Source organism: Rana temporaria, chromosome 2 (genome assembly GCF_905171775.1).
Source record: "Rana temporaria chromosome 2, aRanTem1.1, whole genome shotgun sequence".
In the NCBI taxonomy this organism is placed as follows: domain Eukaryota; kingdom Metazoa; phylum Chordata; class Amphibia; order Anura; family Ranidae; genus Rana; species Rana temporaria.
In genome coordinates, this window is record NC_053490.1 from 369,947,976 (window position 1) to 370,020,064 (window position 72,089).

General features: G+C 46.5%; 3 protein-coding genes across 3 annotated transcripts; all 3 read left to right on the plus strand.

Annotated features, from left to right (window-relative positions):
* Nucleotides 1-2,406: 2,406 nt before the first annotated feature.
* LOC120928313 (probable helicase senataxin) lies at nt 2,407-55,816 on the plus strand. Its single transcript, XM_040339413.1, is given in 10 exon segments — nt 2,407-2,472; nt 3,475-3,588; nt 14,982-15,113; nt 15,115-15,181; nt 26,954-27,125; nt 37,921-38,014; nt 49,994-50,586; nt 53,973-54,001; nt 54,828-55,093; nt 55,154-55,816. Coding segments are annotated over 10 exon segments (2,196 nt in total).
* Nucleotides 55,817-61,964: 6,148 nt separating this feature from the next.
* Nucleotides 61,965-63,078, plus strand: LOC120927219 (probable helicase senataxin). The gene has a single exon (XM_040337754.1). It carries the CDS (start codon nt 62,128-62,130, stop codon nt 62,740-62,742), a length of 615 nt encoding a protein of 204 aa, XP_040193688.1. The 5' UTR covers nt 61,965-62,127; the 3' UTR covers nt 62,743-63,078.
* Nucleotides 63,079-64,988: 1,910 nt separating this feature from the next.
* On the plus strand, nt 64,989-66,313 carry LOC120928314 (probable helicase senataxin). The gene has a single exon (XM_040339414.1). It carries the CDS (start codon nt 65,192-65,194, stop codon nt 66,167-66,169), a length of 978 nt encoding a protein of 325 aa, XP_040195348.1. The 5' UTR covers nt 64,989-65,191; the 3' UTR covers nt 66,170-66,313.
* The last annotated feature ends 5,776 nt before the right edge of the window (nt 66,314-72,089 follow it).

Here is a 72,089-nt window from a genome sequence, read left to right on the forward strand (position 1 = left end):
GGCTGAGGGGAAGGACAGAACCTGTAAGACCCCGTTTAAAGGGCCCATAAAAATAGGAGGTTAAATCTTCCTATGCCAAATTACCCAGTCGCAAGTTACCGTTGGCCATACTGCAGGGGTTGACAAATTTGCTTGGAATCTAGGAGCCAGCGAAAAAAGTTAGGAGCCAGAAAACGCACCCCGTCCCGACGAGCTTGCGCGCAGAAGCGAAAACATACGTGAGCAGCGCCCACATATGTAACGGTGTTCAAACCACACATGTGAGGTATCGCCGCGATTGGTAGAGCGAGAGCAATAATTCTAGCCCTAGACCTCCTCTGTAACTCAAAACATGCAACCTGTAGATTTTTTTAAACGGTAAAAGTTTGTCGGCATTCCACGAGCGGACGCAATTTTGAAGCGTGACATGTTGGGTATGAATTTACTCGGCGTAACATTATCTTTCATAATATTAAAAAAAATGGGGAAAACTTTACTGTTGTCTTATTTTTTTAATTAAAAAAAAGTGTAATTTTTTCCCAAAAAAGTGCGCTTGTAAGACCGCTGCGCAAATACGGCGTGACAGAAAGTATTGCAACGATCGCCATTTTATTCTCTAGGGTGTTAGGATAAAAAATATATATAATGTTTGGGGGTTCTAATTAGAGGGAAGAAGATGGCAGTGAAAATAGTGAAAAATGACATCAGAATTGCTGTTTAACTTGTAATGCTTAAAGGGGAGTTCCAGCCATTTGTATGTTTATTAAAAGTCAGCAGCAACAAAAAGTGTAGCTGCTGGCTTTTAATAAACAGACACTTACCTGCTCCAGCGACGCGCCGGCCGGGGCTCCGCTCCTCTCCCCCCCTCCCCGGCCGGCGTCTTCATTTTCAGTGTGGGCACCCGGCCGTGACAGCTTTCGGCTTCACGGCCGGGCACCCACTGCGCATGCGCGCGCGGCACTGCGCATGCGCGAGCGGCCCGGCGCCGCGCCGTGTAATTGGCCAGGAGATCGCCTAGGACCTGTGACGTGTCCTAGGCGATCGCCTACAGCAGCCACTTCCTGAAGGCGATTAAGCTTAGTCGCCTACAGGAAGGAGGAAGTGGGACAGGAAGTCCCACTCGTGCTGAAGCCCCCACTCCCCCCCCCAAAAAATTACATGCCAAATGTGGCATGTAAGGGGGAGAGGAGTGGATTAAGAGGAAGTTCCAAATTTGGGTTGAACTCCTCTTTAACTTGGAATACCAACGGCCACCACCAGATGGCGCCAGCTCACATCTGGTGGTAATAACTTGTAATACCAACGGCTCACCACCAGATGGCGCCAGCTCACAGCCCACCTTCCAAGCCAAGTCGCCAGGACACTATTTCTAGCCCGGGATTTGTCGATCCCTCCCATACTGGTTCATGTTGCAGCAAAATTTAGACCAAAGGTCCTGTGTGATCTCCTTAAGTAACGGGCTGCAGTGCAACCGCATGTAATGCATGTGCTGCATTATTTCGATGGTTAAAGCATGCATGAGGAGACATCATATCATCTCTGAGCTGTCCATGGAATACCACTGAAAATTGTTCCACTGCACATTGCTTTTCAGGCCCCGTTCGCATCTAGAGATTTAGAATTGCTGCGATTCCAAATTGCACTACAATTCTGGCAAAACGCAGCACCCTTTTTTGGGTGCTGTCCGTGCTCCAATCACGGCACCACTACATTGAAAATGATCACCCGACAAGCTTTGGCCGCCGCGATTTCAGTGAGATTTATAATGCGGCAAAACTGCACTGCGTTTAGGCACCGTTAAAAATGAATGGCATCTGATCCAGCCTTGCCGTGCGATGTGGATTGGCTGACAAAATTGCAGTGATTCCACCTACAATCTCCATGTTGCTAGATGTGAACGGGGCAATGTTGGTCATGTCTGTAAATGAGCTCTAAGTGTTGGCTGCAGCCAGAACAAATCGGGTCCCCCGCCCTGACAAACAAGGCTATGCTGTGTGGCAGAGCTGTGTAAATCTCAGGACTGGACAGAAATAGAAATCCAAAGGCAGGTAAACGCATTACTTAGTATGTATTTGGCACTTTGGCCTCATACCCCAACCAAAATGTTTTTTCTTAGTCGTGATGACGGTCGGTAGAGTTTGCTTGTCGGGTTTTTTCTAATTCCATTTGGGAGCTTTTCCTTAATTTTTTGTGTGAGCCTTGCCTGGGCAAGAAGTCAGACTTTGTCAGAAATTCAAACCCTTCCCCACTCTTCTAAAAAAAATAATAATAATAATTTGGTTTCGTTTTTGTCTGTGTCCCTGTTAAAATGTTCTGGCACGTCCTGTCCTTCCGCTTCCATATGTTGCATCAGGTCAGTTTAACTGTTTCGTTTGGTAATGTTACAGGATTCATAGGTCTTTTTCAATGTCTTTCACAGACAGGATAATGAGCATCTGTCGCTGGTGCACACCTGGGGGCTCTGTCACAGCAGATCTGCTGAAGAGCTATGCTGTTAACCCCTTCCCCACCGCCACTTGTACATTTACGTCGGCAGAATGGCATGTACAGGCACATTGGCGTACCTGTACGTCCCTGCCTTTCCGCGGGTCGGGGGTCCGATCGGGACCCCCCCCACGACATGCGACGGTCAGGTTCCCGCGGGGAGCGATCCGGGACGACGGCGCGCCTATTTGTTTATAGGCGCTCCGTCGCGATCGCTCCCCGGAGCTGAAGAACGGGGAGAGCTGTATGTAAACACGGCTTCCCCGTGCTTCACTGTGGCTGCGTATCGATCGAGTGATCCCTTTTATTAGGGAGACTTGATCGATGATGTCAGTCCTACAGCCACACCCCCCTAAAGTTGTAAACACACACTAGGTGAACCCTAAATGTTACAGCGCCTTCTGTGTTTAACTCCCAAACTGCAACTGTAATTTTCACAATAAAGAATGCAATTTAAATGCATTTTTTGCTGTGAAAATGACAATGGTCCCAAAAATGTGTCAAAATTGTCCGAAGTGTCCGCCATAATGTCGCAGTCATGAAAAAAATCGCTGATCGCCGCCATTAGTAGTAAAAAAAATAAAAATGCAATAAAACTATCCCCTATTTTGTAAACGCTATACATTTTGCGCAAACCAACCGATAAACGATTATTGCGATTATTTTTTTTATTTTTTTCAAAAATAGGTAGAAGAATACGTATCGGCCTAAACTGAGGAAAAAAAAAATTTTATGTATGTTTTTGGGGGATATTTATTATAGCAAAAAGTAAAAAATACTGCATTTTTTTTCAAAATTGTTGCTCTGTTTTTGTTTATAGCGCAAAAACTAAAAACCGCAGAGGTGATCAAATACCACCAAAAGAAAGCTCTATTTGTGGGGAAAAAAGGACGCCAATTTTGTTTGGGAGCCACGTCGCACGACCGCGCAATTGTCTGTTAAATCGACGCAGTCCCGAACTGTAAAAACACCTTGGGTCTTTAGGCAGCATATTGGTCTGGTCCTTAAGTGGTTAATGAACTACAAAATGAGGATTTTATTGGCGCCAACGATGACCTCTCCTATTGCATGGAATGTGTGGTGGAATACCACAGAGCCAGAGATGTCGTTCCACAGCTTTACAAGGTAGAAAATGTCGAGACCTCAAGAAAATACCGTTATTTATTGGGGTCCTATAATTCAAAATGGGTGAATGTTATTGTAAAATCTTTGACATGGGGTCTACCACTCGCCTTCAATATTGCACTTTTATCTGAAGACTAGCAAAGATGCTCATTTCAGGCACAGGAGGAATCGGAGTGATGGATGGAATCCTGTGTCTACTGATAAGAATTGTGAAAAGAGACATGGATCATAAATAGTTTAGGTAGAGAAGGGTATATGAGGTGTGATAACTGTTGCCTAAGCTCATCTTCACTCTTGGGTGCCATAAATGGGGAAAGTGTTTGTTTAATTTTATTTGTAAAAAGTCAGTCCACCACCTAAATATAGTAAAACTTGGGAATAATGTTAAGCATGGGGTTATAAATGATGTTGGTGGAGTTGATGGTGTCAGAGACTTCATATGACATGAGCACACCAGCATTGAAGGGGGAACAGGATCTGTCGTTTGGCTGGGAATCTAAGGAGCAAAGAAGAGAGTGAAAGCAGCAGAGATCAGTGGTGCATTTTAGGCCCCATTCACACCTGAGCATAGCGTTTTCAGGCAGAAAGTTGCACGATTTTGACACTATTTGGTACAGGTCAACAATGTAAAAAGCAGAAAAACGTCCAAATCTGACTTAAAAAATTTCCCAGAACTTGTTTGAGCTTCAGGCGTTTTGGAGTGGAGATGTGAACCATCTCCATAGAGAATCTATTGAGGCTTCAAGCTACAAAACGCTTAGGTATAAATAGGGCCTTAGAGAGGTAGCAAGCGTTAATGATCTAGTAAAGCCTCGTACACACAATGAAAATATTGGGCAAATTCTCATATGACCGAATACAACTTTGGAAGTGATGTAATGTGTTCTTTCGACACAATAATTTTTTTTTTTCGGATGGATACTGTACTGATTAAATGCAAGCCATTTGTTTTGGTATTTCGCAAGAAACATTTTTGTTTGTCTCTTCGGGTAATTTTGCATGAGCTGTCGCGATTGGCTCTCGAAAGCTGTGTACTAATGATCATATTATTATAGTACAATCGTTTCAAAATTGATATTTCTATTTTTTTTCTGTCTGTGTGTACAAGGCTTGAGTGGATAAGTAGAGCTCAGTGATGGATTGAACAGGAGATGTTGAAGATTGGGGATGGTGGAGCAGAATAGGGAGAGTGTGAGCAGTGATAATGATGAAGCAGGATGAGAGAAAAAAGGTGTCAGTAATCAAAAACCGTTGAGCAGGATTGGAAAGGTGAAAGCATGAATCTGTGACACTCGTGTACGATGGAGAAGAGATATTGGAGATCCGTGATGGCAGATTGGGATGCAAATGAAGAAGTAGGACTCGGTAATGGCAGAATAGGGTTTGAGAAGTGGTGACACTTCAGAATTGGATTTGACAGAGTGGGGATGTAAGAGGACCAATACCAGTAGTGTTGGAGTGTATTGGCAAGTGATGCAGCAGGGATTGATAATGGAGTGTGAAGTTGCAGGGATAAAATTTTGAAGAATGGGGCATGAAGAAAGGCAGCTAGAATCTATTACAGTGGACCTGGATTATAGGGTAGGCACAGGGATCAGTGACTGCAGAAAGGATCGGAGTGGAGGCAGCAGGGACCAGCGGCGGCTGAACGGGATAGGGTGTAGTTTGTCTGGGATTGAGAACGGTATAGGACGGGAGATGAAGCAGCATAGATAAATGATGGCAAAATAGGATTGAAGAGGAAGCAGTGGTGATCAGTCATGGCAGGATGGGAGAGGAGACAGCTGAGCTTGTTGTCAATGGGATGAGAGAGGATGCAGCAGAGATCAGTGACTGCAGGATGAGAGAGGAAGCGGATAGTCAATGACAGCAGAACCTGATGGGAGAAGAGGCAGTGAGGATCATTGATGGCAAATCGGAAGAGGAGGGACCAGGGATCAGTGATGAAAGAACAGTATGGAAGGAGTGGCGAGGGTCAAGGAACACAAAATGGGATTGTAGTGCAGAGATCAGTGATGGCAAAACAGGATGGGAGAGGAGGCATTGGTGGTCAAAATCGGCAAAGCAGGGATCATGATGGCAGAGGAGGAGAGAATTGGCAAGGGTCAGTTACTAAGGTAGAGGAGGCAGGGAGATCAATAATGGCAGAACATGATGGGAGAGGAGGAAACATGGTTGGTGACTCCAGAACATGATGGGAGATTAAGTAACCGAGAACGGCAACAGCAAGATGGGACGAGACAGGAAATGGTGGGAATAAGTTGCAGTGCAGTAGGGTTAAAGGGGTGGAGGTTGGCAGAGCAGTGTGGGAGAGATGAAATGGTGACAGTTGGAGAGGAGGACCAGTGATGACAGAATGGGATGTAAAGTGACCAACAAGTATCAGTAGCGGTGGAGCGAATGCAGCAGGGATTAGTGTATTGACATATTTCATGAGATTGAAGTGATCAGGGATAGGATGGGAGGTATGCCAGATAATCTGTTAGTGGACCAGGATTGGAGAGGTAGCAGTGGGTATCGGTGTTGTCAGAACTGGATGGGAAAACAGATGATGCAAATCGATAATGACAGAAATGGAAGGGAGATCACGTAGTGATCTGAATGGGTGTCCGTGATGGCAGGACAGTATAGGAACTCCTTGGTTTGGTTATAGTGGCGTGAGCTATTACATGGGGAAGTAGGGATCAGAGATGGTAGAAGGTGACTTGAGGTTAGTCAGTTTAAATCTGGTACAGTGCACCAGGGTTGAAGAGGAGAAGCAGATATCGGTGATGTCCAGGAGAGGAGGCATTAAGGATCAGTGCAGGACAGGATTGAAGAGAGCAGCAAGGATTGGTTATGGCAAAATGGGATGGGAGAGCAAGCAAAGGAAATCCAGTAACGGCAGGACAGGATCAGAGAGTTGGTGGCATAATCGGTGTGTGCAGGACAGGCTGGGGGAGATGGTAGCTGTGATCGACAATGGTACAGGATTGCACAGGAGGCAGTGATGATTGACAACAGACTAGCATGGTTGAAAAGGGTTCAGTGATGGTGATTGGAGAGGGCAGCAAAAATAGAGGAAGCCGCATGGATCAGAGCAGTTGGAGAAAGCAGCCAGGATCAGTGATGGCAAAATGGAATAGAACAGGATGGAGCAGGGATATGTTGTAACAGACACATGCATGCTGCCGGGACAGTTATGATCTTCGTGCAGGGGGACTACAAGGAACTGCATGGCTTGTCACAAGTGGATGTACCACATTGTATTCTGAGCTCAAAGGGTTAACTGGACAAGGGTCTCTGTCACTGCTGAATGCTAATGTACCCTTCGCATAGCTAATGAACTCTCTTGTGGAGATAACAGCCTCCTGTGAGGTGTATGCTGAGGGGGATTATGTGTGAGTGATAATTGTTTTAAAGGTTAATTGAATTCTATTGTCTGATCAAGCTAAGTTGAGGAGCCGAAATGGCTAGCAGCTGATTGGCTCAAGGGAAGGTCATTGTTTCAAAGTGTGTGTATTGAAGTCCCCCCTGGGGGGGGGGGGGAGTGTCATTTGTTTCTGTACAGTTGTAACCAGATTTAAGGAGGAAAAATGTGACATTAAAGGTCAGTCTGCTTGACTCTGCAAACGTAGCACGTCTCGTTTCTTGAAAGGGCGTTCGATGGGATATACCGGCGGTACTTGCATATCGCAGCTTGCCAGGGAAAAGGACGTCTCCAACGGCTGAGACCCTCACACCAGTGGGTAGCCGTTACATTGGTGGCAGCAGTGGGATGGTCCTTTTATCCAAAGAGCAAGTGCTGAATGGAGTCGCAGTACGCCAGGCTGAAAAGATCCACACTGAAAGATTTATTAGAGAGTCGTGGTAGGAGCGCCAGCAACAGACCATGGAGGGAGCTGATAGCTGAACTGCTGGAGCTGGACGAAATGGATGGATCCATGGAAGGAACTGAGCCCCTTGCACCGGTCAGCGAGGAAGATGTAATTACTGGGATTGTACAGCGGAGATTATCCTTGTATCCAGAAACGTCTGTGGAACTAATCAACCAGCTGTTTCGGGAAGCAAGGGAAGAGATACAAACGAAGAGGGGACAAGAACTGGAACTGGTAAGAGCGAGACAGCCCATTACACCTGCAGTTCCTACCCCCCCACCTGCTGCTACAGGAAAGAAAATACCGTTCACTGCATTTAAAGCTTTTGTAGAAAGTGAGGAGGAAATCGATGGATATTTGGCGGACTTTGAGAGGCAGTGCTCACTACACCAGGTACCACCAGACCAATGGGTCACTATTTTGTCGGGGAAATTGTCGGGCAAAGCCAATGAAGCCTTTCGGGCTCTCGCTCCAGAGGATATTTTACAATATCAGCAAGTTAAAAAGGCGCTGCTAACCCGATATGCCGTAACGCCAGAAGCCTACCGCCGGCGCTTCCGGGAGTCCAAGAAGATGGCTGTGGACTCCCACATGGAATGGGCCAACCAGTTACAAAGGATGGCATCCCTTTGGGTCCAAGGGTGCAAGGCCAACACCGGGGAGGAAGTATTGCAGCTGTTCCTAATGGAACATTTCTTCCAAGACCTGGCCGCAAACATACAAGACTGGGTACGAGATCGCCGTCCCGCTAACTTAAACGAGGCGGCTCGGCTAGCAGATGAGTACGCGGAAACAAGGAAAGTAAGCCAGGGTACTACACGGCTGGCTCATAAGGTAGAACCGCGTACTCCAACCGTCACCCCACGCCTAGAGTTTCGGGCTCCAGTCCCACCACGTCCTCAGGGGCCTAGCAACTACCCCCGGGATTCGCCTAGGGTGACGTGCCATCACTGCAGCGACACGGGACATATTGCTCGTTATTGCCCTTTGAGAGCTACAAATAACAATTGGAGACGCACAACACCCAACACAGAGGTCACTCCATCACGTCCCTCTGCGGCCCACTGCCTGGAGACCGAGGGGGGCCCGGAGGAATGTCTGGGAATTTGGTATGAGGCAGACCCAATACAAGCGGCCTCTCCGGATAACCGTCAGCATCACCGTCAGGAGGTACGGGTGAATGGACAAGTAGCACAAGGCTTAAGAGATTCCGGGACTACTATCACTCTGATTCAAAAACATCTGGTAAAGCCAGAGAACGTGTCCACTCGCACAGTTGCCGTCCGGGTCGCAGGGGGTGCTGTATTTCGCGTACCCACCACCCGGGTGCACTTAGACTGGGGAGCCGGGTCAGGAAAGACCACAGTTGGTATCATGGACAACCTACCTGCCGAGGTGGTGCTGGGCAACGACATTGGCCCTCTGACTTCGGCTTATTTACCTACACCTGCTGCTGCTTGTCCCGTGACCACCCGCGTTGCTGGAATCAACCCGCTTGCTGCTGAGAACCGGGTAAGACTACCTTCCCCGACATGTACTGTAGATCCGGCACAATATCACAGTCTAAAATGGGAATGTGACAAGTTGGCCAGTGAGAAATCAGAGATGCAACGACACTATGTCATGTATTATGAGATGTCCCGTGGCTTGAACATTGAAATGCACAAACAGGCGGAAATTGTCAAAAGATTAAATGGGATTTGCATCCAGGTGGTGCCGTATTTGTCCCAAGAGCATCAGCAACAGGTTTTGGGAGCCATTGAGAGAGCAAAGCAAGTGACTGTTCCAGAACTGAATTCCATTATTCACCTTCACCATCAGCTACCGACCTGGTAAGCCAATGAGAAGACCGACGGACTGTCCAGGCAAACGGAACTTTTACCCTAACAGCAGACCGGACATCCCCAAGTTGATCCGAAAAGGATCAATCCGGGTCTGCCGGAGTGTTCCACAAAGGGGGAGTAGTGTAACGGACACATGCATGCTGCCGGGACAGTTATGATCTTCGTGCAGGGGGACTACAAGGAACTGCATGGCTTGTCACAAGTGGATGTACCACATTGTATTCTGAGCTCAAAGGGTTAACTGGACAAGGGTCTCTGTCACTGCTGAATGCTAATGTACCCTTCGCATAGCTAATGAACTCTCTTGTGGAGATAACAGCCTCCTGTGAGGTGTATGCTGAGGGGGATTATGTGTGAGTGATAATTGTTTTAAAGGTTAATTGAATTCTATTGTCTGATCAAGCTAAGTTGAGGACCCGAAATGGCTAGCAGCTGATTGGCTCAAGGGAAGGTCATTGTTTCAAAGTGTGTGTATTGAAGTCCCCCCTGGGGGGGGGGGGAGTGTCATTTGTTTCTGTACAGTTGTAACCAGATTTAAGGAGGAAAAATGTGACATTAAAGGTCAGTCTGCTTGACTCTGCAAACGTAGCACGTCTCGTTTCTTGAAAGGGCGTTCGATGGGATATACCGGCGGTACTTGCATATCGCAGCTTGCCAGGGAAAAGGACGTCTCCAACGGCTGAGACCCTCACACCAGTGGGTAGCCGTTACATATGTTATTTCAGAACTGGATGGGAGAGAATGCAGTGAGGGTTAAAAATCAGAACAGGATGAGAGAGGAGGCAGCAGGGATTATTGGTGGAACAGGGTGAGAGGAGATCAGACATTGGTGACGGGTTAGAGGAGTTGGAAAGAATGACCAGTGATAAGAAAATGGGATGTAAGGGGCTACCAAGTATCAGTGGTAGAGTGGATTGTTAGAAAATGCAGAGGGTATTTTAATGCAGTGAGAACTTGCATCAAATAGTGGGGATCAATGATGGAAGAATAGCACATGAGATAAGGCAGCTAGAATCTTACAGTAAACTAGGATTGGCAATCTGATGGCAGAAAAGGATTGGAGTGGAGGCAGCAGAGATCGATGATGGCAAGCAATAGAAATTGGTGATAACAGAATAGGAGGATCAGAGAGGAGGGAGCTGGTATTGGTGACGTTCGAACAGGTGGGAGAGGAACCAGCATAGTCAGTTTGTGTAGAGCAGGATTGGTGTGGAGGCAGTGGGGCTTTTTGATGGCAGAGCAGAATGGAAAAGGAGGCATTGTGAATCGTGAATGCAAACCAGGTTGGAGAGTAGGCAGATGAGATTATTGATAGCGGAACAGGCTGATAGAGTCGGCTATGATTACCAACGATGGAACAGGATGCAGTGGAGATTGGTTCTGACAGACCAGCTTGGGAGAGAAGGCATCTGAGTTCAGTGATGGTAGAACAGGATTGGAGAGGAGGCAGTGGAGATCAGAATTGGCAGAACAAGATAGGAGATAAGGCAGCAAGGATTAGAAACCGGAGGCAGTGGAAAACGGCAATGGGAGAGGAAGCCATGAGGATCATTGATGACCAATTAGGATAGAGAAGGGGAGAGAGAGAGTAGGGAATAATGGCACACTGGGATTTGAGAGGAGGCAGTGGGCATCAGAGTTTGGCAGAATGAGTTGGGAGATGAGGCAGCAAGGTTTATAAACAGGTGGCAGTGAAGATCAGCATTGGCAGCCATGGGGATCATTGATGGCAAAACATAGGATTGGGGAGGAGAGCACAGGGAATAATGGCAGATCAGGATGTGAGAAGAGGCGGCGAGGATTATGAAGAACAGAATGGGATGGGACAGGAGGCAACGTGATCAGTGACTGCAAACTAGGATTGGAGAGGAGGCAGTGGAGAGGAGTGACAGCAGAACAGTGATGACAATGTGCTGTAGGGGACCAGAAACTATAATTAATTTTGTAGCGAATTTCAAATCGATGCAGCAGGAATTGGTTATATGTAGTGGAATGAGATTATTACACGAGTTATCGGTGATCAGAGCTGGGAGAAAGGGACATGGGGTAAGGCAGCTAGAATCTATTAAAAAAGGATCAACATTGGAGAGAAGGCTGTGCAGGCATTGGCAAGGTCTGTACAGAATAGGTGAGGATGTAGTATGGATCAGTAAGTGCAGAAAATATTGAATTGGCAGACAACTGGATAGAAGAAAAGGCAGCAGTGGTGGGACAGGGAGAGGAAGCGGCAAATGTTTGTGATGGTACAGCAGGTTTGGAGAGGAGACAGCAGAGATGAGTGATGGCAGAACAGGAAAGAGGCTGGAGCAGGGATGAGTGATGGCAGATCAGGACAGAAGAGACAGGAGCAGGGATCAGAAGATAGAAGTGACAGTGGTTAGTGAATGCCGAACATCTTTGTATATGGGGCAGCAGAGATCAGTGATGATGGGTGAGGAGCAGAGTTGGAAAGGAGGACCAATGATGAAAGTGTGGGATATAAGAAGACCAGTAAGTATCAGTATGGGATGGGAGGCAAAGTAGCAAGAATATACTAGTGGACTAGGATAGGGGAGGGAGGCAGCAAAGATCAGGTTTGGCAGAACAGAATGGGAGAGAAGGCAAAAGAGGTCTTTGATGGCATGAGAGAGAAATCGGTGACGGCAACACAGAATAGGACAGGAGGCAGTGGGCATTAGTGATGGCAGAACAAGATGGGAGTGGAGGCACTGTGGTCCGTGACTGCAAATCAAGTTTGTAGATGAGGCAGTGGAGATTAGCAACCAGCAATTGGAACTAAAAAGAGGAGATCACAAGGATGGCAAAACAATATGAGAGGAGGCAGCAAAAATCGGTGTTATGACAGAATGGGATGTACGGGGACCAGTGTTTCAATAGTTTTGGAGCAGATTGTAGCATGATACAGCAGGGATTGGTTATAGTGGAGTGGGAGATTGCATAGGCTAGCAGCAATCAGAGCTAGAAGTATGTGACGTTTGGGCTAAGACAGTTGGAATCTGTTGAAATGAACCAAAGAGAAGGGGCAGCAAGTATCAGCAATGTCGGAATAGGAGAGGAGGTAGTGGGGATCTGTGATTGCAGCAGGAAAGGAGAGGCCTCTGTGGGAGTATAATTATTTCATGTCTACCCCAACCCCTAAACAGGAAAGGAGAGTAAGCAGGGGTTATTAGTGAAGGCAATGCAGGATGGTAGAGATAGAAACGAGGATTGTGATGCAAAACGGGATGGGAGAGGAGTCAGCAAAGATGAGTTATGACAGTGGGGCATGGTTGCTGAGGAGCAGGACTAGTGATGACAGAAAAGGATATAAGAGGACTAGTAAGAATCTGCAGTGGTGGATTGGACTGTGATATGAGGCAGCGGGTTTGGTTATAGTGGAGTGGGTCCTCCTATTAGAGATAGAAGAATGGGGAGGTAAGGCAGCTAGAATCTGTTACAGTGGACCAGGATTGGGTAGGAGGCAGCCGGTATCGGTGATGTCAGAACAGGATGTGAGAGGAGGCAGCAGGGATAATTGACGTGAAAAAAGAATGGAAGCAATGGTATCTTGGATCAGTGACAGCAAAAATGGATAGGAGAGGATGTTGCTGGGATCTGTGACAGCAGGACCGGATAGGAGAGACAATCACAAGGATCAATGGCAGCAAAACAGGATAGGACAGCAGTGTGTGGAGATCAGTGATGGCAAGGCAGGACAGAAGAGGAGGTAGTGGGGTTCAGAAATGGCAGAACAGGATGGGAGAGGTAGCAGGATGGTTAATGAATGCAAAACAGGATTCAAGTGGAGATGATGGCAGAGCAGATTGCAGTGGGGATTGGTGATGAAGGAACAAGGTGGTGAAACTGGGTGGGAAAGGCTTACAGCTATGATCTTGTTTCCTTTTTCTTCTTTCTGAACACATTAAACAACTTCCAATGCACAAGCCATAACTTTTGAGCATAGACACTTGCATATTCCAGTAAACATTGCAGCAGCAATAGATCGAAACATGGCATACACTTGCTCACTTCCACAATCCACCCACATTGATATAGATCCCTTCATGCATGTAGTACATATATGACATAATCACCCTGGGGACACTAGAAGTCGAGACAACACCAATTCCCTTGGACTCAGTCCAGGTGTGTCTAGCCATTGTGACCATAGCCTTTCAAACCTACCAAGGAATCCCCTGTGTGGTAAATGATTTCATAATAAGGATAATTCCCATTCGTGTTATCCAAGAGGCGGTAGTGGGTGGTGAGATTAATTTCCATCCCATTAAAACGTTTTCTGGCCTGATATACTGCCCTAGAGAATGCAGTCCTTATTAGTTCCTCGGGGATCACTTCCTCCAGAACCCCCAGTATGCAACACGTTAGATCTAAAGGTACTTTACTTTGGAACACCAGGTTGAGTGTTCCAACTACCTTGCTCCAATAGCGGTGGAGCTTTGGGCAGTGCCAAAGAAGTATGAGATCCCCATTGTGTTGCCAGCACCGACCACATAGAGGATCCGCCAATTTGCCCATTTTGTGGTGGGGCTTTTTCGGGTTGTAATGTACCCCAAGTATAGAGTTGGGAAACGCAGCTGTGATTTTTGGAGTAACAAATGACAAATAAGGATAGGAAAGGCGGCAACAGGGCACAGTGATGGTAGAAATGGATGGTAGGGGAAGCAGTTGGGTTTCAAATTGGCAGAACAGGATAGCGGAGAAGGCAGTGGTAATCCGTAACAGGATAGGAGAGGAGACAGCAAGAATCGGCAGCATAGCAGTATGTGGGCGAAAGCAGCAAGGATCAGTGACGGCAAAACTGCATAGGAGAGAAGGTAGCAGGGATCAATGGTGGTAAAATGTAATGGGGGGAGGAGACGGTGATGGCAGAACAAGATGTGAGAGGAATATGAAGGAATGAATGGCTGCACACTGAGGTAATGAGTCTCTTTATTGTAAAGATCCATAACATGAATAACACCACAGGACAGGAAAGCAGGTACAGGTAGATGCGTTTCACACAGCGATGCTGCGCTCCTTTATTGGTAATTGGTAAGCGCAGCGTCGCTGTGTGAAACGCGTCTACCTGTACCTGCTTTCCTGTCCTGTGGTGTTATTCATGTTATGGATCTTTACTATAAAGAGACTTATTACCTTGGTGTGCAGCGATCCATTCCTTCCTTCCTATTCAGTTGCAAGGCTGGCAAGCCGAGGCTAGCACCCCTGGGAGGAGTCCATTCCCCAGCTCACCTAGTTCCATCACTCAACTGGAGCCGCATTTCCTTTTCCCACAAAATGTGAGAGGAGACAGATGGGATCATTGATGGTAGAAATGGATGGGAGTGGAGGCATGGTGATTCAGTGATGGCAGAACATAATGGGGAGCGGAGGCAGTAGGGATTAAAAATCATCAAAACAGGTTGGGGGAGGTAGCAACTGGAATTGGTGATCATGTAAGGTGGTGTATGAAGAGTAAAAGATCAGTGAATATGTAGAGCACTACGAGAGGAGGCAGGAAGAATCTGTCACAGTGGAGTGCAATTTGAGAGGAGATGGTTGGGACCCCTGCCATTCTGATTTGGACTTTGAATATTTAAAATGTTTGCACCCACAGTGACCTGGCATTGTTGGAATAATCTTAACTGACTGATTAAGCCAAACGTTTGATGAGATATATTTTCTTCTGTTGCTATATCTTTGATTATTTTATCAGTCTCTGTGGACCTTGGAAACATTACGGCTTATTGCACAGTTGGAAAATGCAATGCGGGAAGAGATTGAGGATCTTCTAGTTGAAGAAGATGGAGAGAAACAATTCTATGGCTACAGTGACTGCAGTTTTGAGAGAAAAGGTCCGGGTACCATTATTGGAGATCCTCAAGTTTCCATACTTGCTTGTTGACAAACGTGTTGGTAAGTATTCCTTCAGAAAAAATATAAACATTAAGAATGTATCAGAAGACCAAGAACTTCTACCAACTAGCCTAAGAAAAAGGATAGGGCAGTTATCAGCTTCTCACAATAACAAAACCTGCTTGCATAATTAGTCCTGGTCCTCCAACTAGATGGACCAGCTGACCAAATATTTTCACTTGTTTAACCACCAATAGCTCTAGAGCAATTTTTCTTTTCTTTTTATTTTTTTCCACTTGTGCATTCATGCACATCTTGGTTGAACTAGATGGGCTAGTACCTCGTGTTTTTTTTTTTCAGTATAGCGAACTATACGACCATGTGAAAAACTGAATTTTTGGCCATAAAATTACTTAAAACCTTCAGAATATTAAAATTATATATATATATATATATATATATATATATATATATATATATATATATTTGTGGGTGTGTTTTTCAGTGGGAGTTATGGTTAATTTAACTTTTTGTGATGGCTGTTGCTTCTATGCTTAAAGCGGGAGTTCACCCATTTAAAAAAAATAAAAAAATCTCCCCTTAGCTTCCTGCTCGTTCGGTCTAGGGGAATCGGCTATTTATATTAAAATATGTGCAGTACTTACCCGTTTTCGAGCTGCATCTTCTTCCGTCGCTTCCGGGTATGGGTCTTCGGGAGCCGGCGTTCCTTCTTGATTGACAGTCTTCCGAAAGGCTTCCGACGGTCGCATCCATCGCGTCACTCGTAGCCGAAAGAAGCCGAACGTCGGTGCGGGTCTATACTGCGCCTGCGCACCGACGTTCGGCTTCTTTCGGAAAATCGTGACGCGATGGATGCGACCGTCGGAAGCCTCTCGGAAACCTGTCAATCAAGAAGGAACGCCCATTCCCGAAGCCCATACCCGGAAGCGACGGAGAGGATGCGTCTCGTAAACGGGTAAGTACTGCACATATTTTAAAATAAATAACCAATTCCCCTAGTAATAACGAGCAGGAATCTAAGGGGGAAAAGTGCCCTCTAAGGGTGAACCCCCGCTTTAAACTTTCACTCTTTTTGGATGTACTGCGTACATCTAAAGAGCTCAAGTAGTTAAAGTGCTTGTTAAGCCACTACTATAAAAACCTCTAATCCCCCCTCTGTAACAACATAACAATATGTGTCCCTGTGCCTGTTACAGGTACAGTTCGGCATATTTATTTTATATCAGACCTACCCTCGCGTGACTCGACTCTCTCCTCTGCCTGGCTGACAACTCCAGTGGGCGGGGCCAAGCACTCCAGATGACGTCTGAGGAAGCGAGACACAAGGAGTCTGGTGAGTGTTGGGAGAAGCTCTGATATGGGTCCAGATTGGCTTATTTTTTTATATAACACAGGGACACACATTGTTATATTACAGGGGGAATGGGAAGTTTTAATAGTAGTTATGAGAGCAGCAGGAGGGGATGGGCACTGTCATGAGCAGACAGGAAGGAGGGAGAGGAGAACAGAGAAGAACAGGAGAACTGCAGATTACGGAGGCACATAAACTGACCATGGTATCGGGGCTCAGCAGCCATGGTAAAACGTGGTCAATTTAGAGAGGGGAGGGCATAGCCAGGCAGGATCATCCAGGTTTTTTTAGGTGATGGAAGGGGCCAAATCACAAAGCACAAGCACTGTGCTATATAACATGCCTTTTTAGGAAACATGATCTGTTTGGTTTTGTGTTTGTTAACAAAAAAAAAACACTTTTTTTAAATAGAATAATGTGCAATAATTAGAATAATTCATTAATGTATGGTTATGTGCAACTGCTGTTGGCTGGTGTGTGTGTGCGCCCCCCCCCCCCCTTAAAGTGGATGTAAACCCTCACATATACCCATTAAAGTGAACAGCCTCAGATGATAAACAGAGACAAAACAACCCCAACCCCCCCCCCCCACCTAAGTTTTACATCTACCTGTATATCTGCTGTCTTCAGCTGGCTATTTTCTTTAGAAAGTTCACATTGGGGGTTATTTACTAAAGGCTAAACCACTTTGCACTACAAGTGCACTTGAAATTGCTCTGAAAGTGCACTTGGAAATGCAGTCGCTGAAGATCTGAGGGGTACATGCAAGGAAAATAAAAAAATAGCATTTTAGCTTGCACATGATTGTATAATAAAATTGGCAGATATACCCCTCAGATTTACAGCGACTGCACTTCAAAGCACTTGTAGTTTGCATTTATAGTGCAAAGTGGAAATGACCCCCAATCTGTTTGGAGATTTCTCTTTCGTTCATAGACGGACACAGGCTTCATTGACCTTAGGGTTATGCTTCTTCCTACCAGGAGATTTAGGCAGAATTCTACAGCACTTAAGGTGTTAAAAACTTTCCTTCATGCCGCTCCTCCCAGGGGGCGTGGCTCCCCCAGGCATAACCCACACCCTGCTCTAGCAGCCTCAGTTTGTTTTCTGCCTAACGACAGGAGGTCAGGCTCTCTCTGGAGTTCCTGGAGTTTTTTCTTGCGATTTTTCTCGCTTTTTATTATTTTGCTCCTGCATTTTTGAATCCTGCGATTCTTCTATCAACAGCCGACTGGGTGACAGGCTGGGTCCTCGACCCTTGTAGTCCCCCCATGTTCGGCCTTCGAGCGTGTGCCGGCCCTCAGCTCAGCTTTGGGACGTCCACGACAGGACCCATTGCTCCAGGGGCGGCCGGGGAACTTCGGTTCTAGGGCACACATCTGACCGGTCTTTTATGGCCTTGTCACAGTGTGTCTGGCCGACAGCCATGCCGTTCACGGACGTTGGTTCTGTCTGGGATACCTCCAGCCGGGTAGTCGCAGGACAGGTAAGTAGTGGCCCCTTACTCAGGTAAGTGGTCTGGCTGGAATGTTTCCCTTGGGAGGTCGACTGAGGGTTTTCCCTGCTTTCCTCTCTCCCTTATTCCTCTCCCTCCTTCCCTTTTTGGGTGACGGCTGTGAGGGTTTTTTTTTTCTGGGGCTCATATCACTGGGCCCGGGTGTAGCAGGGGCTGTGTGTGTGTCACTGCAGGGGGCTGTCGTGTTCACTTCTGGGCCTTTGCAGTGTGCTGTGAGGTGTTTCTGTGTGACAGTTGCTAAAAAAAAAAAAAAAAAGCACTGTCTTTTTTAAATCTGCGTCATTTGGCGGCCATTTTGCCGGAGCCTAGCCTTATATAGCCCGGCGGCCATTCTCTTGTAGTCCTATGCTGTTTTGCATTCGGCGGCCGTTTTTCCTATTTTCGTCTGCCTCGTGTGGCGGCTGTTGGCGCTGCAATCACCTCGGCTGTTTCTCAGGGAGAAGCTGACACAGCGCTGCACGGCTCTCAGCACACCCTGTCCTTCTCGGACCGCGCTGCACCGGGTGAGGTGGTGAGTACCAGTGGCCCCCCATGCTCTCCTTTAGCTGCAGGGAGGTGACCAGTAGGGATTTTTTTGTCCTGTCTTGCAGGGGGGGTGTCTCAGCGCTGGCACTGTGGAACCTGAGCCAGGTCTCGCTCTCCACTAGGCCTGAGTTAACCCTTAGCATCCCTTCCCCTGCCACATCTGTTTATGTGGCTATCCTGGGTTTTCTTGCCAGGTTTGCAGCAGCTAGTGCCCGGATGGGGGGTAGTAAAGCGCCCCCTCCTGGAGCCTGCTTCTGGGGATGTCTCTGACATGGAATCTGGTTCTGGTTTGTCAGAGGCTGCGGACTTGACCCACATGGATGGTGAGGATGTCTGCTGCAGTGTCAGCAAGAATTGTTGGAGCTCTTGTTTTTTTCTGTGGTGCGTGAGACTCTAAAAATTGAGTTTGTGGTGGAGACACCACCGTGTCAGTACCTTTTGGATCCGCAGACTGCCACGCACTGCTGAAGGGTTCCTTGTGTTCCTTATTTGAACAATATGTTATACAAGGAATGGGATGCACCACAAAAAGTTTGTCTAAAAACTTTGCAACCCGTTACCCCCTTGAGGGGGACTTAAAATATAGGTCTCTCCTCCGCCAGTGGACCCCCTATGTCCAGACTGCGCAAGGCCGCCACATTGCCTGTGGACGGGGCTCCTGCATTTCAGGATCCCGCTGATAGGAGAGTGGAGGCCGTGGCCCGCTCCCTATTCACCGTGGTGGTTTGGGCGGTGAGGCCGGCTCTGGCCGGGGCCCTGGTCAGGCCCCGACTGGAAGGGCGAAGCTCCTGCTGCAGGTGCTGGAAGAAGGGGCTTCCGAGTCCTCTTTGGACCTGGCTGAACGATAGTTCAGGGTCAGAATTTTCTCTGCGAGGCGGCCATGGATACGTTCCGGGGCTTACGTCTCTGCAGGGTTCTGAGCCGCCTTGTGTGGCTGAGGAGCTGGTCTGCGGACTAGTCCTCTAGGGAGGCCTTGGTGATGGCCGTTCAGGGGGAACGGTCCTTTTGGGACTTCCCTGAATGGCATCATTGAGGATGCCACGGGTGGTAAGCGCGTGCTGTTCCCACGGTCTGGGAAGGGCTAGGGACCTCGCCCTGTGCAAGGACCCTCCTTGCCTACCTCCGAGCGTTTTTTCGCCCGCCCTGTGCGGTGGGGGTAGGTCTACATGGTGCTTGAATCCCCGCTGCGGGGTAGCAGCGCACCTGATACCGCATGCCTAACAAGTCTGCGGACATACCTGCTTCCGCCTGAAGGTCTGCTCCCGCCTGTGTCTCGGGTGGGAGACTGGCTTCGCATTGCGAAGTGTTTTCCTTGGGGTACAAGATTGAGTTTCTCTCTTGTCTGCCAAACAGGTTTTTTTCCCTCCGGCCTCTGGCCTCCTCCGGTTCGCCGGTTGGCTCTGTCAGGGGCTGTCCAGGATCTTCTGGTCAGGGGAGTGATTGTGCCAGTTCCCTCGTTGGAACGGTCTCAGGGTTTTTACTCCATTCTGTTTGTGTCCCCACGGAGGTTGGGGCCCGGTCATCCTGGGCCTCAAGTCCCTCGTTTGTTTTGTCACAAACTTTTAGGTGGTGTCGATTCGCTTGGTAATGGCGGCACTCCATCAGGGGGATTTTCTGGCATCCTTGGATGTCATGAACGTGTACCTGCATGTTCGCATATCCTCAAAGCACCAGAGATTCTGTGCTTTGCGGTCGGGGGGACCATTTTCAATTGGTGTCCTTCCCATTCGTCTGGGTTTCGCCAAGGTGCTCGTCCCGATACTGGCCCGGCTGTGACAGCGGGGGTTTGTTATCATGGGATGTCTGGACGACATTCTCCTACGAGCTTCTTCGAGCTCTGCATTGGTGGAGCCGTGTCTATCACGTGTCAGGCTCTCCGAGTGTTCGGCTGGTTTCTGGATTATCCTGAAATCAGGGTTGATTCCGTCTCAGGGACTGGAATACCTGGGACTAGTCCTGGATTCCCCCGGGGCGGCAGTGTTTTTCTCTTAACGGAAAAACTTCAGACTCAGTTGCCGACCCAGTTGCCGACCCAGAAGCGGTCATCTCTGCGATTCTGCAGGAAGCTTCTGGGTCAGTTGGTAGCCTCTTTCGAGGCGGTTCCGTATGCCCAATTCCACGCCAGGGTACTACGGAGGGAACTGCTATCACGATGGGACTAGCTTCTGTCATCTCTGGATTACCAGATTCAATTGAGTCATCTGATCATGTCTCCCCTGGTATGGTGGCTGGCGTTTCCGGTGCTTCAGGCCGGAAAGTAATTTTTCTGCTGGCCACTGGACAGTGGTCACGACGGATGCCAGCCTCTCCGGTTGGGGAGGGGCGCTTGGGGCACCCAGTCAGCCCAGGGGCACTGGACTCAGGTGGAGTCCTGCCTACTGATGAACGTTCTGGAGCTCCGAGCAATCAAGCTTTGCCTTGCCAGGTGGTCCCTGGATCTACAGGGCCGACAGGTCAGGATCCTGTCCGATGACGCCTTGGCGTAGGTTGATCATCAGGGAGGCACACGGAGTTCTGTTGCAGCGACAGGGGTCACGCACATCCTTCGGTGGGCCGAAGGGTCCGTTCCAGCTCTATCGGCTGGGTACATTCCGGGAATACGGAATTGGCTGGCCGACTACCTAAGTCGCACTGCACGGGGCCAAGGAGAGTGGTCTCTCCACCGCAGGTGTTTCTGGGTTCTGTGCCGAAAGTGGGGCACTCCGGGCGTGGACCTTCTAGCATCCCGTCTCTATCGGTAGGTGCCACGGTTCGTGGCCAGGTTTAAGGACCGTTGGTGGCTCCTTGGGGGTCACTATCGCCTACTTTACACCTTCCCTCCTCGGAAGCTTTTTCCTCGCCTGCTGCACTGAGTGGAAGCTGTGGGGATTCTATCAGTTCTGATTGCTCCGGTTTGGCCGCGTCGTTTCTGGTACGCGGACCTAATGCGTCTGGTGGCAGATGCCCCCTAGCGTCTTCCCCTGAAAAATAATCTTCTGATACAGGGTCCGATCTTCCACCCTGTTTCACAGCCACCGGCCTTAGCGGCGCGGCTGTTGAGAGCCAGGGGCTTAAGGACCGAGGCCTGTCGGGCTCGGTAATCTCTACCATGCTGCGTGCACGGAGGTCTACCTCACGTAGGTTTTTTTTCCTCATACATGGAAGGCCTACATCGCTGTGTGTGGGGAGGTGAACTGGCACCCCCGTACTTACGTGGTGTCCCGGATCCTGCTGTTCCTGCAGCGGGAAGTGGACCAGACTCTTGCCTTGAGCACGATCAAGAGTCAGATTTCTGCTCTGGCTGTTTACTTTCAACGTCCCTTGGCGGCGCACTCCTTGATTCACACGTTTGTGCAGGGGGTCCGCCATGTGGCCCCTCCGGTGCGCCCTCCACTGCCTTCATGGGACTTGAATTTGGTCCTCTCGGCGCTTTAGCATGCTCCCTTTGGGAACATTCGGGAGATCCCTTTGCTGACTCTGTCGCGGAAGGTGGTTTTTCTGGTAGCTATTACCTCTATCAGACGCGTGTCTGACCTGGCGGCCTTGTCCTGCAAGGCCTCCTACTTGGTTATCCATCAGGATAAGGCGGTGCTGCGCTCGCAGCCCTCTTTTCTTCCGAAGGTCGTTTCGGCTTTTCACATTAACGAGGACATTGTTCTTCCATCCTTATGTCCTCAGCCGAAAAACCCGAAGGAGGCCATTTTACATTCTCGGGATGTGGTTCGGGCCCTTCGAGTTTACTTGTCGGCGACAGCTCCGTTACGGAAGTCGGACTCGCTGTTCGTGTCTGTGTCCGGTCCCAGTAAGGGCCTGGCAGTCTCGTCGGGCCACCATTTCCAGGTGAATCCGACAGGTTGTGCTTCAGGCCTATGCCCTGAAGGGGCGGGCGCCCCCCTTTAGGGTCATGGCGCATTCGACCAGGGCGATCGGGGCCTCTTGGGCTTTCCGACACCAAGCCTCTGTGTTACAGGTGTGTAAGGCTGCGACCTGGTCGTCGGTCCACACTTTTTCAAAGTTTTATAAGGTGGATGTGAGTGCATCTTCTGATGCCTCCTTCGGCCGCAGGTGTTACAGGCGGCAGTTTAAGGTTGGAGTTCCTCCGTTGAGTAACTCCGGTATTTGTTTGGGGTGTAACCTGTTTTTGCTGTGTTATTTTTCCCACCCCTCGAATTTTTTGACACTGCTTGGGGACGTCCCTAAGGTCAATGAAGGCTGTGTCCATCTATGAACGAAAGAGAATAAAGGATTTTTGTACTCACCGTAAAATCCATTTCTCTGAGTTCATAGACTGACACAGCACCCACCCCTTCTTTGTTTGTACTGCTTGTTATGAACTGAGGCTGCTAGAGCAGGGTGTGGGTTATGCCTGGGGGAGCCACGCCCCCTGGGAGGAAAGGAAAGGTTTTAACACCTTAAGTGCTGTAGAATTCTGCCTAAATCTCCTGGTAGGAAGAAGCATAACCCTTAGGTCAATGAAGGCTGTGTCCGTCTATGAACTCAGAGAAATGGATTTTACGGTGAGTACAAAAATCCTTTTTTTTTTTTTTTTTGCCCACCCTTCTCATTCATTGCTTGGAAGTCCCAGGGTCTACAAATACTCAACCTGTTTCCTATACTGTAATCCAAGATATGCAATTTACAGGTAACTCCAAAATTCTTCTTTTTCCATGTCAAAGATCAGTGATATTTATGTAGCGCCCTCCACAGGAGCCACTTGGTATGATGGGTTCTCTCTTCTAAAGTGACTTCTTAAGCTCCTTGGTCCCTACTGACATTCCTGGTTGTAAGTTGGAGGCTGTCCACACCTGTTTAACTAGGGTTACACCGATACCAGTATCGGTATCGGGACCGAAACCGAGTATTTGCGGGAGTACTTGTACTCCTGCAAGTACACCCGATGCCTAAATAGAATACTTGCCCCCCGCCGTATATTGCAAATCCGCCGCTGCCGCATTAATCACCGTGCGGCGAACATTACAGGCACCTTTCGTTTGAATAGCTGTTTTGCCCGCCGCGCCGTGTATAGACACTCCCCCTTGGACGGATCTGTCCAATCCCGAGCAAGGGGGAGTGTCCTTTACACGGCGTGGCAGGGAAAACAGCTATTCAAACGAAAGCTGCCTGTAATGTTCGCCGCACGGTGATTAACGTGGCGGCGGCGGCATCATCATTAGGTATGGGGGACATGGCTGCATATGTTTGGGGACATGGCTGAATATATGTGGGGGGACATGGCTGCATATATGGGGGACATGGCTGCATATATGTGGGGGGACATGGCTGCATATATGTGGGGGGACATGGCTGCAATATGTAGGGGGACATGGCTGGATATATGTGGGGGGACATGGCTGCATATATGTGGTTGACATGGCTGCATATATGTGGGGGACATGGCTGCATATATGTTTGGGGACATGGCTGCATAATGGATACTTTTGTATCCATTAACAAAGGGGTTACTCGAAGATCTGCACACTGACAAGTCTTTTTTTTGTGTATGGACTTGTTAGAAATACCTTTTTTTATTTGACAACCTTTGTAAAAAAAATAAAAAAAAAATTCATTCTCCATTTTCCAAAAGCTTGTGGCAAAAATACCTTTTCAAAAGACTGCCTTCCAGAAAATACCTTGCTTTTCAAATTGGGGTCCAGGGCCTCTAAACATGATGGGTAGTCAGGAAATTAGATGTGTAATGTATGCCTCTAGAGCTCCTGAAGGCGCTCCTGGGATGTTGGGCCTGCCCCTCAATGCATCTAGGCTGTGAAAAATTCTCTGTGGTATCCCCATACTCTGGAGTCATAACATGCGTTCTAGGGTGTAATTGCAAGTATGCCTGTGTGAGAAGTTACTTTTACAACATCTTTGTGAAAACATTTATTTAATTTCTTAATTTCCAGAATGATTAGACCTAAAAACTTCAACTTAAAAAAACTCACCATGCCTATTAAATGCCTTAGACTGTCTAGTTTTCAGAAAGGGTTTATTTGGGGTTATTTGTACTGTCCTGGAATTTTAGGCCCTCAAATGAAATGGACAGTGGGAACATCAGGTCTGATACATTTTCAAATGTATACACGCATGTATACTGCAGATTTCATAGTTTGTAGACTCTATAACTTTGAAAGACTAAATATACACTGATTTGGGTTTATGTTTTGGTCTACATTTTATGAAAGATTTATTTGCAGAATGTTTACAACCGAAACTAAGAAACATGTACAGAATTTTTGGTCTTTCATTTTTAAATGGCAAAAAAAAGTGCTAATTAACCACTTGCCGCCCGCCAATGACATATTGACGGCGGCAAAGTGGTTGTCTGATCCTGACCGGACGTCATATGACGTCCTCGGGATTCTGAGCCGCTGCGCGCCCCCGGGGGCGCGCATCACGGCGATCGTTGTTGCGGGGTGTCAGTCTGACACCCCGCAACACCGATCTCGGTAAAGAGTCTCTCACGGAGACTCTTTACCACGTGATCAGCCGTGTCGAATCACGGCTGTTCACGATGTAAACAGGAAAAGCCGTTGTCGGCTCTTCCTCACTCGCGTCTGACAGACGCGAGTATAGGAGAGCCGATCTGCGGCTCTCCTGACAGGGGGGGCTCGCGCTGATTGTTTATCAGCGCAGCCCCCCCTCGGATCGCCACATGGACCACCAGGGAAGCCCACCCTGGACCACCAGGGTGGGCAAAAAAAAAAAAAAAGTCTGTAAAAAAAAAAAAAAAAAAATGCCAATCAGTGCCCACAAATGGGCACTGACTGGCAACATGGCTAAATCGGTGCCGCCCCAGTGTCCATCAGTGCCACCCTACAGTGTCCATCAGTGCCACCCCACAGTGCCCATCCATGCCCAGTGCCCACCTATCAGTGCCCATCTGTGCCACCCATAAGTAGCCATCAGTGCCGCCCATCAGTGCCGCCTATGTGTGCCCATCAGTGCCGCCTATGTGTGCCCATCAGTGCCGCCTATGTGTGCCCATCAGTGCCGCCTATGTGTGCCCATCAGTGCCGCATACAAGCGCCGCCAATCAGTGCCACCTCATCTGTGCCCGTCAGTACTACCTCATCGATGTCCATCAGTGCCATCTCATCGGTGCCCATCAGTGCCGCCATATCAGTGCCCGTAATTGAAAGAAAACGTACTTATTTACAAAAAAATTTACAGAAAAAAATAAAAACATGTTTTTTTTCCAAATTTTCAGTCTTTTTTTAGTTGTTGCGCACAAAAAAAAATCGCAGAGGTGATCAAATACCACCAAAAGAAAGCTCTATTTGTGGGGAAAAAAGGACGCCAGTTTTGTTTGGGTACAGTGTAGCATGACCGCGCAATTGCCATTCAAAGTGCGACAGTGCTGAAAGCTGAAAATTGGCTTGGGCGGGAAGGTGTATACGTGCCCTGTATGGAAGTGGTTAAATACCAAAATAATGCCAGATCTGTCTTAACCACTTCAATACAGGGCACCCCCCTCCCTTTCCTGCCCAAGCCAATTTTCAGCTTTCAGCGCTGTCGCATTTTGAATGACAATTGCACGGTCATGCAACACTGTACACAAACCAAATTTTTATAATTTTGTTCCCACAAATAGAGCATTTTTATTTTTATTTTTTTCTTGGTGGGATTTGATCATCTCTGGGTTTATTTAAACAAATAAAAACAAACCGAATTTTTTTTTGGGAAAAAAAAGTGTTTTTTTGTTTATAAAATGTTATAAATACGTTTTCTCCTTCACCGATGGGCACTATTGAGGCTGAACTGATGGGGTGGCACCATTGAGGCGACACTGATGGGCACTGATAGCTGGCACTGGCATCATTTATGGGCTCTGATTGGCATCCCTGGTGGTCGTGGGGTGGCATACTTGGTTGCCATCAGTGGTGTGCATCCCTGGTGATTGTGGTGGCATCCCTAGTGGTCCTGGGTGGACATCCTTGTGATAAAGATCCTCAGTCTAGAGGCTCTTTACCTAGATCAGAGTTGTGATGTATCAGACACACAGGACCACCGACCGCTGGCTTGTTATCCTGCTGGATGTCATATGATGCCCAGTCAGGATAACTGAACCATTGACCGGCTGTCGATCTGCTATAGGCCTGGCAGGAAGTGGTTAAAAAAAAAAAATAATAATTTGGGCACAGTGTTGCGTGACTAGTTGTGAGTAATTGTCCTTCGGCTTGTGACAGCGTGGAAATCTGAAATATGGTCTGGGCAGGAAAGTAGTGATTGTGGTTTTGAGGTGGTTAAAGGTACCTTTCAGTCATCTGTAAAATGTGTAAAAGTAATATTTTTAATTGTATACATAACAGCTTGACTACTTGCCTTTCAAAATGTATAAAAACAACCGTGACCTCAACCCAAAAAGATGTATTGATTGGCAATTTTCTGCATTCTTTAATGGCTTAAAGTATTGCACAATTAAGTTATGTCATCATTATTTTAGATGAAAGCTCAAACCCCTTTTGGCCTGCTCTTCACTGCTTCATGACCATCCTCGATCGCTTGGGTTCCAAAGTATGGGGGCAGCTCATTGATCCCATTCGGGCATTTCAGACTATCATAGGGAGCCAAAGTTACAACAACGAGATTGAAAACATCAGGAAAAACTGTTGGAGGTAGGTAATGGTAGCTTGTAAGTATAAATGGGAACTTTATTTTTTTTATTCCAGCAGTGCTTTCTACAGTCCATGAACAAAAGGACATCTTGGTACACCTAGATCTAAGGCTAAGAGTTTAGAAGTTTTGTGTGTGTTTTTCTTTTGATTTATTATAGATTAGTCCTTTGTGTATGCTCCCTGCCTCTAGGACGTTGGACAGTGTATATACCTCCAAAGGACATTGGTCAATATGTACCCCCCTTAGTGGCTATAACACCCATACTATAAGGTCAATGTAGCTGAGCGTCCTTTGGAGGTAGAACATCTTTCTTTAGTTCTACTTGATGCAGTCTTTAGGCTTGGGTTCACACCTGTGTGATCAGACATCATATGTTGTTTGCACCAATCATATGTGATGTCTGTGAGATGTGAGTTCAGCCATGCAGTTGTATGGCTGAACTCATTAGATTCGCACAGAAAAACGTGCAGGGACGTTCCGCACTAGAATTGGCTGGCATGGGTGTTCTCACCTATGCAAACCAATTCCTGTGCAAGCTCACAGTTTGCACTGCGATCTGTGAACCAATCTGGGGGTGTCATTAACAATGTATTCACACTGCCTTTTGCGAACCACTGCGGGTGTCAACTGCCTGCAGGAGAGATGCGATGCGGGAACCAGCGCTGTAATTGCACTGGTTCCTGCATCACTTCAGTGTGAACCTAGGCTAAAGTTTTCTTCTCTATCCTAACAGCTTTGTGTCAGATCTTGCAGCCAGTTTTGGTAAGGATTCCTCCTAAAAGGGACAACACCTGCAGTTTGCCTGCCAATATATTACTTCAGGACTGGATCCTTCAGCTTTCTCTCCTGAGTTATTTGCTGGAGGGATTTTGTCTGAGCTGTCGGGAGTATACTTCAGGCAGTCATCCTGGCTGCAATGGTGCTCATGAATCCCTTCACATGAATCATTTACTTGAGAGCTTTCATGTTATGATTTCAGTCTATTTGCTGGCCATATCTTTCCATAACTTTCTGGACATGCATGCTTTGCATCTTGTCTGCTCATTCTTTTGGTTTTCTTTTGTTTTCTAAGGCTCTTTATCCTTTGGCATCTTGCTGCTTATAGGCTGTGATTCCTGTACTGACTATGCCTTCTGAAACTCCTCTCAGTACCTCCCTATAGTTCAGACAGAAACCTCTTTTGAAATGTGTGACACAAGCAGTGTGTATGCATGGGACATTGTGAATGTATCACATAATTCAAGGAAATGTGATGGACTTTTCAAAAAGTTATCATAATAACTCATACTTTCAAGATCATTCACATTCATTGAAATCCAATGTGGCAATGAATATGATTTAAAATTATGACCGTAGATACAGTTTAGTCTGATTTGGAGCATATCTCACAAGAATCCACAGGGAATTCAACTGCTGTTCGTGGTTTATGTGCAACTCCATATTCCTCTTAGCAAGGGCAAATTATCAGATGATACATCCTCTCATCACCTAAGTTTTTTTTTTTTTTTTACATTCTCATTTAAGTTGTCCTATAGATGCCTAAAATTAATGCAGTAAGGAGGGGGAAAACGGAGCGCTGGCAGGAGCTGCTAGTGAGATAGTTACACAATGATAAAAGTGAAAATTCAGTTTGTGTTTGGAAACTTAGTCCATTTTCCTCTGGGTCCAGACGCTTTTTCAGCGTAGGGGGTTCCCCTTAAAGTCCAGATCAAAGGGCTTGGTATGCTCTTGGAGTCGTCGCCCCCCCCCCAAAGATTCATACCAGACACCATGGTATTGTCGGATCAAAGTTGTATCCCTGTTCACTGAAGTCGGACGCATGTCAGACTTCAAGTCGCAGGGCAAAGTCTGATCCAAAGTAATTTGATTTTTGTGTCGTACCAGTGTGAACTCGGCCTCAGAGGTATGTTACAGAACCTTGGCATCATGAAGGCCAAGGAACACGCCATACAAGTCAAGGATAAAGTTGTGGAGAAGTTTAAAGCAGGGTTAGTATATATATATATATATATATATATATATATATATATATATATATATATATATATATATATATATATATATATATATATATATATATATATATATATATATATAATACACACACCGTGCCTTGCGAAAGTATTCGCCCCCCTTGAACTTTGCGAATCAACAAGTGGGACACAATCATGAAGTGGAACAAAATGTATTGGATATTTCAAACTTTAACAAATAAAAAACTGAAAAATTGGGCGTGAAAAATTATTCAGCCCCCTTAAGTTAATACTTTGTAGCGACACCTTTTGCTGCGATTACAGCTGTAAGTCGCTTGGGGTATGTCTCTATCAGTTTTGCACATCGAGAGACTGAAATTTTTGCCCATTCCTCCTTACAAAACCGCTCGGGCTCAGTGAGGTTGGATGGAGAGCGTTTGTGAACAGCAGTTTTCAGTTCTTTCCATAGATTCTCGATTTGGATTCAGGTCTGGACTTTGACTTGGCCATTCTAACACCTGGATATGTTTATTTGTGAACCATTCCATTGTAGATTTTGCTTTATGTTTTGGATCATTGTCTTGTTGGAAGACAAATCTCCGTCCCAGTCTCAGGTCTTTTGCAGACTCCATCAGGTTAGCTCAGCGAAGCTGGCCCCCCTACAATCAGCACAAATAAAAACTCAAGTGTGTTTCTTTAGTGCTACGTTTGTGCTGTTTTGTGCCGCAAAAATTTACGTTTGTGCTGCTTTTATTTTGAAGATATTAGCAATTGTTTTTTTCAGACTATGACATCACACAGCCCCCCTACAACAGCCAAATGGCACAAAACTGGTCTCGTTGGTTAGTGCTACGTTTGTGCTGTTTTGTGCTGCCATTATTTCCGTTCTATCTTTTATCGTTTTTGCGTTATTAATGTTTTATTAAAGGTCACCAAAGGTCACACAGCCCCCCTACAACCCCAAAATTACACAAAACTGGTCTCGTTGGTTAGTGCTACGTTTGTGCTGTTTTGTGCTGCAAATTTTTTTATTTGTGCTGTTATGGTTTTAAAGTTATAACAGTTTATTTATTTTTTTCAAACCCCACTCACTTTGCCCACCTTGCAATCGGCACAAATAAAAACTCAAGTGTGTTTCTTTAGTGCTATGTTTGTGCTGTTTTGTGCTGTTTAAATTTCCTTTCTATCTTTTATAGTTTTTGCGTTATAAATGATTTATTAAAGGTCACCAAAGGTCACACAGCCCCCCTACAACGCCCAAATGACACAAAACTGGTCTTGTTGGTTAGTGCTACGTTTGTGCTGCTAATATTTCCGTTCTATCTTTTATCGTTTTTGTGTTATTAATGATTTATTAAAGGTCACCAAAGGTCACACAGCCCCCCTACAACCCCAAAATGACACGAAACTGGTCTTGTTGGTTAATGCTACGTTTGTGCTGTTTTTGTGCTGCTAATATTCATGTTCTATCTGTTATCGCTTTTGCCTTATTAATGATTTATCAAAGGTCACCCAGCCCCCCTACAACGCCCAAATGACACAAAACTGGTCTCGTTGGTTAGTGCTACGTTTGTGCTGCTATTATTTCCGTTCTATCTTTTATCGTTTTTGCGTTATTAATGATTTATTAAAGGTCACACAGCCCCCCTACAACGCCCAAATGACACAAAACTGGTCTCGTTGGTTAGTGCTACTTTTGTGCTGCTATTATTTCCGTTCTATCTTTTATCGTTTTTGCGTTATTAATGATTTATTAAAGGTCACATAGCCCCCCTACAACGCCCAAATGACACGAAACTGGTCTTGTTGGTTAGTGCTACATTTGTGCTGGTTTGTGCTGCTAAAAAATGTATTTGTGCTGTTATCGTTTTTAAGTTATAACAGTTTTTTTGTTTTTTCAAACCCCACTCACTTTGTCCCCCCCTACAATCAGCACAAATAAAAACTCAAGTGTGTTTCTTTAGTGCTGCGTTTGTGCTGTTTTGGGCTGTTTACATTTTCTTTCTATCTTTTATCGTTAAGGTCACCAAAGGTCACTCAGCCCCCCACAACACCCAAATGACACAAAACTGGTCTCGTTGTTTAGTGCTACGTTTGTGCTGGTCTGTGCTGCTAAAATTTTTAGTTGTGCTGTTATGGTTTTTAAGTTATAACCGTTTTTTTGTTCTTTTCAAACCCCACTCACTTTACCCCCCCCCCCGTACAATCTGCACAAATAAAAACTCAAATGTTTTAGTGCTATGTTTGTGCTGCTAATATTTTTATTTGTGCTGTTATGGTTTTTAAGATATAGCAGCTTGTTTTTATTTGATAACAACCCACTCACTTTGCACCCCATGTTATTAAATCTTAAAAACAAACATACTATTTGTTAGTGCTACGTTTGTGCTTTTTTGTGCCATAAAAATACAAATTTGTGCTGCTTTTATTTTGAAGATATTAGCAATTGTTTTTTTCAGACTATGACATCACACAGCCCCCCTACAACAGCCAAATGGCACAAAACTGGTCTCGTTGGTTAGTGCTACGTTTGTGCTGTTTTGTGCTGCCATTATTTCCGTTCTATCTTTTATCGTTTTTGCGTTATTAATGATTTATTAAAGGTCACCAAAGGTCACACAGCCCCCCTACAACCCCAAAATTACACAAAACTGGTCTCGTTGGTTAGTGCTACGTTTGTGCTGTTTTGTGCTGCAAATTTTTTTATTTGTGCTGTTATGGTTTTAAAGTTATAACAGTTTATTTATTTTTTTCAAACCCCACTCACTTTGCCCACCTTGCAATCGGCACAAATAAAAACTCAAGTGTGTTTCTTTAGTGCTATGTTTGTGCTGTTTTGTGCTGTTTAAATTTCCTTTCTATCTTTTATAGTTTTTGCGTTATAAATGATTTATTAAAGGTCACCAAAGGTCACACAGCCCCCCTACAACGCCCAAATGACACAAAACTGGTCTTGTTGGTTAGTGCTACGTTTGTGCTGCTAATATTTCCGTTCTATCTTTTATCGTTTTTGTGTTATTAATGATTTATTAAAGGTCACCAAAGGTCACACAGCCCCCCTACAACCCCAAAATGACACGAAACTGGTCTTGTTGGTTAATGCTACGTTTGTGCTGTTTTTGTGCTGCTAATATTCATGTTCTATCTGTTATCGCTTTTGCCTTATTAATGATTTATCAAAGGTCACCCAGCCCCCCTACAACGCCCAAATGACACAAAACTGGTCTCGTTGGTTAGTGCTACTTTTGTGCTGCTATTATTTCCGTTCTATCTTTTATCGTTTTTGCGTTATTAATGATTTATTAAAGGTCACATAGCCCCCCTACAACGCCCAAATGACACGAAACTGGTCTTGTTGGTTAGTGCTACATTTGTGCTGGTTTGTGCTGCTAAAAAATGTATTTGTGCTGTTATCGTTTTTAAGTTATAACAGTTTTTTTGTTTTTTCAAACCCCACTCACTTTGTCCCCCCCTACAATCAGCACAAATAAAAACTCAAGTGTGTTTCTTTAGTGCTGCGTTTGTGCTGTTTTGGGCTGTTTACATTTTCTTTCTATCTTTTATCGTTAAGGTCACCAAAGGTCACTCAGCCCCCCACAACACCCAAATGACACAAAACTGGTCTCGTTGTTTAGTGCTACGTTTGTGCTGGTCTGTGCTGCTAAAATTTTTAGTTGTGCTGTTATGGTTTTTAAGTTATAACCGTTTTTTTGTTCTTTTCAAACCCCACTCACTTTACCCCCCCCCCCCCCCGTACAATCTGCACAAATAAAAACTCAAATGTTTTAGTGCTATGTTTGTGCTGCTAATATTTTTATTTGTGCTGTTATGGTTTTTAAGATATAGCAGCTTGTTTTTATTTGATAACAACCCACTCACTTTGCACCCCATGTTATTAAATCTTAAAAACAAACATACTATTTGTTAGTGCTACGTTTGTGCTTTTTTGTGCCATAAAAATACAAATTTGTGCTGCTTTTATTTTTAAGATAATAGCAATTTGTTTTTTCCCAGACAATGACATCACCCTGCCCTACTGTCCCATACCTGGTTAGTGATCTCCTGGTTAGACAGCAGCAGTTGGAACACAGCAAGGTATGGGTGCCTGTGATCAGTCCAGTAGACTGCGTGGTGGCAGCAGAACCGGCTGGTGGCATATAAGCTGGCACTGAGCTTGGCTGGCAGCAGACTGTGGGTAAGCAGCTGGAAGCAGGAGACAGGCGAGACCTTGCTGGACTGAAGAGCTGTAGCAGGCTTGATGAGCAGGGTCAGATGAGCCGGGTCCATAATGGTCGGGCAGATCAGGCATAGACGGCAGACAACAGGATAGTCGGGTCACAAGCCAAATCAGCAACGGGAGTTAGATCAGGCAAGAACAGATGGCAGAATCCAGAGACAAGCCATGGTCAGGGAAGGTAGCAGTCAAACGGAGGTCAGGAGCAAGCTGGGTTAGGATCAGAAGTCAAACACAGCAATCAGGAACGAACACACAGAAGCTGCACACCAAACTGCAGCCTGTTTAAATAGTCTGTCTTGCGCCAGCATGGATGACAGGCTCGCGCTCATCTGCCTGACCAGTTGCCAGTCTGCGCATGCGCATATGTATGCACAGGGAGACATCATTTGTGCTATGGGCAAGCCTTTGCTGAAAAACCCTACAACAGCCAAACAAAATGAAAAGGGGCTGGTTGGTTGCAGCACAAAACAGCACAAACGTAGCACTAACCAACGAGACCAGTTTTGTGTCATTTGGGCGTTGTAGGGGGGCTGTGTGACCTTTGGTGACCTTTAATAAGTCATTAATAACGCAAAAACGATAAAAGATAGAAAGGAAATTTAAACAGCACAAACATAGCACTAAAGAAACACACTTGAGTTTTTATTTGTGCTGATTGTAAGGTGGGCAAAGTGAGTGGGGTTTGAAAAAATAAACTGTTATAACTTTAAAACTATAACAGCACAAATAAATTTTTTTGCAGCACAAATGTAGCACTAACCAACGAGACCAGTTTCGTGTTATTTGGGCGTTGTAGGGGGGCTGTGTGACCTTTGGTGACCTTTAATAAGTCATTAATAACGCAAAAACGATAAAAGATAGAACGGAAATAATAGCAGCACAAAACAGCACAAACGTAGCACTAACCAACGAGACCAGTTTTGTGCCATTTGGCTGTTGTAGGGGCTGTGTGATGTCATAGTCTGGAAAAAACAATTGCTAATATCTTCAAAATAAAAGCAGCACAAACGTAAATTTTTGCAGCACAAACGTAGCACTAAAGAAACACACTTGAGTTTTTATTTGTGCTGACTGTAGGGGGGCCAGCTTCGCTGAGCTCATCAGGTTTTCTTCCAGAATGGTCCTGTATTTGGCTCCATCCATCTTCCCATCAATTTTATCCATTTTCCTTGTCCCTGCTGAAGAAAAGCAGGCCCAAACCATGATGCTGCCACCACCATGTTTGACAGTGGGGATGGTGTGTTCAGGGTGATGGGCTGTGTTGCTTTTACGCCTAACATAACGTTTTGCATTGTTGCCAAAAAGTTTGATTTTGGTTTCATCTGACCAGAGCACCTTCTTCCACATGTTTGTTGTGTCTCCCAGGTGGCTTGTGGCAAACTTTAAACAACACTTTTTATGGATATCTTTAACCACTTCCGGACCGCCGCATGTACATATACGTCGGCAGAATGGCACGTACAGGCACATTGGCGTACCTGTACGTCCCTGCCTAGATGTGGGTCGGGGGTCCGATCGGGACCTGCAGCGGTCCCCGTGGCTGTCCGAGCGATCCGGGATGAGGGGGCGGCTGTTTATTTTTGTCCGCCCCCTCCGGATCGCTCTCAGCCAATCCGTGCGCTCCCCCTGCGTGTCACTTCCTCCTCCTGTGTAAACACAGGAGGAGGAAGTGATGTGATCTCTCCTCTCGGCTGTATTTTCAACCGCCGCTGAGGAGAGATCACATCACACAGTGAGTCTGCACAACACTACACTGACACCAGTACACGCAGGCACATTAACCCCTTGCGATCACCCCCTCCCCCACCCCCCTGTCACAGTGTCACTGAATGCAGTAATCGTATATGTACTGATCACTGCATTTAGTGTCAGTGTGACAGGCAGTTAGTGTTAGGTCCAGGGTAGCCCCCGTACCCCCCCCAATAAAGTTTTAACCCCTTGATCACGCCCTAGTTAACCCTTTCACTCCCTATTGCCAGTGTCACTAAGCGATCATTTTTTCTGATCGCTGTATTAGTGTCGATGTTCCCGCTAGGTAGCTATTTTTTTTTTTTTATTATTATTATTTTTTTCTTACTAAAGACATGTGGCTGAATACATTTTGGCCTAAATGTTTGACCAAAATTTAGTTTATTTGATTTTTCCTATTACAAAAAGTAAAAAATATAGATTTTTTTTTTTTCAAAAATGTCGCTCTATTTTTGTATATAGCGCAAAAAATAAAAATCGCAGAGGCGATCAAATACCACCAAAATAAAGCTCTATTTGTGGGAAGAAAAGGACGCAAATTTTGTTTGGGAGCCAAGTCGCAGGACCGCGCAATTGTCTGTTAAAGCGACGCAGTGCCGAATTGTAAAAACCCCTTGGGTCATTTAGCAGCATATTGGTCCGGTCCTTAAGTGGTTAAGAAATGGGTTTCTTCTTGCCACTCTTCCGGCTTTAAACGTCTCCACAACAGTATCTCGGACCTGCCTGGTGTGTTCCTTGTTCTTCATGATGCTCTCTGCGCTTTAAACGGACCTCTGAGACTATCACAGTGCAGGTGCATTTATACGGAGACTTGATTACACACAGGTGGATTCTATTTATCATCATTAGTCATTTAGGTCAACATTGGATCATTCAGAGATCCTCACTGAACTTCTGGAGAGAGTTTGCTGCACTGAAAGTAAAGGGGCTAAATAATTTTGCACGCCCAATTTTTCAGTTTTTTATTTGTTAAAGTTTGAAAAATCCAATAAATTTCGTTCCACTTCATGATTGTGTCCCACTTGTTGATTCTTCAAAAAAAAATTGTTTTATATCTTTATGTTTGAAGCCTGAAATGTGGCAAAAGGTCGCAAAGTTCAATACTTTCGCAAGGCACTGTATATGTATATGTGTGTGTGTGTGTGTGTGTGTGTGTGTGTGTATGTAATATATATATATATATATATATATATATATATATATATATATATATATATATATATATATATAATACAACAATTATTCTCAAGCTTTGAACATCTCACAAAGAGGGCACTGTTGAATCCATCATCCAAAAATGGAAAGAGTATGGCACAACTGGAAACCTACCAAGGCATAATGTCACTCTCTAGATGTGCAAAGCTGGTGGAGACCTCCCCAGAAAGATTTGCAGCTGTAATTGCAGCAAAATGTGGTTCTACAAAGTATTGACAAATGCACACCACACGTTTTTTAGATCCATTTATTTGTAAAAAAATAAAACCATTTATCATTTTCCTTCCACTTCACAATTGTATGTGTCACTTTGTAATCTATTACACAAAATCCTAATAAAATACATTTACGTTTTTGGTTGTAACATGACAAAATTTGGAAAATTTCAAGGTGTATGAATACTTTTTCAAGGCACTGTAAATTCCATTTACAGACACCCTCTCCTCTATGGTTTTGTTACTCTACATTGCTTGCTACAAAACTGAAGACTCGCGGATTGTGATAGTGTTATGGGGAGGCACCCAGGGGGTGTGTTTCCAAAAGCTTTGCCAGTGTCCAATCACATAAAAAATATGACCCTATACACAGGGGGCCAGATTCATGAAGCACTTACACCGTTTTTTTGGTAGATGCACGGCGTAAGTGCAGATTTGCGCCGGCGGATCGCTGCGCCTTACCCAGAGAACCAGATTACGCCTCCAAATAGACTTCATCGCCTCGGTGTAACCTTTCCACGCCGGCGCGGCGTTGGCGCAGATTTACGCTGGTCGGATCTGGCGCGGCCATGGTTTTTGTGTTTTAAATATGCAAATGAGGTTTTTGGGCCGATTCATCAACTTAAGCTTGACCGGCGCAGGCTACTCCCGGTGTGCGGAGCTGAAATTTCCAGTGCAAAGTTACACCTCATAAAAGCAGGGGTAACTTTGCACCAAACTTGCAGAGGTCAGCTGGAGAGCAGCTAAAGCAGCAGCGTTACAAACGAACTGAGCAACAACACTTGCTGGACAACACATAGAGGCGGTCCCCATGTTGGGAGAGGCCCTCAATAATTACAGCCCTCTCCTCTGGGCTGAAATTGGTCATCCGCCCACCTGAGGATTCCTCGTCAGCCATAACTGCCCCACCACAATGCAAACGACCTAGCTTTGCATTGTGGTTTGCACCTGCAGGGCGGAAGTCTGGGCTGATTCATGGACTGGGCTTTGGTAGTGGGTCGGCGTAGCTCAGGGATCACGCCGGGGCGCAGTTCTGAGCATGTGCAGATTGGGGCATTTACCCCTGGATGTCACTGAGCATGTGTGGTCTAAGATGCGCCCCGGCGTGACCCCTGCGCCACGGTCGGCACTTCATTAGCATAGGGTGACTCCCAGTTGGCCTTACGCCATCTAAAATCCGCCCCGCTGGGGCATCGTAGACAAAAAAAGTTTCTTGAATCGCCTAACTGCCTCTCCGCGCTGGACCGGTGTAGTCTAAAAATGATGCACCACGCCGGTGCAAATCTGCACCATTGTTCATGAATCTGGCCCAGGGTCTATGAATACTCAATTTTTATTTTATTTTTTTTCTTTCATGCTTTTCTGTTGCATTGAAATGTTAATTTGTGTCATGCTCTTCTGTTAGGACGACAAAGAGTGAGCTAAATCCAGATGATGATGATGACTTTGTGACATGTAGACAAGCTGTGTACAGTTTTTATACTGAAAAAGTTAAAAAGGTAAAACTCTTAAAGCAGATCGCTCCAACTTTTGCAGAAATTGTGAGAAAAAATGCATGCTGATGTAACATTTCCTAACTTTTTTGTAGACCTATTTTCTGCTTTACTTGCCTGTTTTGTATCCCACTTTCTGGCTTCCCCGAAATCAGTGGTGAGGTAGCCCCAGCGGTTCGGATCCCCACTGGAAAGGGAACAATGCCTTTAGGGAAATCTCGTACCTAAAAAGCAAGCTCTCGCAGCATTGTCATATTGCTCATTCACGCATGATTTATGTCTTCTTAACAAGTTTAGGAAGGGTAGGGGTCCTGTTTTAAACATACAGATTGTCAATAATAAACAAGTGAATCGTATGTCCAAAGCATGTACCTTTTTAATCACACACTGATGGCTAAAGTAGTAGTCATCAGCTTGTATGTTTTTTGTTCAACTGGCTCCCTGCTTGAAGGCGAAAGTGATGCGGCTCCCTAGCTGCCGATCATTTTAACAGAGCCAGCAGCGTGGTGCTGCCCCCTTCCTCCATGGTTCCCAGGCTTTCTCCCTCTTACTGGTAGCCCGGGACCACAACCGCCCTTTTTTAGGGGACAGCGATGTGAAACTGAGGCAAATCCATGCCTTGATTTCACATGTGAACAATGGAGCTGGAAGTAACAGTGATTTTGGCATTTCCGATTTTCAGATCCACCATTTTCTGGCCTGTACAGCAAGGGGACACATCTCGCCAAGCCGATCTGTACTTGGTTAGACCCCTATTGTCTCCATAAAGAGTATCTGTCACCTGCCCAATGCTTTCACATGGGTTTTATTTATTTTTTTATGTTTTTTTAATCGTTTTGTGTTGGTAATCAATTAAAATTTAAAAGGGGGGGCGAGAAACTATGTATTTAAAACAATTGCCATAACCTCCGTTGCACCACACATGTGACATATCGCTGAGAATGTCAGTGAGCGCAATAATTCTGGCACAAGAATTCCTAGTTAATGGTCTAAATTAATGAATAAATGGAGACAAACCTGCGCTTAAGAAAACGGCTATTAAACCAGATTTGAGACTGCAGCCCCCCCTAATATATTCCCCCTAAAGGAAATACTAAAATAAAGAAGATTAAATGGAGGGGGTAGTGGCGCTGTCTATATTCCCCCCTATAATATTGAAAAGGATGGGGAAATTTGCGTAATAGAGGTGAAATGCTTCCCACTGTTCCAGGGTCAGCTGGCTTATTAGTCTAGCCAGTAGCAATAAGTATGCTAGATGTACGTTCTGGCTAGAAACCAATAAATAAATGGTTAATGAGTAATGTGAGCAACACCGTGAATGACTTATTTAGGGGGAAAGTACTGTGTATAAAATATTATGACCATACGTAACATCAACAGCCTAACCGGTCCTATATAGAACCCTAGGACCAGTAAGATGTGTGAGCGCAGATATAATGCTAAACAATATGATGTGTGTGTGTGTGTGTAATATATATATATATATATATATATATATATATATATATATATATATATATATATATATTGTATATAAGAAATATTAAAAGTGGATTCCTGTGAGTACAATGGAGTTACAAATTCCTGAGAAAGAATCAATATGTAATTGCGCATATATATGTGCCACGTGCCATAAGCAAAAAATCCAAAAATAATGTTCCCAAAAAAGTGAAAAAATATGAAAAAGAAGAAATAGACAAAAAAAAATATATATTTCTCTTGTCGTCCATGGACGGACACAGCCTCTTCATTCATGACAAAGTGGGTTATGTTCCTGTTTACAGGAGAGGACCAGGGGGCGGTCCCTCCGGACATAACAGTCCTCCCAGCAGCATGCAGCCTCAGTTTCGTTCTGCCTAGCAAAGGAGAAGGACGTATGGCTCCCTTTGGGCCCAGCGCCCGAAGAAAGGATTTTATTTTCTATTTATTTTTATTTTTCTACAACTGTCGGCTGAGAGACAGGCTGGATATTATAGATCCTTGTAGTCTTCTCAGTTCGCCCAGCGAGCGTGAGCACACCTTTGCAAAGAGGCAGGGTCTGCCACGACATGCCCCATGACACCTGGGGTGGCCAGTGAGCTTTGCTCCGAGGTCCGCACATGACTGAGCTGTAGTGTTGTCTCACTCACAGTGGACCGGGCTGACGGCTACCTCCATTGCGGTTGTTGTATGCCTGTCTGGAATGCACCAGTGAGTCGTCACAGGGACGGGTAAGTACTAGGGTTGTCCCGATATCGGTATCGGGACCGATACCGAGTATTAGCGGGAGTACTCGTACTCCCGCTAATACCCCCGATACTAAAATAGAATACTCCCCCTCCCCCCCCCGCCGCCGCCGAAACCGCCGCCACGTTAATCACGGATCTGTCCAATCGCGAGCAAGGGGGAGTCACATAGACACTCCCCCTTGCTCGCGATTGGACAGATCCGTCCAAGGGGGAGTGTCTATGTGCAGCGGGGAAAACAGCTGTTCAAACGAACGCTGTCTGTAATGTTCCCCGCCGCGGTGATAACAGTAGGTACGGGGGACAATGGCTGCTGTATGGGGGACAATGGCTGCTGTATGGGGGACATGGCTGCTATACTGGGGACATGGCTGCTGTACTGGGCACATGGCTGCTGTACGGGGGACATGGCTGCTGTACGGGGGACATGGCTGCTGTACGGGGGACATGGCTGCTGTACGGGGGACATGGCTGCTGTACGGGGGACATGGCTGCTGTACGGGGGACATGGCTGCTGTACGGGGGACATGGCTGCTGTACGGGGGACATGGCTGCATTTGGGGACACATTTAAAAAAAAGTATCGGTATTCGGTATCGGCGAGTACATAAAAAAAAAAGTATCGGTACTTGTACTCAGTCCTAAAAAAGTGGTATCGGGACAACCCTAGTAAGTACAGTCCCTCCCTCTGAGGTGGGGTGGTACGGCTGGGCATTCCTGGGGTTTGGGTATCCTCCCTTCCCTGCTCCCCTTTTTCCCTCTGCTGTGCATGCTGTCGGGATGGGGCGGGGGCACCTGGTGGAGTGTACTGTGCGCCTGGCCTATGTGTTTTTTACTGTGGAGTGTCACTTTTTTTCTCTGGATTGGGGGCTGAGCAGCCTTTCCAGGCTTTCACCCCTTTTTAAATGCTGTGTTTTGCCGCGTTCTGGCGGCGCTGGAGCCATTTTTTTGTGGGTTTTCAGTTAGCATTGAAAATCCCATTGGCGGCCATTTTGCTGTAGCCGCACCAGGCTCCACGTGGACACTCGGCGGCCATCTTGCTTGAGTCTATCGACCTCTAGCGTTGGTTTTCACGGCGCGCAACGCCGTTCTCCTCACAGCATTCCACTACCTCACGACTTTCTCCACACACATCACACACGCAGTGTGCGGGACACGGGCAGCGGCGCTGAGCAGTTCTTCTCCGGTGGTGAGTACCCTGTACAACCCCCCCCCCCCCCCGGTCAGCGCAGCAGGAGTAGTGGGTGTCTTTTGTTCATTCTGAACTGGGCCCTGGGAGTTTTTTCCTCAGGATCTAGTCCTCCTTCCCCCAGCATGGCAGAGGCAGCTGGTACCTCTGCTTCTGCACTCACTATAGACTCCTTGTCGGCAGTCCTGGAGACATTTGTGGCCAGGGTGTAAGCGGCGTGTGGCAGTAAAGGGGGTAAAAAGCGCCCCCTCCCTCCGCTATCCCCAGGGGAATGTTCAGATTCAGAAGATGTGGACCAGGACCTTCCTGAGGAAGACACTGTAACTGGGTCTGGGCATGATAAGGCACTTGTCAGGGAGCTTATCAATGCTGTAAGGGACTCCCTTAAGCTAGATAGTACAGCTGAGGTATCCGCTGAGGGCTCGGTCTCTTTTGGTTCACACAAATCAGACCGCTCTGTTAAGGTTTTTCCTTATGTGCCCTTCTTTGATAAATTCATTGATGCGGAATGGGAAAAACTGCAGAAGGCTTTTGTAGTCCCTCACCGCCTGGCGGTTCGATACCCCTTTGAGGAGAACGTCTTAAAGAAGTGGACTTCTCCTCCGGTGGTGGACCCTCCGGTCGCCCGGCTAAACAAGGTGACCACTCTCCCTGTAGAGGGAGTTCCTGCTTTTAAGGATCAGACTGATAGAAGATCCGAAGCACTGACCCGCTCCATGTTTACCATGCTGGGGTCTGCCTTGCGGGCCTATTGTGGCCACTGCCCTGGTGTCTCGGACACTTACTGAGTGGGCAAAGATTTTGCGCCAGGCTGCGGAGGAGCACCAGCTCCCATCCGAGGTAATTAGACTGGCTGACCAACTGGTCCAGGGCCTTGTCTATGTTTGTGACGCTTCACTAGATGCAGCACCCTTGGTATCCAGGGCTTCTGTCTCGGCGGTGGTTTTACGCCGCCTCCTTTGGCTAAAATGCTGGTCTGCGGACCAGGCCTCTAAGAAGGCCCTGGCGGATTTACCCTTCAAAGGTGAGAGGCTTTTTGGGTCTTCACTGGACGACATTATCAAAGATGTCACAGGAGGGAAGAGCACTTTCCTCCCTCAGTCCTCCAAGGGGAAGGAACCCTGCCGCAAGACGGGTCCTTCTTTTCCCACACAGAAGCGTTTTTTTCGTCAGTCAGGGCCCGCGGGTAAACCCTCCCAGCCCGACAGGGGCTCAGCTGGGGGACAGAAACGTCCCTGGGTGCGTAAGCCAAACAAGCCGGCACCCAAGCCCGCAACTGCATTAAGGCCTGCCCCCGCCCGATTCATGGGTGGGGGGACGGCTTCGCAGGTTCACAGCTCGGTAGACCTCTCTGCTCTCCGACCGATGGGTCTGCGAGGTGGTCTCTTCGGGGTACAAAATAGAGTTTCTTTCCTATCCCCCGAACAGATTCTTTCCCTCAAGTCTCCCTCTCCTACCAGCTCATCGGGCTGCCCTGTTGGGGGCAGTAAGGGACCTGCTAGGTTGCGGAGTAATTTTACCTGTTCCGCAGGACGAGAGGTTTCAGGGTTTTTACTCGAATCTGTGGTCCCGAAGAAGGACGGGGTCCGTCCGATCCTGGACCTCAAGGCTTTGAACGTCTTTGTGAAAGTAAGAAAGTTCTGCATGGAATCGATTCGCTCGGTGGTAGCTGCGCTCCACTCGGGGGACTTTCTGGCGTCCTTGGACATCAAGGACGCATACTTGCATGTCCCATGTCCCAATCTGCGCAAGTCACCAAAGGTTTCTGCGTTTTGCGATCGGGGAGGACCACTATCAGTTTGTGGCCCTCCCTTTTGGCCTGGCGTCGGCACCAAGAGTTTTCACCAAGGTGCTCGCGCCGATCCTAGCTTTGCTGAGACAGCGAGGCATTGCCATCGTGGGCTACTTAGACGATCTCCAGCTTCTGCCTCAGAATTAAGGGAGGACGTGTCTATAACCAGCCAGACCCTCCAAGAGTTCGGGTGGGTCTTGAACATTCAGAAGTCGGTCCTGGTTCCGACTCAGCGCTTGGAATACCTGGGGTTGATTCTGGACTCCTCAAAAGCGAGGGTCTTTCTACCCCTGGAAAAATTGCAGACGCTCCAGTCTGCTGTGAGAGTTGACATCCCGCAGGTGGTCGTCTCTTCGGTTTTGTATGCAGGTTCTGGCCTCATGGTGGCCTCGTTCGAGGCGGTACCGTATGCCCAGTTCCATATCCGAGTACTACAGAGGGAGATCCTGTCCGTGGAACAGATCCCCATCGTCTCTGGATCGTCAGATTCAGGTCAGCAATCTGGTCAGGACTTCTCTGAATTGGTGGTTGAGATCCCCGGCTCTTCGAGCAGGGAAGTCTTTTCTCCCCCTCCAGTGGACGGTGGTTACGACGGATGCCAGCCTCTCGGGCTGGGGGGGCATCTGGGGGGGTCCAGTCGGCCCAGGGTCATTGGACTCTAGCAGAATCCTGTCTACCTATCAATGTCTTGGAACTTTGGGCAATCAGGCTATGCCTCTCCTCGTGGTCAAGGAGGTTGCAGGGCCGCCCGATCAGGATTCAGTCAGACAACGCCACGGCGGTGGCTTATATCAACCATCAGGGGGGAACCCGAAGCTCGGCTGCAGCGTCTGAGGTCGCTCACATCTTAAGGTGGGCAGAAAGAAGCGTGCCGGCTCTGTCGGCCGTCTACATCCCAGGCGTGGAGAACTGGCAGGCAGACTACCTGAGTCGCCAGATGCTGGACCAGGGAGAATGGTCGTTGCATCAGGAGGTGTTTCAACTAATTTGCAGGAGATGGGGATTTCCGGATGTGGATCTCCTGGCCTCTCGTCTCAACCGCAAGGTGTCAAGGTTCGTGGCCAGGTCCAGGGATCCCTGGGCAGACGCGTCAGATGCATTGGTAGCCCCATGGGGTTAGTATAGATTGATCTATGCATTTCCCCCACTGAAGTTGCTGCCTCGACTGCTCCGCAGAGTGGAGGCCGAGGGGATCCCGATGATCCTAATCGCCCCGGCGTCCGTGGTACGCCGATCTCGTGCGCCTAGTGGCAGATACGCCCTGGCGGCTGCCAGTGCGGGAGGACCTTCTGTCCCAAGGTCCTATACTCCATCCTGCTTTACAGTCGCTGGCTTTAACGGCATGGCTATTGAAAGCCAGGTTCTAAGGGACCGAGGTCTTTCCGACTCGGTCATTCCAACTATGCTGCGGGTTAGGAAGTCTTCCTCTAGGAAGATTTACCATCGCACTTGGAAAGCCTACATCTCTATGTGCGAGGAGATGGGTTGGCGTCCACGGACGTATTTGGTATCCAGAGACCTGCTGTTTTTACAGCGTGGCGTGGATCAAAAGCTTGCCTTAAGCACCATTAAGAGTCAGATTTCAGCCTTGGCTGTGTTCTTTCAGCGGCCTTTGGCGGCCCATTCGCTGGTGGGTACTTTTGTGCAGGGGGTTCGTCATATTCTTCCCCCTTTGAGACCACCTCTTCCCCCATGGGATTTGAATCTGGTGCTCTCGGTTCTTCAGAAATCTCCCTTCGAGGACATCAGAGAGATCCCTCTCGACGCTTTCTCAGAAGGTGGCCATTACGTCTGTCAGAAGGGTTTCTGAGCTGGCGGCCTTGTCCTGCAAGTCACCATACTTAGTTCTCCATAGGCACAAGGCGGTGTTGCGTCCGCGACCTTCCTTTCTTCCGAAGGTGATTTCATCTTTTCACCTTAACGAGGACATTGTACTTCCGTCCTTTTGTCCTAAGCCAGTGCATGCTAGGGAGGTTGCACTTCATTCTTTGTATGTGGTACACGCTCTGCGGGTGTACCTGTCAGCTACGGCTCCGTTTCGGAGGTCTGACTCACTTTTTGTGTCGGTATCTGGTCCACAAAGGTGGATTAGACAGATTGTCATACAGGCTTATGCTCTTAGGGGGCGGGCGCCTCCGTTTCCGGTCACGGCACATTCCACCAGGGCAATTGGTGCTTCCTGGGCTTTCTGACATTAAGCGTCTGTCTCTCAGGTGTGTAAGGCGGCGACTTGGTCGTCCGTTCACACTTTCTCAAAATTTTACAAGGTTGATGTGAGTGCATCTTCAGATGCTTCCTTCGGTCGCAAGGTTTTGCAGGCGGCTGTTTAAAGTTGCATCTCCTCCGTTGAGGAGCTCTGCCTGTTTGGGGTGAAGTTTTGTGTTTTTTTTTGACTGATACTGTTCCCACCCCTCATTTTTTTGGACACTGCTTGGGGACGTCCCACTTTGTCATGAATGAAGAGGCTGTGTCCGTCCATGGACGACAAGAGAAAATAGGATTTTTTGTACTCACCATAAAATCTATTTCTTTGTCGTCCATGGACGGACACAGCACCCACCCCTCCTTTTTGGGTTTGTACTGCTTGTTACGAACTGAGGCTGCATGCTGCTGGGAGGAGGGTTATGTCCAGGGGGACCGAGGGGGCGGGGCTGTTCAGCTCTGTTTTTAAAATGACATGTATTTGTATCTAACATGTTCTGCCTAGTCCTCTCCTGTAAACAGGAACATAACCCACTTTGTCATGAATGAAGAGGCTGTGTCCGTCCATGGACGACAAAGAAAAGGATTTTACGGTACAAAAAATCCTATTTTTTATATATATATATATATATATATATTATTGTGTGTGTGTGTGTGTGTGTGTGTATATATATATTAATATATTATTGTGTGTGTGTGTGTGTGTGTGTGTGTGTGTATATATATATATATATGTGTGTGTATATATGTGTGTGTGTATATATATATATGTGTGTATATATATATATATATATATATGTGTGTGTGTATATATATATATATATATATATATATATATATATGTGTGTGTGTGTGTGTGTGTGTGTGTGTGTGTGTGTGTGTGTGTGTGTGTGTGTGTGTGTGTGTGTATATATATATATATATATATATATATATATATATATATAAAAGAATCAAAATATGTATGTTAATCCATAAAACATAAGTGTCCCATCCACAGGCAATCTTAATATAACTGTAGATAATGGTGAACAATCTGTGATAGATAGGTGCTCCTATATAGAAGTTAGTGCTTGCAAGGTGATTCCAGTGCTCCCCCACCAGCGTCCCCACTGACCAGATAGCCTCACCCATGCAGGGGTAGACAGCATGTAATTTAGGGCTCCCACGCTTTGGCTGCTGCTGCGTATGTCCACTTCTCACATTAGGTGTCTGTTGTGAAGTGATGCTTGAATCGATGTGGATGCGTTGTAGTCAGCCACTAAAGGTCCAAAATCCTCAGGGGGAATAAAAAACAAGCTTCCATGGTGTAGTAAAAAAATATAAAATATTTTATTTGCAATTCCACCAGAAAGGCGCAGGGGAATGCAGATACAAACTATGGCTACAAGTGTTGCCAATAAAATGTTAAACATGTTAAAATGTTAAACAAACTAGTAAGTAAACTTAAAAAAAATAAAAATAAATTCCAGGTATTGTGCTTAAAGGAGTTGTAAAGGAAACTTTTTTTTTTTGCTGAAATTACTGTTTACAGGGTATAGAGCAGGGGTGCCCAACCTTTTGAAGAGCAAGGGCCACTTAAGCAACTTGGTAACCAGTCGAGGGCCACAATGAGCAGAGCGGGCGGATGACCGGTCACGGCTACACTATAGGCCCTACGATCTGCCCAGATGGAAGGGGACGAATTTCCTTCTGTTGAGGTAGGCGGGTGTAAATGGACATCTGTCGCTCTATAGAGGTGAATTGAGGGTCCCATTTGGTCAGGCTGATCGTGTGAAAAGGACCTAAGACTACTTTCACACTGATGTGCTTCGGTTTACCCACACCGCGGGCGCAGCGTAGTGCACCTGCGTCTATCCTGCGGGTTAGCTGAACTTTGCCATAGACTCCACCTGTGGCAAAAGCCGGCGCTGTAGAGGCTTATGGGGCTCTGCTTCGCAGCTGTTTTTCTTCCTCTACCACCAGCTTCATTCACAACACTGATGCGGTGGTATGGCGGGCCGGCAACCTGCGATCTGGGCTTGCCAACCCACCATTCCAGAGCAGGAGGTCGCGGGCCACATCAGAGGCCATAATAGTTAACTGATTCCTTTTAAAAATTATTAAAAATAGATAAAAATCAATCATATAATGTACCTGTAGTTTCTAGTTTCGTTTTTGCATGTTTCCTGCTTCTGTGATGTACAGAGCCACAGAGCCAATACAGGGCAGTGATGGTTTGGAAAACGAAACTGATTGGTGCTGAGGGATTTTAGACACACAGTAATCACACCTCCTTGATTAGTGACCACAGAGAGAAAGCTCCCAGTACTGTGGTTATCAGAAAACAGGCAACCAGGAAGTGTGGAGATCAGAGAAGAATTACAGCAACTTGAGAGCAAAAACGAACAATGAGGACATGAAAACAGCACTGCATTAAGGTAAAGGAAGCTATTAAGATAAAAAAATAATTCCTTTACAAACCCTTTAAGCCACGCTGACTAAAACGGCGTGCATTCCAGCTGCGTATAAACAGACTTGTCAGCTGGCTTACCCGGAAATGGCGTGTGTGCGTGTCTCCGACACGCAAGGACGCCATTTCCGGGTAAGCCAGCTAACACGTCTGTTTATACGCAGCTGGAACGCATGCCGTTCTAGTCAGCGTGGCTTAAAGAGGTTGTGAAGGAATTTTTTTTTTTTTTTTTCATAATAAGCATCCTTTACCTGCAGACATTCCTCTTTTCACTTCCTCATTGTTCGTTTTTGCTCAGAAGTCGCTCTATTTCTTCTCTGTTCTGTTCACTTCCTGCTTGTCTGATTTTACTGACCACTGTGACGGGAGGGTTTACAGCAGTGGTCAGTAACGTGCTCACCCCCTCCTGGGAACTACATCTGGACGCTCTCTGTCTGTTAGAGACTTCAAGGAGGTGTAAATTACTGGGCGTGCCGCAATTCATACTGGGAAATGTAGTTCTTACATGAACGAACGATGCAAACCAGGAAGTGAATGAGAGAACAGAAACTAGAACGCCGGAGGTGATATAGATGAAGGAATTTAATAGGTATTTACTTGTTTTTTAACATAATCATTACACTATTCTGTCTGTCTACCTTGCAGACATTCATTTTAGGCAAAAAAATGTTTTCCTTTAAGCACAATACCTGGAATTTTTTGTTTTTAAAATTTTACTTGCTTGTTTGTTTTTTTTAACATTTTAATGGCAATACTTTTAATACATGTGCCTTTTCTGGCACTTTTTGTTTATAAATGTTTAAATCAGTATTTTTTTTGCTCATAAATTACTTGGAAACCCCCCCCCCCCCCCTTTTTTTTTTTTTTTTTTTTTTTAAAGCAGAGACCCTAGGGAATAAAATGGCACTTGTTGCAATTTTTTATGTTGCACAGTATTTTTGCAGCAGTTTTTCAAATAAAATTTTTGGGGAAAAAATACTTTTTCATGAGAAAAAAAACCCCACAATATATACCCCAGATGATGTTACGCCAAGTAAAGAGATCCCTACAATGTCACGCTTTAAAATTTTGCACACTCGTGGAATGGTGACAAACTATGGTACTCCAAAATCTCCATAGGCAACGGTTTAAATGCCTTTACAGGTTACCTGTTTAAAGTTAGAGGAGGTCTAGTGATAGAATTATTGCTCTCGCTCTAATGTTCGCAGCGATGCCTCACGTGTGGTGCGAACACAGTTTACTTATGCATTTGCTTTTGCGCATGAGCACGGAGGGTTGGGGGCACTTTAGAAAAAAAAATTATCACTTTTATTCCTATTACAAGGAATGTAAACATCCCTTGTAAAAGGAATAAGGATGACAGGTCCTCTTTATGGAGAGATTTGGGGTCAAAAAGACCCCCAAATCTCCTTCCAGCCTGGACAGGAAGTGATGCCATGATGTCACTCTGGTCCTCCAAGGCCATAGAGGCAATCCTAGAGTATCTACTCTTTGATCACCTATGGGAGGCAACCAGCCACACCGTCAGATTGTTTTTCAGGCAAACCGGAAAACTGGAAACTATGAGCCAAGCAACTCCAGCAGGAGAGGCAATGTCTCCTCCCACCACTTTTGAAATTGTTCTATTGGCTCATGAGCCATTCGGAACACTTTCAAGAGAAAGCCAACCGCAGGCTGAAAAAACAATACGGTTTTGGCTGCCATCTTTGGCCATAATACCAGTAAACCACTTGCAACCTGCAACATGTATATACGTATTGCGGCCGGCAAGTGGTTAAGCTGTGGCATGTTTGGTATATATTTGCTTGATGCAACCTCACCTTTTATATTTCACCAAAAATGGGTAGTGTGTGTGTGCACGAGCTCTAAAATTTATTTTATTATATTTCATTTCCTGAAAACTATTTAATGCAGATTTTTATCTTTTTATTCTAAAGGACCTCTGCTTTTATAAAATGTATAATGTTCTGGGGATTTAAGACATTTTATTGCCAAAAATGAAGATTTCTACATGTGTGCAAAAATGAAAAAAATTGCTTATTTGGTTAAAATTGTTTTACAAAGCTATTGGAAATTCCATTTATGTTGTGTTGTAATTTTTTTTCCCTTTTGTTATTACTTTGTAGGAAGCTGGTTGGAAAAGTGCAATTTGCCCAGACTATTGTCCTAATATGTATGAAGATATGCAGAGCCTTGCTAGCATACTCCAATCGGACATTGGTCAGGATATTCGTGTCCACAATAGCACCTTTCTATGGTTCATTCCTTATGTTCAATCTGTCATGGACCTTAAAGACTTAGGAGTTGCTTACATTATGGAAGTGATTCACCACCTGTACTCTGAAATAAAGGTGATCTTCACTCAGGCAAGCAGCCAGTGTGACAAAGTGACATAATTCTTTGTCAGAGTCTTGGTTGCTATGATTGAACTGCATAGAAGTAAAAAGTGCCTTCATTTCCTCTGGATCAGCTCGCACAAGTGGGTTGAAGCCATTGCCAAGTGTTCCCTTCTTCCAGTCAAAAGCCCAAGAGTTACATCCACCTCGGCTTTACCTTCTTCCCCCATTTCTCAGACTCCTTCTGTGCAATTTGCTTGCATGCAGTTAATAAGGAGCCTTTTACAAGAAGGTTTTCAGTTGGGGCAGCAAGCAGCTTGCAAACAATATTTAGACAAATTCAACCTGATTATCGGAGGAAATTTACTAAAACTTGGGGCCAGATTCACAAAAGATACGACGGCGTATCTCCTGATACGCCGTCGTATCTCTGTGTTTCCGGCCGTCCTAACTATGCGACTGATTCATAGAATCAGTTACGCATAGCTAGCCCTAAGATCCGACAGGTGTAATTGAATTACACTGTCGGATCTTAAGGATGCAATTCTAGGCCGGCCGCTAGGTGGCGAGGCCATTGCGGTCGGCGTAGAATATGCAAATGACTAGTTACGGCGATCCCCCGAAGGTCCAAGCTGCCCGTCGATCTAACTTTACGTTGTTTCCGTCAAGTTACGCCGCGTAAAATTAGGACTACCTCCTAGGTGTCCTAAGCCATGTTAAGTATGGGCGTCGTTCCCGTGTCGAAATTTAAAAAAAAACGTTGTTTGCGTAAGTCGTCCGTGAATGGCGCTGGATGCCATTTTTGTTCACGTCTAAACAAATGACGTCCGTGCGACGTCATTTAACGCAATGCACGTCGGGTAATTTACCTGACGGAGCATGCGCAGTACGTTCGGCGCGGGAATGCGCCTAATTTAAATGGTGCCCGCCCCATTTGAATTGGGCGGCCTTGCGCCGAGCGCATTTGCATTACACCGCCGCAAGTTTACAGGTAAGAGTTTTGAGAATCAGGCACTTATGCTGTAAACCTGCGGCAGTGTAACGTAAATCACATACGTTACGCTGCCGTGGAGCAACGTAATTCTATGTGAATCTGGCCCTTGGATCTTAGTAAGTCCGAGGTTCAAGGATTGCAAACCTGTCTCACTCAAATCATTAAAAGTATTAAGGACAAGGTATGCAGCATTCCTAGTTCTTCCACTGATCAAAGTCCAGCAAGCCTGATCCAGGCTGTACCCTTTATTAACCACTTAAGCCCCGGACCTTTAGGCAGCTAAATGCCCAGGCCAGGTTTTGCGATTCAGCACTGCGTCGCTTTAACAGACAATTGCGCGGTCGTGCGACGTGGCTCCCAAACAAAATTGGCGTCCTTTTTTTCCCCACAAATAGAGCTTTCTTTTGGTGGTATTTGATCACCTCTGCGTTTTTTATTTTTTGCGCTATAAACAAAAATAGAGCGACAATTTTGAAAAAAATTCAATATTTTTTACTTTTTGCTATAATAAATATCCCCCAAAAACATATCTAAAAAAAATATTTTTCCTCAGTTTAGGCCGATACGTATTCTACCTATTTTTGGTAAAAAAAAATCGCAATAAGCGTTTATCGATTGGTTTGCGCAAAATTTATAGCGTTTACAAAATAGGGGATAGTTTTATTGCATTTTTATAAAAAAAAAATGTTTTACCACTATTGGCGGCGATCAGCGTTTTTTTTTTCGTGACTGCGACATTATGGCAGACACTTCGGACAATTTTGACACATTTTTGGGACCATTGTCATTTTCACAGCAAAAAATTTATTTAAATTGCATTGTTTATTGTGAAAATGACAGTTGCAGTTTGGGAGTTAAACACAGGGGGCGCTGTAGGAGTTAGGGTTCACCTAGTGCAGGCATATGCAATTAGCGGACCTCCAGCTGTTCCAGAACTACAAGTCCCATGAGGCATAGCAATACTCTTGACAGCCACAAGCATGACACCCAGAGGCATGATGGGAATTGTAGTTTTGCAACAGCTGGAGGTCCGCTAATTGCTTATCCCTGACCTAGTGTGTGTTTACAACTGTAAGGGGGTGTGGCTGTAGGACTGACGTCATCGATCGAGTCTCCCTTATATAAGGGATCACTCGATCGATACGCCGCCACAGTGAAGCACAGGGAAGCCGTGTTTACATACGGCTCTCCCCGTTCTTCAGCTCCGGGGAGCGATCGCGACAGAGCGGCTATAAACGAATAGCCGCGCCGTCGTCCTGGATCGCTCCCCGAGGGAATCCGCCCGCCGCACGCAGCGGAGGGGGTCCCGATCGGACCCCCCACCCGCTAGAAGGCAGGGACGTATATATACGCCCATCTGCCTGTCCGTGCCATTTTGCGGACGTATATAGTCATGCGGCGGGCGTTAAGGGGTTAAGACAGAAAAAATGGATGTGGAATGTTATGGGTCCAGCATTACTTCTCCACATAACTTACTTGATGTTCCTCTCCACCCCTTAGAACGTAGGGAACAATTAAAAATGAATATAAAAAGAGTCGCCTGACTGTAGTTCATACCTAAAGACCCATATTAAACAGGAAAATTTAGATGATGCAAGTACTTCCATTTCTGTCCAAAAGGAACCAAAAAGACTGGCAGCAGGATGGCAATCCAAATTATCTAAAGTCATTGCAAATTTTAAATTGAATATGTCTAAGACTGAAGCCCTAAACATATCCCTTACTCATACTACCCTCACTAGATTGAAGGCAAATTTTTCCTTCAAATGGTGTACTGATGGCATCTCATATTTAGGTGTAACGATTCCCTCAAATCTTTCACAACTATATGCCCTCAATTATCTCCCTCTTCTAGCCCAGCTTCGGAAAGAGTTGGACACCTGGAATTCTTCCCTGATACCTTGGTTTGGTCGTATTAACACATTGAAAATGGACACACTTCCTAAATTACTATATCTATTCCAAACTATTCCCATTTCTATCCCCAAACGTTTCTTCTCCTCTCTACGCTCCATCTCTATACGTTTTATTTGGAACCATGGCAAGTCTCGCATCCGTCATACTCTACTCACATACCCCAAGACCAGAGGAGGGGTGGGTTTACCCGACTTTGAGTTATACCATAAAGCTGCATTATTATCCAGAATATTAGAATGGTTCCCTCGCCCCTTCCTTAAATCATCCACAATGATAGAACAGGACTTATCCATTTATGACTTATGAGCTTTACTTTGGGGTTATAAACACCACCTGCAATTAGTTTCTCATGCTTCTCCATTGACAAAAGCCGCTCTACAGCTGTGGTACAAAAAGGGACTACTTTCCTTACTGTCCACTGATCCGTCACCGCTGACATCCCTCTTCAACCACCCCGGACTACCTCAGGGATTGAGTTCATATACGGTAGGCCCATACTCCCGCCCTGCCTGGCCCACAGCGAGCTCATTTGTACATCCCACCTCCGGCTCCCCTGTACTGCCTAAGGACCATCATAATTGGCTCACGACCCTGCGCCTGTCGTCCTTTTGTTTCAACCTATTCTCTTCATCACAGACTCATAGACCCCTAACAGATTTCGAGCAACTGTGTTCTCTTTCTGAAACCCCAAGACACTCGCTCTCCTCCTTATATACACTGCTACACACACTAATACATGATTAAGTTCCCTCCTACACGAAGAAGTGGTCCACGGATCTGGGAAAGGAATTCCATACAACGGATTGGCAGAAGTCATACTACTTCACGCACAAATCCTCTATCTCCTGTTACTCTCAGGAGAAGAACTTCAAGCTCCCCTCTCGATGGTACAGGGACCCTCTCTCTCTCTACATGCGGCTCAATGGACGGTAACTACCTCCATATTTGGTGGACATGTCCGGCCGTTCAACCCCTTTGGTCTCAGGTCTTTGCCATATATATTAAGCTCTATGATCGGCCCCTAACACCCACACCGGAGATAGCTTTGATGTCTGTTACCTGGTTCCATAGCATCACAGAAGAATACCTTACTACGTTTCTTTTTATCGGCCACGCGACATCTTATCACCCTATTTTGGAAATCTACCTCTACCCCTCCATTATCCATATGGGTCTCATTGGTTAATGACATCATGCGAATGGAGGAAATGTTAGCCCTTGATTCTGATAACTACAATAAATTCAGATCCCTATGGCTTTTATGGATTAATTATTCTTCCTCTCTGATTCCTTAAAAACATTGCTGACACCTCAAGTTCAACCCTAAAGCTCAGTCCAAATACTCTTTGCACAACAATGACGTCATGGCCCGCTTGGTTCTCGGTTCTTCCTTCCCCCCTCCACCACCCTTCTTTCTCCTCTTTTTCCTCTCTTCTTTCCTACTTTTTCTCCTTCTCTCTTTTATAATAATCAGTTTTAGTTATACTGCTTTATATTTTCTCAGTCTTCATTGTACCACACACTGTTAACAACCTGACATGGGAAACAAACTCGGTAGACTCACGTTGAGACCCCATTGTGCTGAATTTCAGACAGTATTATCTGATTTGTTTCATCCTATTCTATAGAAATCTGATGTTTGTGTGTGTTGTATATTTTTTTTTATTTCTTCTCAATACTGAAATTAATAAAAAAACATATTTACCTCTAAAGTCATTGCAAAAGCTCTAAGCTTGAAGCCAATCACAGCAAATGTAGTGGCTGAAAGTAAAATAAGCAGCAGTGAAGGGAACTCCAGCACTGCACAAAGAGAATATAAAACGGCTAAAGAGCAGAAAGATATGTTGCTAAAAGCAAAAAGTTGCGGTAATGAAAGGGAGTCAGATGATTTAAATGATGGTGATGAAAACCTATCTCAGAAAGAGCGTGTCAAAAAATGTGTGGACAGAAGTCAACGGACCAATACTGACAGTCTTCCTGTAAGTGAGCAACTTCAAAGGCTGTCTTTAGACAACACCCCAGCAATCTGACCCATAAAGAGAGAATTTCAAGAGGTTGCTGAGGTCAGCTCTTCCAGCTTTGTAGAAAGCAATATTGACTCTGGCTCTGTAGTTGACAGTGAAATAGATGATCTTCCCTTGTCTGTGCTTAAGAAAAAGCTGCTAAGGAAAAATTACAAAAAGTCAGCTCTTATAAAAACTAAAATGAATCGCGATTACACAGCAGAGGTGGCACAGATGAAAGGTTCAAGTTTTTCTGTTGATTCAAATCAGCAGGGGTCTGATGTACCAGAGTATTCTCTAAAGAGGAAAGTTAAAGGAGCTATTGAGGATGACGATATTTCCTCCAAAGCAAAATCTGATCATATTATAACAATCTCAGATGACACTGACCCAGAAGAACCGGTTTTCAGATCTATTTCAATTCAAAAGCAGGACACTGGGCAAGATACTTCAGAAAAACCAATACAGAGACCAGATCAAGTCAAGTCTGAGCCTGGCAATCCAAGCTTTGAGGAGTATGATTCACAATGTTTTGAATTTGAAACCGAGGATGATATATATTCTGTGTGGAGTGACTCACAGTTGGAGGAGATGAAGCCTAATATTCAAGGCCAGAGACTAACAATATTGAGGACTTTGACCAAAACCATGATATCAATCAGTGGGGGTATGACACCGACTATGTTTCTGATGATATAATAGAGAATGCAGCTAAAGATGCAGAACAGCAATTTTAAACTATCAACCACTACTGCAAACACTCCATCTAGAAAAGATCATGGTGTTAATAAAGGACCACATGAGACTGTGAATTCCAGCGTGTTTTATGAAAAAAGATCTCATGAGTTTGTCGCAGAAACAGACGCTAAAATAAAAAAGCCCAAATTGGCTAAAGAACCAGTTTCTTTCCATGCCAAAAGTAGGAACACACTGCCCACTCATTAAGAAGGAAAAGACTTTTCGACTTCCCAATGGTGACCTTTTCAAACCTTCACATTTCACCAATTGTCAGACCCAGGGTATTGTTTATTTGATGGAATGTGAATGCGGTGCCTTCTATATCGGAAAGACCAAACAAGAGTTTTGGCGAAGGATATCTAAACACATTTACAGCATGGAGATCGGTAACTCAGCATAACTATACTGTACCCAAAGTTTCCTTCACCGCGCTCTATAGAATTCACATTCCAGATAGAGGCGGTGACTGGAATAAAATTCTGCTCCAACATGAACAGTGTTGGATTTTCAGATTACAAGCTACAGCCCTGCCGGGCCTAAACGAATCAGTCTCTTTTGCCCCTTTTCTCAAGGGTTTTGTATCTGGGAAAACACAATAACTTACACGTCTTCTAAAATAAAAACAAAATAAATTCCCCTCTCCATGACCATTCTTGACTCTTTATATAGAGCCACTATCCTTGTGATCCCCTGGCATATCTCATTACGATCATTCCACTCAATATCCGTTGCTTTAGATTGTCTTTAGCCATGTGATATAATTATTTCACATATTGACCGGATTACTATACCCATGTTAGAAATGCCACTTGAGGTTCTTTCCTGTGCTATGCCTTAAGTCATTTTAGAATAATACTCAATGGGCCAGATTCACAAAGGTTAGCGGATCTTTAGATCCGTGTAACCTATGTGTTTTAAGATCCGCCCTCGCAAGTTTGTGAGGAAAGTGTCAAATTCACAACACACTTACCTCCAAACTTGCGACGGCGGATCCTAACTCCCCCGGCGGAATTCAAATTCCGCGGCTGGGGGAGTGTACTATTTAAATCAGGCGCGCTCCCGCGCCGATTTAAATACGCATGCGCCGTCCGGGGAATTTCCCGGCGTGCATTGCTCCCACTGACGTCAATAGGACGTCAGTGGTTGCGACGTGAGCGGGACTTGCGACGCGCGTGTTCGTGAATCGGCGTACGCAAACGACGTAGGAAATTTCAAAATCGACGCGGGAACGACGGCCATACTTAACAATACTTACCCCTGCTTTTAGAAAGGGTAAGTATACGACGGGTACCGCGCTACGGAAACGACGTAAGAACACAGCGTCGGGTCCGCGTACGTTCGTGAATTTCGCGTATCTCGCTGATTTACATATTATTCAGTGTAAATCAGCGGGAACGCCCCCGGCGCCATTTTTAAATCCAAAAAAAGATCCGACAGTGTAACACAGTGTGACACTGTCGGATCTCGGCCCTATCTATGCGTAACTGGTTCTATGAATCAGGTGCATAGATAGGACCAGTAAAAATCAGAGATACGATGGTGTATCTGAGATACTCCATCGTATCTCTTCTGTGAATCTGGCCCTATATAACCACATTCATGTAGTCACATATGTATAATGGGTAAAAACTATTGCTGCTTTTTAGATCATACATATTAATGTTGTTGCATGTTCATTTTCATTTATGTAATTTTTGTAATGTGATCATGGAACCCCTGTTTTACCATTATGTAATTATCTTGTCTTTTTTATTATTATTTTACATGTGAATGCTCTTCTTTCTCTTTTGCTGCCTGGGAATTTTCCTTGACGGTTCTCCGTGGATGTCCTCCTTTTGATTCCATCGCAGCACTCCTTGCCGTTTGGTTTTCCTGCTCACCGCCCAGCAGGGTGAGAATACAGCGTACTTGTACGCTCTAGCATCCCCCGCATGATGGCGACAGTGCACGGCCGTCACTCGCGGAGGATGCACTCTCCCCCTGCTGGCGGCATGTGAAACCGCTCCCGCAACCTGTGGCGTGCACCACGCGTGCACGGCTGGTCCGCGCGCACACGGTGACATGCCGTTACGTCCAGTGTGTCGGAAGCGGCGGCTGTTGCCGACGCTGATGCGCTTCCACACGCCGAGGTGACCACCCCTATCATGCACCTCGCTTCACACCTTGGACCCTTGATCGACTTGGGAGGGTCGGGTCTCATACACCTGATTAGGAATGGGGGTGGGTCTGGTTACAAACCCCCCCCCCCCCTCCTCGTTTTGGCAAATAGGTGCACTATATATATCACCGCCCCACCTGCTTCTCCTGGAGGATCACAGCTAAACCTCCAGGACTAGCATGCTGTTTCTTTCTCTGTTCCGGGTAAGCTGACAATCTTACTTTAGACATCCTGTCTTTAAGGGGCCCCCTTTTTTTGCCCTCTTTCTTTGTGATCAAATGAAACAATTGTATTCACTCTATTCCCACAGAGGGAACCACGCTGATAAGTGCTGTTTTCTATAGCACCAGCGGTCTTTCTACCAGAGAGCTTGATCCCTGCTTTGGACACTTTTAAAAATAAACAAATTTTCCCTTTTACAAGGTAATTGGTTCCCTTTACTCCCAATTTAGTCTATCGCTCCTTTTCCATCTAGCGTCTTTTTCCTCCCCATTTCTTTTCTGTCCACCCATCATTGCCTTGTGTTTTGCCACTCTCACTTGTCCCAGTTCCACCCGGTCCCCCTTCCTTTTTTCCCTCCTTCCCCCTTTTTTTTATTGTTTCTCCCCCCCCTCCCCTTTTCTTCATTCACTTCCTGCCCATATGTCCCCCTTGTCTTTTCCTTCCCAATTCACAACACTTGACCCCTCCACCTCCCCCCTTTCCCCCACCTTCCCATTTTTCATCACTTTCCCATCCCCTCATTTTGCCCCTTTCCCACCATCCTCATGAACACCATGGTTTTTCCCCACTACCTTTAATCCTTCCTTCACACTTTTCCCTTCCCCCCTCCCCTTTCCCCCACTCCCTTCCCATCCTTTTTCCACCCCTTCCCCCCCCCCTTTTCCCTTCCCCTTTCTCCTCCCCCTCCCCTATTAGCCCACCACATTTCCTGTTTTTCAACTTCTCATATGTCCCAGCCCTTTCTATTGTTCCTTCCCCCTCTTCCTTACTCTACACAATCCTTTCCCCTTTTCACCATTTAATTTCACTTTTTTATTCATCACCTCATTTATTTTCACCGTTGCTTCACTCTTCACTCATGCTTCTACCTCCCTCCCTCCCCCTTTTCCTCCCTCCTTCCCTATCCTCTTCTCTTTCTCCTTTTCTTTTCCCCATCCCCCTCATTCCCCCCTTCCCTTCTCACTGTTCCTCCTTATTTTCATTTCTCATTCCGCCACATTTCTTCACCCTCTCACCTCCCTTTCCTTTCACCCTTTCTCCACGAACACACGGTTTCTTCTCCCCATCCCCCTTTTCCCCACCCTTTCATCCCCCCCTTTGGGAGTGTATTGTGTTCCATACCTGGTCTTTTAGGGAGACATTATCTTATTTCTTTACCCCCAGCACCATATGACCCATATCTTTTAGCACCTCTTAGGTACCTACCCTGTATGCATATACATACAAAGCCTCAGAATTGTAATATACACCATTCTGTTCGCAGGCCTATCTTTTCCTTTTTCTTCGCCCTTGTCTCCCCTCCCCCCACTGTCGGTCCAATCCACGCTGGTTCCACCCCTAGGGGGTGATCCCCTGTCGTGTTGAGCGGAGCTCTTCGGCGCGGACGCTTGCGTATGATATCCAGGTTTTGGACTATCCCTGGGAGATGAACAGAACCGAGAAAATGGAGAGGCCAAAACAGCAAGAACCCCAGAGACTGGAGATTATGGATGCAGAAAAAGGGTATATGGGCAGTTCTGAAACTAAAGATACTGAAACGAATGACCATCCTGTTGCCGGGTTAGTGCCACAGTCAAATTTGCAAGAGAATGTTAATGCTCAGCCTACCATGCCATGTACAGTACTCATTATGATCATAAAGATGATGATGACTTGTTTTTAACACAGGCAGATCCAATTGATATGGATTTGTGCTCACAGTTGGAGACTGATATACATGTTGGCAAACCTCAAGATATGTGTTCGTCCAGTGCGGTTGATCATTCAACATCGGTTCCCCAGCAAATGGATGTATCAAAGTGTAGTTTTCAGGACTGCACCGAGTTTGTCACAGTTTCTGGTGATAAGTGTCCTATACATTCTGCTGCTGAGAAAAAAGAGGATCACATGTTTGCCCGCCCTGGTTTGCCTCCTTCTCTTCAAAAACTATCCAGACCTTCCACTGCTAAAGTTTATAGTTCTGGGACAACCTCTCGAACTGCTAGCCTTACAAAAGATCTTGAAAGTCTCCCAAAGCACCTACCTACTGCAAAAGCTAAATCTCAGTCTCTAAAACCATCAGTGCCTAGACCAACTGTGCAACCTCCTGCCCAAAACAAGACCCCAGTGTATCCGAGTACAAGCAATGTGCTGAAACCTCTGATCAACCAAAACAACATCCCCATACAGTGCAGTTCTAAATCTGTTCAAAGGACCAGAATGAATCATGCTGCAATCCGAACACCACAGTGGGACCAGACCTGGTTACTGCGACAAATGCTGAACTGGACTTTTGACATGTTTGAGAACATTGCACAGTTTAGGCCCCCCAACAAACTTTGTCAGTTGCCATTGTTAAAAGTACCCCACTACTGTTAATCCTTCCTTCACACTTTTCCCTTCCCCCTCCCCTTTCCCCCACTCCCTTCCCATCCTTTTTCCACCCCTTCTCCCCCCCCCCTTTTCCATTTTCCTTCCCCTTTCTCCTCCCCCCTCCCCCACACTTGTTAGCCCACCACCTTTCCTGTTTTTCAACTTCTCATATGTCCCAGCCCTTTCTATTGTTCCTTCCCCCTCTTCCTTACTCTACACAATCCTTTCCCTTTTTCACCATTTTATTTCACTTTTTTATTCATCACCTCATTTATTTTCACCGTTGCTTCAATCTTCACTCATGCTTCTACCTCCCTCCCTCCCCCTTTTCCTCCCTCCTTCCCTATCCTCTTCTCTTTTCTTTTCCCCATCCCCCTTATTCCCCCTTCCCTTCTCACTGTTCCTCCTTATTTTCATTTCTCATTCCGCCACATTTCTTCACCCTCTCACCTCCCTTTCCTTTCACCCTTTCTCCACGAACACACTGTTTCTTCTCCCCATCCCCCTTTTCCCCGCCCTTTTCTTTCCCCCCCTTTGGGAGTGTATTGTGTTCCATACCTGGTCTTTTAGGGAGACATTGTCTTATTTCTTTACCCCCAGCACCCTTTTAGCACCTCTTAGGTACCTACCCTGTATGCATATACATACAAAGCCTCAGAATTGTAATGTACACCATTCTGTTCGCAGGCCTATCTTTTCCTTTTTCTTCGCCCTTGTCTCCCCTCCCCCCACTGTCGGTCCAATCCACGCTGGTTCCACCCCTAGGGGGTGATCCCCTGTCGTGTTGAGCGGAGCTCTTCGGCGCGGACGCTTGCGTATGATATCCAGGTTTTGGACTATCCCTGGGAGAACTGTCGGATACCCCCATCCAGCATAGAGCACTACACTGAGACGTTCTTTACATTTCTACTAAGGTAAATAATTAACTTAACCACTTCGTCATCTTTCATATATATATATTATCATGTTTTCTTCCCCTTTTTCCACCCATGTGTCCCTTATTTTAAGGTTTTTCTATATGGATGTAATGGTGGGTGATTTTAAAGGTGTATTTTTTGCAATCAAAAAGTCAAATTAAATGTTATGAGATGTTTAACCCGTGTGTGTTCCTTTCCAGTCACAATAAATCCTCTGAAGAAGACCTGCAAGGTCGAAACGCGTTAGTAACAGTTTATACTGCAATACAATTTATTAGCCGTATAAATGTAATGTTGTGCACTGTTTATACATTACATGTAAATTTTGTCTTTGTGCCATGCCGCAACTTATTTTCTATTATGTAATTTATTTTTTGCCCCACTTCTTGACTAAGGAATTTTATACATGTGAATAAATACCAATTTTTACTACATTGAAATCATATTGTTTTCTATCTGACCTGCCAAAAAAAAACAAATGGGAAAATCTCTCTATTGTAGAAAGCAATATTGACTCTGACTCTGTAGTCGACAGTGAAATAGATGATGATCTTCCCTTGTCTGTGCTTAAGAAAAAGCTGCTAAGGAAAAATTACAAAAAGTCAGCTCTTATAAAAACTAAAATGAATCGCGATTACACAGCAGAGGTGGCACAGATGAAAGATTCAAGTTTTTCTGTTGATTCAAATCAGCAGGGGTCTGATGTACCAGAGTATTCTCTAAAGAGGAATGTTAAAGGGGCAACTAGAGCTATTGGGGATGATGATATTTCCTCCAAAGCAAAATCTGATCATATTATAACAATCTCGGATGACACTGACCCAGAAGAACCGGTTTGCAGATCTATTTCAATACAAAAGCAGGACACTGGTCAAGATACTTCAGAAAAACCAATACAGAGACCAGATCAAGTCAAGTCTGAGCCTGGCAATCCAAGCTTTGAGGAGTATGATTCACAATGTTTTGAATTTGAAACCGAGGGTGATATATATTCTGTGTGGAGTGACTCACAGTTGGAGGAGACGAAGCCTAATATTCAAGAAAATAAATCCTCAAGGCCAGAGACCAACAATATTGAGGACTTTGACCAAAACAATGATCTCAATCAGTGGGGGTATGACACCGACTATGTTTCTGATGATATAATAAAGAATGCAGCTAAAGATGCAGACCAGCAATTTAAACTATCAACCACTACTGCAAACACTCCATCTAGAAAAGATCATGGTGTTAATTAAGGACCACATGAGACTGAGAATTCCAGTGTGTTTTATGAAAAAAGATCTCATGAGTTTGTCGCAGAAACAGACGCTAAAATAAAAAAGCCCAAATTGGCTAAAGAACCAGTTTCTTTCCATGCCAAAAGTAGGAACACAAAATCTCCAGCAACTCAAAGGAAACTGCAAACTGGCAAAGCAAACAAAGCTGAAAGTCCTTTAAAAGGCCAGGGATATGTTAGGAGGAATGGAAGCCCGGGTAAAGCTTCCCCTGCTGTGGTGCAACCAAAGAAAATGCACAAGTGTCCTGAACCAGCTTCCACTGTTGAAAAACTAAGCTTGAAAAAGGCTCCCCGCAAAGTTTTTGATCTGTCTCAAAGATCCCTTGATACAGTAGGTGTTTGATATTGTGTTTTTAGCACGACAGCATCGCGCTGATTCTCGGCGACATGGTGCCGAGATCTCGCACTCACTGGAATAGTGACAGCACATCCCAGCAAGCGCGTCATAGAAGCGACGGGAGATCCGACTTGGATTCCCGCCAATTCTACACGTGTGCTGCGTTTGTTATGAATCCTGAGGGGGAAGTCCCCGCCGGATTTTAAATAAAAATCCGGCATGGGTTCCCCCCTCAGGAGCATACCGGGCCCTTAGGTCTGTTATGGGTTGTAAGGAGAGCCCCCCTACGCCGAAAAAACGGCGTAGGGGGTCCCCCTACAATCCATACCAGACCCGTATCCAAAGCACGCTACCCGGCCGGCCAGGAAGGGAGTGGGGACGAGCGAGCGCCCCCCCCCCTCCTGAGCCGTACCATGCTGCATGCCCTCAACATGGGGGGGTTGGGTGCTCTGGGGCAGGGGGGTGCACTGCGGCCCCCCCACCTCAGAGCACCCTGTCCCCATGTTGATGAGGACAGGGCCCCTTCCCGACAACCCTGGCCGTTGGTTGTCGGGGTATGCGGGCGGGAGGCTTATCGGAATCTGGGAGCCCCCTTTAATAAGGGGGCCCCCAGATACCGGCCCCCCACCCTAAGTGAATGGATATGGGGTACATCGTACCCCTAACCATTCACCTGTAGGAAAAATGTCAAAGTTAATAAACACACCACACAAGGGTTTTTAAAATAATTTATTTTTCTGCTCCGGAGGCTCCCCCTGTCTTCTTTATTAGCCCTTTTACCAGGGGGAGCTTCTTCTTTGACGTCTTCGGGTGGGTGGGGGCCGCCGTCTGGTTCTCTTCCACCGCCGGGGGGGTCGCTTTTAAAAAAGCCCCCACCCCCCGGCGGGTTTCCTCCGGCGTCTTCGGCGGGGGGGGCTTCTTCCGCTATCCCGACGGGTCTTCTCCGCTATCCGGGGGGTCTTCTTCACTCTCCGGGGGTCTTCTGCTATGTTCGCCGCTCTCCGCTGTTGACTCGGCGCACCCCGGTTCTTCCTCCAGCTGTCCGGTGCCTTCTCCTTCAGCGCTGAACGTCTATCTTCTTCTTCCGTGCTGTGACGTATTCTTCTTCTTCCGGGATGTGACGTCATCTTCTTCTCTTCTCCAGATGTTGACACGCCGGCTCTTCTCGCTGAAATGACAGATGCGCGCCTTGCATCGGACCTATATAGACCTCACAATCCCATCATGCTCTGGTACCTACCCATGTGATACCTACCCACGTATGCGGGCCTCCCGCCCGCATACCCCGACAACCAACGGCCAGGGTTGTCGGGAAGGGGCCCTGTCCTCATCAACATGGGGACAGGGTGCTCTGAGGTGGGGGGGCCGCAGTGCGCACCCCCTGCCCCAGAGCACCCAACCCCCCCATGTTGAGGGCATGCAGCCTGGTACGGCTCAGGAGGGGGGGGGGCCGCTCGCTTGTCCCCACTCCTTTCCTGGCCGGCCGGGTAGCGTGCTTTGGATACGGGTCTGGTATGGATTGTAGGGGGACCCCCTACGCCGTTTTTTTTTCGGCATAGGGGGGGCTCTCCTTACAACCCATAACAGACCTAAGGGCCCGGTATGCTCCTGAGGGGGGAACCCATGCCGGATTTTTATTTAAAATCCGGCGGGGGACTTCCCCCTCAGGATTCATAACAAACGCCGCACACGTGTAGAATTGGCGGGAATCCAAGTCGGATGTCCCGTCGCTTCTATGACGGCTTTGTCTCTATCGCGGCAAGCCAGCTCGGCGCTGGCTCCCGCGATGGGGCTCGTAGGTGCTCAATCTCGCAGAGAAAGGGAGCGAGATTGACACAATATCGCGTGCACCTACTGTAGCTTGGCCGAATTACGGAATTATGGCAAGTCTGCGGGACTTGTTGAGACTAGAAAGCGTAAATTAAAACTGATTTCACCACAGTCACTTTTAGTAAAAGGTAATAAGTATTTGGCTTGCCAGGATAAACAGTTTTATCGACAGTCCAGACCTAAGGAGACAGAGAAAAAGAGATTGAGTAGTGATGCTGAAATCGATGACAAAAATGCAGGTATGGCAACAAAGCAAAGTGGACACAAGCTAGGGGATCAGACTTCTCTTCCAGGTCAGATGAACAGAACCGAGAAAATGGAGAGGCCAAAACAGCAAGAACCCCAGAGACTGGAGATTATGGATGTAGAAAAAGGGTATATGGGCAGTTCTGAAACGAAAGATACTGAAACGAATGACCATCCTGTTGCCGGGTTAGTGCCACAGTCAAATTTGCAAGAGAATGTCAATGCTCAGCCTACCATGCCATGTACTCATTATGATCATAAAGATGATGATGACTTGTTTTTAGCACAGGCTGATCCAATTGATATGGATTTGTGCTCACAGTTGGAGACTGATATACATGTAGGCAAACCTCAACATATGTGTTCGTCCAGTGCGGTTGATCATTCGACATCGGTTCCCCAGCAAATGGATGTATCAAAGTGTCGTTTTCAGGACTGCACCGAGTTTGTCACAGTTTCTGGTGATAAGTGTCCTATACATTCTGCTGCTGAGAAAAAAGAGGATCACATGTTTGCCCGCCCTGGTTTGCCTCCTTCTCTTCAAAAACTATCCAGACCTTCCACTGCTAAAGTTTATAGTTCTGGGACAACCTCTCGAACTGCTAGCCTTACAAAAGATCTTGAAAGTCTCCCAAAGCACCTACCTACTGCAAAAGCTAAATCTCAGTCTCTAAAACCATCAGTGCCTAGACCAACTGTGCAACCTCCTGCCCAAAACAAGACCCCAGTGTATCCGAGTACAAGCAATGTGCTCAAACCTCTGATCAACCAAAACAACATCCCCATACAGTGCAGTTCTAAATCTGTTCAAGGGACCAGAATGAATCATGCTGCAATCCGAACACCACAGTTGCCATTGTTAAAAGTACCGCTCAGGTTTTCAGATTACGAAGAGTACTTCAGTGTCTTTTGCCCATTGATGCTTCTGAACACGTTTGAATCGGTAAGAGATTTTGTATTTTTTATACAATAAGTTAATTTCGGAATGTGCCCCTAAGTTATACTGCTGTCTATAAGAAATTGGACACTAGCCTCAAACTTTTTAGCCAGAAAAAGCCCTTCCCACTAGCTCCCAGTTTTTGTCAGTCAGTCTTCTTTTTTTTTTTCTTCTCTCTGCCCCCCCCCCTCCCAACATATAAAACTCAAGTATGGCCTGGTAATACAGGCTGATATATAAGTGGTTAGGAGAATCTGGGGTGTGGTTAAACAGCCCCCCCCCACCAGAGCTCCAGCTGTGACAGTGATGGGGGGGGGAGTATTTTGATCTCCCCTCCCTGTTGATTTTGTTCTTTTGCCTTCTGAGAATGTTTTTATTTTAATTGTAAGTTTATTTTAACAGTGAGATACAGAATAACAAATATCCAGAAAAACGCATTTAAATTTTTTTATAAATTGATTTGATTTGCATTTTTTTCCCAAAAGTTCCACATCTTTGACCCTGGCTTAGAGGGCTTACTGGAATGGGGGGCATATTTTTTTCTTAAGGAACTCTTGGCAGCCTGACTCCTGATCGCCCGCCAGGCCTCCATAGGAATCTCCCCCCCCCCCCAGCCCATTCTCCCAAAGGGGCATGTATGCATGTTTGCCCCAGTCCTATATGGAGTACGTGTTTAGGATCTGGTAGATGTCTTAAATAAGTCCTCTACGTGTGCGGCCCTCAAGTATGATGCGTTCAAATGAGGAGGATATAGAAAATTGCAGGTGCGGCATAATGTCGGATCTATAGATGGCTGTAGAACACCTGTCAAAGGTCATGTTTGGTTTGGAGCTCAGAGAATGGAAGCAGTTTACAGGATCTGGGATCTACTAGTTGTCCGAAGTGGAACAGGTTCCGTGAGGCCCGGGGCCATGACATCTGATGGGTGAGGCTTGCTGGCTTTTTAGGATTACAGAGGAAGGAGGTCATCAGTGAATACTCGGATTTGAGCTTGCATTCCCAGGATAGCTTTCGCCATAGCCGGCGAAGCTGGGACATAGACCCCAATAATTGGCCAGGTTCTACCTCCACATTCGCGTTCCAGAGGAGGCTATTCGGGTGTATGGGTGCTAGCCAGATTATCTCTGTGTCCATTTATTGTATGACCTTTTGGGATAACCAGGAGACTATCGCATGTATTTGGGCCACTTGGTATTATCTAACTAGGTTGGGGAACGCCCGGCCCCCGTCAGAGCGCGATGCCATCATGACCGAGCGAGTTATCCTATGTCTCATATAATTCCACACAAAACACAATAGGTCAGCCTGTAATTTTGCATAGGTGACCATAGGGGATGGTGATGGGTAGTGTCTGGAACAAGTATAGGAGTTTAGGGAGGAGGACCATCTTGACGGAGGCCATCCGTCCCAGAATAGATATTTTTGGACTAACTCCCTAATGGACTTAAACAGAGGCTGCAAATTAGCATGGTGCAGCGAGGCGAAGGACGAAGTGAGGTTGACTCCCAAATATTTTAGGGAATCGCGCTCCCAGTTCTAGGGGAAACTGGACTGTAGATGGTGAAGATCTGCCTCAGGATTATTAAGTGGGAGGGCCATGGACTTTGATGTGTTTGTTTTCTAACCCGAGAGCGCCCCATATTTATCAAGTTCAGCGTGTAGGTTGGGTAGGGAAATCCGGGGCTGGGTCAGGATGAGGATAATGTCGTCTGCAAACAGATATTTAGAATTATTTTTCTTCTAACCGAGATATCCCGAAAGTTCAGGGTTCCCCCGAATGGTTGCCACCCAGGCACTCAACACATAAGGCAAATAGCTGGTGGGGAGAGCGAACAGCCCTGGCGGGTCCCATTAATGATTGGGAGGGTGGGTGAGGTGACAAAAGGGGTTTTAACTTGCGATGTGGGATTAGTGTAGAGATGTTGTACTGCCTGTAAGAAAGGTCCTCGGAACCCCATATGACGTAGTGTGGCGAGCATGAAGGGCCAATCAAGTCAGTCAAATGCCTTTTCTGCGTCTAAACTCAGGATGAAGGATTCCGAGTTGTCTTTTGGCCACGCCAATTAGGTCTATGACCTTCCTTGTGTTGTCGCCTGCATGGCGGAGGGGGACGAAGCCCACCTGGTCCATATGGATCAGGGAGGGTAGGATCACGTTCAGGCGTATCGAGAGGATTTTCATGAACATTTTCAGGTCAGAGTTTAATAGGGCTCTGGGTCTATAGCTGGCACAAGAGGAAGGGTCTTTAACTGGTTTTGGGATCAGGGTTAGAAAGGAGCTTTGCATGTCAGTCGGGATAGGGGTTTTCTGGTGGAAAGCATTATATAGTTTGGTCATATGCTGGAGCAGTAGGGGGAGGAAGGTTTTGTAGTATTTGTAAGGTAGCCCGTCTGGTCCTGGGGATTTGTGAGCGGGTAGGGCTTTTATAGTCCTTGTGAGTTCCTCCCCGGTAATGGGAGCTTTGAGTGTGAGTAAGTCTGAGGCCTGCAATTGGGGAATTCCAGCCTGCTCCAAATAATGGGTCATTCTGTCGACCGGGTCTGGCATGAGTGGATTATGTGGTATCTCAGGTTTGTTGTGTAAGTCAGTGTACAAGTCCGCAAATGCGCTTGCTATACCCTGGGGTTGGGATAACGTGCAACCTGATCTGTTCTTTATCGTGCCTTGTTGCCCTTGTCATAGTACAGCTGTTTTAGTCGTATCGGCGCTTTCCACCTGACCCATCGCCAGTTCCCGAAACCGGGATTTGAGTGATCTGTTTTTAAGGAGTGGCAGGAATGGGCAGAATTGCAGTCGGGCCTCCTGGATCCCGAGTTGCTTTTCAGCTTGTAGCTTGGCGTCCCTGACGTTCTTCAACGCTGAAGAAAGGGCAATACAGTAACCTCTAAGGACAGTTTTATGGGCAGCCCAAAGTGTGGCAAGGGAGATGTCTGGTGTCGTTTTTGGTGAAATGGTATTTTAGGGTGGATTCTAGTTCAGTTGTAGAGGGAACATGCTGCAACAGAAAGTTGTTCAGCTGTCAGTTGTAGGGCCTGCGCAAGGGAGTGCCTAGGTTCAGTGTTAATGTAACGGGGGCATGGTTGGACCATGAGATGGGGTGTATCCGTGCTGAATCGGTGATGTGGGACGTATTATTGTTGACAAAGAAGTAATCAATGCGCAAGTGGGTATGATTTGGGGGGGCGCCGAGTAGAAGGTGTAGTGGCGGTTGCCTGGATGGGGAGCCCTCCAGGCATCGAAGAGAGCATGCCTGCTGGTAAGTTGGTGAAAGAGCTTGGAGTCCCGTAGGGCTCGAGATTGCGAGGCCTGGCAGGTTACAGAATGAGAGAGGTTGAAATCTCCCCCCGATTACGAGAAAGACGTGGGGCGTTTGGGATAAGCGAGTGAGGACCTTTGCGAGGAATCGATGCTGGTGGGTGTTCGGGGCATAGAGGGTGCAGAAGGCGATTGCTTGGGTCTGCCAAAAACCACGGATGATGACCCTGCAGGTCCAGTTAGGTGGCAGAGCAAGTGAATGGGGAACCCTGTTTAATAAGCGTGGCGACGCCCGCTCTTTTACGTGAGTTAAAGGCCTGGTAGATTTGGTAGTATTGTCTGGAAGCGAATTTGAAGGAGTATTGCCAAATGTCTTTTCCTGTTAGTTTAGGCCGTGGACATTTGGTGACATTTTCTTGGCCATTATATAGGGTGGGGTGAGCTGCAATTATACTTGGCTGGTTCTTTCGGCGGTGTATCTGGGTCTGGGAGCGTGGCACCAATGGGTGAAGAGCCGTTAGCCATTGAGGTCCTCGCGAGGAGCCAGTCTGTAGAGGAGAGAAGGATCTAGAAGAAAGGGGGTTAGAATAGTAAGACATATAACTAAAACCACAATCTTCATCAAGTTGGCTCTATATAACCAGAGGGCCTATATAGTTCCTATAGGGGGTTGAAGGAAAAACAAACTAAGGGCGTTGAAAGGAGCTTTGGATGGTAAACCAAGGGGGGTTGGTAATCAGAAAGTCAACCTCTTAGGTGTCTCGACCGAGGCCAGCCCCTGGTGTAAATCCTCAGTTTCCAGCAGGCCACGCACACAGATGTTCTTCTGTCGTTCCCCTGTTATGCAGGTCCTTGACATGACGCTGCTCGGCACGTGGCTTTCGCGTCTTCTATGAGCTGTTTGAAATCTTCCTTTTTTGGAATGGCCTGTAAATAGGATTGCCATGGTGGGGGGGTGGGGGGGGGTCACGCTGAGCCCCTTCGTCCCAGTGTGAAGGCTGCGGGTGGTGGTCCTCCATGGGGGCAACGTGAGCCCAGGGGGTGGGCTGCGGTTGAGGGTCCCAGGGCTCAGACCATGCTGGGGTGTGAGACGTAAGTAGAGCCAAGCTCCTCCTCTGTAACTGGGGCCGTGCTCTTGCCATCTGGGCATATGAGAAGGGGGGTCTCTTCATTTCCTCTGGTGGAGCTGGATTCCCTTCTCTCTTGGCTTTTGGGGAGGTCCGCTGGAGTTGAGGCCTACTGCCTCCTTCAGGGTCTAAGTAGGCATGAGATGGCGTGGGGCCCTGGAGGGCCGGAAAGTCCTCCGTGCCATATGTGGGGGTGGGAGAGACTGGGCTGCCCTCCTGTAAGCCGGGATCCGATGCTGTCTGCAGCAACCGTGGGTAGGCCTCTGTGCACTGGGTATACTGTGACGTGGGCTAGATGAGGGCCTTGGCCTGCTCCTCGTTTGGCGTGGCTGGGAGGGATAAGAGCCTGCTGTAAGCCACTCACCGCTTGCTGTGGTTTAAGCCTCTGCGCTGGAAGCTGGGCTGGAGTGTGGGCTGCTGTCTGTGCGGAGGGGAGCGAGGAAGCCCAAGATCAGGAGGCAGCAGCATCCAGCGCCATCTTGTCCGTCCCCCCCCCGCCCAGCAGCATGTCGGGTGCTCTGAAGTAGTCCCGGAAGGACGCGGAGGAGACCAGCATAGGTTGGGGATGATGATCCCCTGGCTGAGGTGTATCGAATTGTCCGTGAGCCGCCCATGGCTGGGTACATTTTCCCCAAGTTTTGTGCCTGTTTGGTGTGGGTTAGAGAGGAGCTCTCAAGCCATGCGTCTGTCCAGGTCGGCTTCTGGTCACGCCCCCTTGATTTGCATTTTAATGAGTACAATAAGTGGGCCAGATTCAGAAAGGGGTTACGTCGGCGTAACCCGGAATGAGGGCCGTCGCATCTCACTGTTGCCTAGATACGAGCGGCGTAAGTCTCCGACGCCGTCGTATCTTAGGGTACATATTTACGCTGGTCGCTAGGGGCGCTTCCGTAGATTTACGTGTAGAATATGCAAATGAGCTAGATACGCCGATTCAGAAAGATACGTCCGCCCGGCGCATTGATTTACGTAAGGCTTTTTCCGGCGTAAAGTTACCCCTGCTATATGAGGCGTAGCCAATGTTAAGTATGGAAGTCGGGCCAGCATTGAATTTTGCGTCGTTTGCGCAAGTCGTAAGCGAATAGGGCTGTGCGCAAGTTACATTCACGTCTAAAGCATTGACTATTTGCGGCGTAATTTGGAGCATGCGCACTGGGATACTTTCACGGACGGCGCATGCACTGTTCGTTAGTAGCGTCAATTAAGTGGGGTCACGATTAATTAGCATACAACACTCACCCCTACCAGCCTATTTTGAATTAGGCGGGCTTACGCCGGCCCGTATACGCTACGCCGCCGTAACTTCGGGCGCAAGTTCTTTCTGAATGCGGGACTTGCCTCTCAAAGTTACGGCGGCGTATCGTATATGAGATACGCTACGCCCACCTAAAGATAGGCATTTGTTTCTGAATCTGACCCAAGTATTTGACCTCTTCTCAAAATATGACTTGGTACTTGGTGGCAAAACCCTTGTTGGCAATCACAGAGGTCAGACATTTCTTGTAGTTGGCCTCCAGGTTTACACAGATCTCGGGAGGGATTTTGTCCCACTTCTTCTCTTTTGCAGATCCTCT

Bases quoted from the DNA above. Each gene is read 5' to 3' on its own strand.
- LOC120927219 (XM_040337754.1), top strand. From the start codon at position 62,128: ATGAATCGCGATTACACAGCAGAGGTGGCACAGATGAAAGATTCAAGT.
- LOC120928314 (XM_040339414.1), top strand. From the start codon at position 65,192: ATGGCAACAAAGCAAAGTGGACACAAGCTAGGGGATCAGACTTCTCTT.